Source organism: Mesocricetus auratus, unplaced genomic scaffold (genome assembly GCF_017639785.1).
Source record: "Mesocricetus auratus isolate SY011 unplaced genomic scaffold, BCM_Maur_2.0 Super-Scaffold_100691, whole genome shotgun sequence".
In the NCBI taxonomy this organism is placed as follows: Eukaryota; Metazoa; Chordata; class Mammalia; order Rodentia; family Cricetidae; genus Mesocricetus; species Mesocricetus auratus.
Window position 1 is genome coordinate 50,232,245 of NW_024429267.1, and position 72,089 is coordinate 50,304,333.

The following is a 72,089-nucleotide window of genomic DNA, read 5'->3' on the forward strand; positions in this document are numbered from 1 at the left end:
GTTCAGTCTCACAGGCAACAAAGTTAGTTTTTTTAACTTATTTTTTCAAGCCCAAGTCCAACTCGTCTTACTCCTGCAGTGAGTGGGTAAGCACCTGCCCATGGATGATGTACATTTTAATCACCTCTTCAGTGTCAAGCCTGGGCTACTTTACAGAAAGTTACTAGCCTTTAAATATGAAGATCTCTAAAGTCTTGCTGCAACAGAAGGGACACACTCAAGTGAGAAGCAGGAAGATGCCTGTGGTGACTTAGGCCTTCAATAGCATCTTCTTGGTTTCATTTGTGTTACTGACAAAAGAGGAAAGTGTCCAAGTACTCACTCTCTGCAGCCAAGGGCCTACCAGCCATGAAGGTGCAGGAGAACTACGGAAGCAGAAGGTTAAATTCCATCTGAGGTGGAAAAGTAAAGCCCCCACTGTTGATGTGTATGCCTGGTTATTTGTGTGTAACTGTGTGGAAGTGCGTGTTTGTGTGTACGCTTGTGTGTGTGTGTGTGTGTGTGTGTGTATGAGTATGCATGCATATTTGTATATGTGTGAAGGGACATATGTGTGTATGTATTTTGTATGAGTTTGTAAATGTCTACCTGCATGGGCATGTGTGCACATTAAATATACATGCTTGTAAGTGTATACATGCCTGTGAATGTGTGCATACTTGTAAGTGTACATATGTGCATGTGCATGCATTGTGTGTATGTGTTTGTGAGTATGTCCATAGGTGTGCATACACTGTGTTTGTTGGTGAGTGTGTGCATATATTGGTGTACATGCATGAGACCTTCGTCAATCTCTCTCCACCTTGGTTTTTGAGACAGTGTGTCTCACTGAACCTGGAACTCACCTAATGACTAGACTAGCTTAGCAAGTTGGACTCTGCTTCCTGAGTCCTGAAATTATAAGCACACCTAGCTTCCTATGTGGATCTGGAACTAGAACTCAGTTTCTCGCATTTATACAGCAAGCTCTCTACCAACCTAGCCAACTCCTCAGACCCATGCGGCCTCCATTTTTACAGTGTCTCCATCTAATCCACTCTTCTGAGAGATGGAGACCTTGAAAGGACATACTCCTGGGATCAGCTGACAGATGAAACTGCTTTTGTATGCAGTTTTCATTCTTCCTTAATTTACTTTCTTCCTGTCAAAAGAAGTCCTTTCTCATCTCCACAAGGTTCATTTTTCCTTGGAGTTTCTTAGAAAACTTGAGGAGCAGTCATCCCCTCCTTCAGCCATTAAAAACATGTTGAGTGTAAAGTGAGTGCCGTTCTGTGAACTGCGCCAGGACTTAGCCATTTTCTGGTTCCCTCGACCAAACATCCTTACTAGGAGATGCGTATTACTGTATTTCAGAGAAGCAAACAAAATATTCCTGCCATTCATTGAGTTGTAATTGATATTGTTCTTTCCCTTATTTTGCAAAACAGAAAGCATTCCAAGTAAAAGTAGGAAACACAATCTCTTCTGTAACCCACAGGGTACTTACTAAAGCAGCTGTGTGACATGGAGGAGCCATTGGTCTGCTAATGCTTCTGTCACGAGGAGTCACAGTTTCCTTGGCTCGGCTCTGCAGAGATTCCTATTTCTCCTGGTTCTGTGCAGAGTGCCCATCTTGATATTCCTACTGTATTCTTAGAGATTAACACTTAGTTAAGTTTCTATTTCTGTGTCTGCATATTTTCCTGTAAATATTTTCAAAGCCTGCAATCCAGGCTCTCCCACCCTTCTGCCACCTGGCCTGCAGTCCAGACTCCCCCAGCTGCAGACTTGTGTTCTTGGAACATACCCTGCCATGGAGAACTTCTGCTCCCCCACCCTTCTGCTACCTGCCCTACTTAAACCCTGCTGGTAGTTTTAATAAATGAGACTTGATCAGAATATACTGTCTAGTCTCCGTCTCTCATGTCTCTTGTCCCCCCATTCCCACTCCCTCCCCTAGGGTCCCTGTTGACTGACCCAGCAGTCTGGGGCATTTCTGGAGACTGGAAATGGGGGATCAGTATATTAGCAGTTTTAGATTTTTCCCTCCTGAGTCTACTCTCCTTGGCTACTGATGCCTCCTTAGCTGTCCTTTGATGAAACCCTTCCTCTATGTATGTACATCCTTGTCTCATAGTGTATCAAGCCAACCCACCAGCCTCAGTCTCACTTACATGCCCCTTTAAAAGTCTCCTGTTCCAAATATCATCACATTCTAAGGTTCTGAGAATTAGGATTTCAGTGGGAGAATACAGGAATAGAACATAGTTCATCCAGCAAAGTCAGTCTACAAATGTTAATTACTTTTCTGTATGCTAGAATCAGCAGTTGTCATTCCAAATTAAAATAATTTCATTTATGCTCATCTAAAAATGGAATATTTAGGGTTAATCTTACAAAACCCATGTCAATTCCACTTAAGAACTCTAAACTCAACAGAAACAAATGTATGAAAGAAAATGTTTAGAATAACTATAAAAACAATAAATTCTGGCAAGAATGTGAGGAAAGAAGATGTTTATATACCATTTATTAGAGTACAAAATCCCAAACATTATGGAGAACAAAATGGAGTTTCCAAAAAAAATCCACAAAGGAATATAGTTCTATGTCATTCACATATTCTCCACCTGGGTACACAGCTAAAGACTTGGAATCAGATCCCAGATTCACTATGACAGATTCACCTTTACTAAGTATGTAATCAGTCTATGTGACCATCAGTGTGTGAATGAACACATAAGATGTGAGAGCCACAATGCTATTCATCCACAGAGGAAAATAAAGTCTATTATTTGCTATAAAATTGATGGAACCGGATCTCATTATATTAAAGAAAAATAAGTCAGGCATTGAAAGACAAGAAGGGCACACTCCCTCTCCATATAAAAGCTAAAGAGTTGAGCTGCCTATAAAATAAAGGTTGAGGACAGGGATGGAGAGGTAAAGGGAAATTAGATTTGGATCCACGCATATTGTACAGACAAGGGGAGATGTTATCCAAGGCCTGTTAGTAGGTACAGTTCAAATATGTCAATCAAAACCAAAATAAGAACTAAAAAAGGGATGGAACTATGGAGAGAAATCCTGTGGCCCTGAGTAGAGAGACAGTATTGCCAGGATATCACCTCACAATTTGAAATTAAAATGCTACTCTTTCTCAACTAAAAAGAATCCAGTAGGTTGTTTATTTTGACAATGACAAAAGTTCCCATAGGAAGATAAAAGATTTAGATTAGTTTTCATGAGTTGGGTCTTACACACCCCCACCTGTGTTTGAAGGCATAATCCTCATCACCTGGAAAACAGCCCAAGGTATAATCAAAGCGTAGCCATATTTATAGTCAGAAGCCTCCACAAGGTAATTTCATGAAGACAAGGTATTGAGATGGCACTAATCTGATCTGATCTCCCTGTTGTATGAGAAATCTTTCCAACATACACAGAGATGCCAGGGATGTGTGTGCATGGATGAGTAAAACACACAAAGAAGCAACGAAAACATGATCATCTACAACCCTAGGAGGTGACTTGGGGGCATCAACTCTGCCAGCACCTTTGTCTTGGACATCCAGCCTCCAGAATTCTGCAAAAATAACTCTCTAATGCTTCTTAAGTCACCCAGTATGTGGCATTCTGTTAAGGTACCTCTAGTAAATATAACAGTAAACACTGAAAGAAAAATAAAGTAAGAAGATTGATACTACCTGATTTCAAGACATACTGACGATTGAGATGATGTGAGATTAGAGAAAGAATGGACTGGTCAAACTCACAGATGAAAGCACACAGCTAGAATGACCTACTGGCCATGGAAAAAAAGAGTAAAGGAAATCCCTCAGAGAAAATGCAATATTTTGAAAAATTGTTTGTGGAACAACTGAAAATCATTATGACAAGAATGATTGTAATAATCTTATACTCTTCAGTGAAATAACTCCAAATATAAGCACAAAATCATGAAGCTCCTAGAATGTAACATAGTATTTTAGACATCATAGCTGTTATTAGCTTTAGCAAAAATTTTAAGGAGTAGTTATGCATTTTTATTTTATGTATGTACATACATGTCTGCATAATGTGAGAGCAACATGTGTGTGGATGCTTGTTGGTACCTGAGAGCATCAGATCCCTTGAAAGAGTTAGAGACAGTTGTGAACCACCTGAAGTGCATGCTGGGAATTGAGCCAGGGTCCTCTGAAAGGACAGGCAAGCACTCTTGACTGCTGAGACATGTCTCTAGTCCCCAGCATTGACTTTGTAGATGCAACGACAAAAGCATGATCAGTATTGCTTAGGGCACATTGGCCAACTTTTCCTCTCCCTCCCCCTCCCATTTTCCTTCCTGGCCTTCTGGAAGCACCAACCTTCTCTCAGGGTCTACACACTAACCTGCTTTCTGGTTTCACATATAACCAAGATCATGTGACATTTGTCTTTCTGTACCTGGCTTATGTTACTTTTCATAACAATTTCCAGGTCCATCTATTGGTGTGTGATGTCACATTTTCTTTATCCGCTCATCACTTGATGGGCACTTCTGTTATTTGCATCTCTGGGCCGTTGCTAATAATGCTGCTTGTCTCTTTAAAATCCTGATATCATCTCATTTGAGCATACAAAAACTAATGAGGAGCCTGGGTCTAAGAGAAGTTCTATTCTTTCACTCTTATGGTGCTTCCATGCTGTTTTCCACAATGACTGTGCTAATTTACTTTGCCACCAACAGAGTACAAGAACTCTCTTCCAGCCACATGATCTCTTGCTCTCTTATCCTCGGTTTTTGTTTTATTTTTATTGTTTTGGTAACAGTCATTCATGCTGGGGTAAGGTGACATCTCGCATTTTATTTTGTATTTTCTGGTAATTAGTGGAACAGATTTATTTATATACCTGCAGGTCATTTGCATGTCTCCTCCTGGGAAGCATGTATTTACTGCTATTGAGATTTTAAAAACAGGCTATGAATTCTGGATATTGGCCTCTTGTCTTTTCAGTCCATTGGTTGTAACCTTTGCTGTGCAGAAGATTTCGCTTAAATGGTTCTTTAAGATATTTATTTATTTATATTTATGTATATGTGTGCATATGCCTGTCTGAGTTTACTGCACCATATGCTTGCAGGTTCTCCAAGACACCATAGAAGCCTCACAGGAGGTTGTGAGCTGTGATATGAGTGCTGGGAACCAAACCCAGATCCTCTGCCAGAGCAGAGCCCACTTAACGAGTGAGCCCTTACTTTTATCTGAGACTAAGCAACAGTTTTGAAATAAGTAGGAAGTCCCTGTTGCTGTTTTGCCTATAGATACCATAATGTACTGTGTATGTCAAAAAGCTAGAAAGAAAGGATTTGGACATTTTACTATAGAAAAATAATAATTATTGGAGAGAGTGTATTTAACCCGATAGAAACACATATACACACCCTCTACCTGCCTCTTTGTATCTCTTTCTTTAATATTACCACATTAGTAAATAGTTTTCACATATATTAATTAAAATAAATTATACAGAAGGTAAAATAAAAGAAATGAAAGACATATATTCTGTGAAAATTCCATCCAAATAATAATAAAATGGATTAGAAAACTCTATATACAATATAGGATATAAAACACCAAAAGAAAGCCTGAATGTAAGCGCTGAACTCAGATAAGGATGTGTGATATTTGGTTCATTGACTCTGAAAATGTGTCAGCCTGAAAAATGATAGTGGTAGTGGGTCACTTTGCATATTTGTAGAAATGAGCTATGTGATATGTTTGTACTTTTTTCTACTTCTCACTTTTCCTAAATCTTATTATTACCCTAAAAAAGCTGCTTGGAGAGGGAGAATCTGTTTTCTTTAAGGATGTGGCCCTACTAGGTCAATCATATGACAATGGAAGACCACAAACCCAACAGTATATGAGCAGCACATATTGGACTCCATGACTTAATTTTGTTTGTTTGGTGTGTGTGTGTGTGTGTATGTGTGTGTTTTAAAGAAGAGACAAAGATGTTTCAATAGGGAAGGGGTCATGCATCTGAGAGAAGTTTGAGGAGGTGGTGATTATGATCAAAATACCCTGTTCAAAATTCTCAAAGAACTAATAAATAAATAAATGAAGGGGGAAGGCTAATGGCATAGTGGTTCCAAGCTCAGCACTGGAGAAGATGAGACAGAAAGACTCTGAATTCTAGACCAGCCTAAGCTAGATAGCAATGCTGTCTCAAAAAATAACAACAACCAAAGTAATCGACAATTTAAAGATATTAGATTTTCATTTATTTAGTCTCCTACAGCTTAAGAAACATACAAAGAAGTTACAAAATTTTTTGTTTCTTCAAACTAAAATATACAACTAATATCACAAAAACACTCACAGCGTTTATATATCCATATAAAATCAAACCATGAAGCTAATCAGTGCTTTTATTCTGCCATAATATACTTTTTATAAATCTGTTGTTAATGGCAGACACCAAGATATCGTGCTTTTGAAAGGCAGTAAATAATTTTACTTTTTAGATAGAATGTGTTTTATTTTATTAACACCCCACAGATTACATCTCAGTGGATTTTTAGCCTACTGAAAGCTAGTTTCCATCATTTTATTTTTAATTTTTAGCTTTGGAAGAATGGCCTTAGATTGCCCTTCCAATAAAAGCAATTTTTGAGTAAAAGGGTTTTTGCATTAAAAATCATGTATAATGTTCATAAAATGCTCCCATATAAATGAATGTATCATTTATATTCACTTTTGAAAATCAGACTGCCCATAAGAGCTCCCTCTATTAAGGTTTCTCTTTACTTGCTCTCCTTCTCTGTTCTTCCCCCAACTCAACATGATCCCTCATGTTCTTCTCCTCCCTTCCCTTCTACCCTCCTTTTTCTCCTACCTACCTCCCCCCTCTCTCCATGTTCCTAATTTATTCATGAGACCTTGTCTCTTTCCCCTTCTTGAGAGTCTATGTATGTCTGTCTTAGGGTCCTCCTTATTTTTCAGATTATCTGTGGTTGTGGATTGCAGGCTGGCTATCCTTTGCTCTATTTTTAATATCCACTTATGAGTGAGTACATACCATGTTTTACTTTCTGTGTCTGGGTTACCTCACTCAGGATGGTTTCTTCTAGTTCCATTCATTTGCTTGGGAATTTCAAGATGTCTTTGTTTTTTTTTGTTTTTTTTTTCTGCTAAGTTGTACTCTCCAGCCATTATGGGCTTAATGAGAAATCTGGCACTAGGAAATTTCCAGGGATCCACAAGGATGACCCCAACTAAGAATCTAAGCAATAGTGGAGAGGCAGCTACCTTAAATGTTCTACCCCTATAATGAGATTGATGACTACCTTAAATGCCATCATAGAGCCTTCATCCAGTAGCTGATGGAAGTAGAAGCAGACACCCACAGCTAAGCACTGAGCCAAACTCCTGGAATCCAGTTAGGGGAGAGCCTAGATCTTGCCCCAAATGATGTGATAGACTTTGATGATCCCCCATGGGAGGCCTCACCCTCACTGAGGAAAGCAATGGGGTGGTATGGTGACATGGTGAGGGAAATGGGAAGATGGGAAGGAGCGTGAACTGGGATTGGTATATAAAATAAGATTGTTTTTAATTTAAATAAAAATTAATTTAAAAAAGAAAATCAGACTGATATAAATGCTATGTAAGCTGACTTTTCTTCATTGGCATACAGCAACAGGAAGGACCTTCTGTTTAGTAACACTTTGAAGACCCTAAATTTGGTAAATGTTGCACTTAAGAATGAAATATTCTTTACCAATTATCTTGCAGGGGTGGTAAGCAGATTCCAATGGTTTACGCACTTTGTCTAATTGAACTTGATTTTTGCATACCACTGTTTTGTCATACATCTATAAAGCATTATACTATTGTTTTTTGTTACCATGGTACTGTGATTGAGCCCAGGGCCTTGTGCATGGTAGGTAAGTGCTCTAATGCCGAGTAACAGTCTCATCCCTTGGTATCTATCTACTTTTCAATTACGTGGCTTGCTGTTTTAATAAACTGTAGCTCTTAACTTGACACAGCCCAGAGTCATCTCAGAGAGTCACATTTGGGCAACTTTCCAGATCAGATTAGCTTGTGACCATATCTTTGGGGATTTACTCTTATTATTGACTGATGTGGGAAGGCTCAGGCCACCATGGGCAGCACCATCCCTAGCCAAGTAGACTATTTGAACATGAGCTTGTGAGTGATGCAGTAAGCAAGTAAGCAGCATCCCTGCATAATTTCTGCTTGAGTTCCTGCCCTCACTTCCCTCAGTAATGGACCCTGACCTGGAAGTGTAAGCCAAATAAACCCTTCTTTTTCCACTAAGTCGTTCTTGATCATGGAGTTTATCATAGCAATAGAAAATAAACTACAACTGGACCTTATCAACATTTTCCTTATAAACTCAGTAACTTTCTTATCATCTGTATTTTCTTATTTCTTCAGATTTGCGTTTTGCAGGCACACTCTTAATATCTCCCTTCATATTGACACTCAAGTCACTAGAGAAATAAGTGCATATTTCGTTTTACAAACAACAAACCAATTGTCACAATACTCCAATTTTCTTTTTTATTATTGTTAAGATTTTTGGGTCTTGTGTGTGTGTGTGTGTGTGTGTGTGTCTGTGTCTGTGTGTGTGCGTGTTTCTTTCTCTGTGTGTGCTGCATGCATGCCAGTGTCCTCAGAGGACAGGAAAGGTCACAAGTTTCTTTGGAAAAACTTGAGTTACAGAGGGTTGTGAGCTACCAAATATGGGAACTGGGATCTGAACTCTGGACCCCTGCAAGAAAAGCAAGCACTCTTAACGACTGAGCCACCTCTCCAGACCCTTCTTCAATTTTTCAACCTTCCTCCACTGAATAAAAGATCAGCAATCCGTACATTCACTATGTGAATAAACATCCTGGAGATCCAGTCTATCTGGCTATTTTCCAGAATCATGGTGATCCTATATGTGTTCCTCAGAAAATGTTTTACCAACTTTTCTCCAAAACATCTCATTGGTATTCTAATTTGGATGGCACAGGCTTTATAGATTAGTTTAGAAAAATAACAGTTTTATGATATTGAGTCTTTCTAAGAATAAGTTATGACTACCATTCCAAGTTTGCTTTTATAACCCTCAAAAGACTTTTAAAGTTTTCTTCACATAAACTCTCAGTGCTTCTTCTTCTTGGGGTTTTTAATGGGTTTTTTTTGGCAATGTAAATGGGATAGTTTCTCCATTAAATTTTCAGTTTATAGTTAGGATATAAGAAAACTAATGATTTTGATAAAAGTTTTACAACAAGAGAATTTTACAAACTCTGTTTTTTATCTCTAATAGTTTTCCAGACAATTCTTATAAGTTACAATGTTCTACAATTATCTCATCTGCAAATAACAAAAACTTAGCACCCTCCATTCTCACTTTTATAATTCTTTGCTTCTTCTTGTGTAATTGTACCATCTTGGACTAAGATAATTGGCCTCCATGGCATCTTCACTTTAAATACGTCTTACAGAGGGCATATGAGCAAGGCTTCTGTCTTGTGAACCTGCTTTCTCTTCTCACTGCTGGTGCAGTAGAGACAATGTCAGGAATGTCATCCAGTCATGCTAAGTTTTAACAATTCTTGCTGTCTTCTTTTTCTCTCATTTGTGTTTTTCTAAGAGTGTTGTGTGGATCTGCAGTATTCTACATTGTTGTGTGGATCTGTGATGTTCCACGTTGTTGTGTGGATCTGCGATGTTCCACATGTGTCTCACTGTGGCCAGGGTAGTAATGCAGTGTCTTTTTCTGGTCATTCTTCCTAGGTTCCATAAATAGAGGTTCAAACCAGATTTCTCTCTCTTACTTCATACAGGCAAAATGCCACTCTATGAAGTTCCTGGGACCTTTAGGATCACATGGATCTTTCACAACAAGACAGAGACACAGTTGTTATCCTGCCATGATTTTCTAAGTCATGTGATTAATTACCAAAGAATTACATCTCTGTTACTATTTTCCATACTCCTGGCTGCATCTCGGACTCCTAGAGGAGCTGCCTCCTGTTGTACACTATTCAGCATGGATCTAGAGGGAGTAGTCATATCTATGCAGGGAGCATCTTCCAGAAGTAACTATCTATTTCCAAGCATTGGGACTAGGAGGGATGAACCAAAAATTGATCTGTCATCATAATTCAGTGAGTAGCTTTTATAACCCACATCACAGCCTCCCTCTCAGGGATGGGCTGCCCCCTCATGTTAGACCTGGTCAATTACTTTCAAGTCCAAATTACTTTCTTTAAGAGTGAGAACCTGCTCAACACAGGTCTTTCTGGAAGAAAAATAAACAAACGAAAAAACTTGATTTTACCTGAGGAAAGTTAATCCAAGTTTTGAGCTCATTTTTTCCTTCAAGCAGTTTCTGTTGCAAACGCAATTCTGTGGTGGGATTTGTAGAAGCCCAGAACAGAATAGACATTTACTGAGAAAGGACTCAGGGATATGATGTGGGTTAGAACTTGTAGAAAAAAAATTAAGTGGTAAAGCTACTGAGTCTTGAAAACACGTAACCACACTTGAAAATAGACTGAAGATTGAACAGGGTTAATATCACTATAAGCGAACAAGAATATGGTCAGAATTACATCTATGTTATTAGCCACTTCAAAGGTTTCATTTAGCCTCTATTTTCCCCCTTAGCTCTTCTTAACCTTGTTAAAGGAAACATTAGCATCTCCTTTCACTCGCTTCTGTAGATGAATAAATAAAAGAATAATTGCATTTCCAGGGGTGATACTGGGGCTAACTAAAGAGCTGAAACTACAATTGATCACTCCTAATCAGAGAGTTGTATAATTCCTTGGTTGATAGTAGCATTTTACCATGCCTTTCTAAGGCTCTCCATGGACCTTCTCCTTGTTTTCTCTTTATCACCCAGCCTGCTAATGCTTATGCCCAACTAAATTCAACTGCTTGCATAAAAGGCCTGGTCAAAAGGCCCAGGGCAAAGGAAAACGTCTGGATAATCTCATGATGGTGCTTATGAAAAATGATATGATCAGAAGTCATTTTCTAGCAAGAAAATCCCTCACCATGTTCATGGCTGGAGGGATGGCTCCTTGTTTAAGAGCACTGGATACTCTTACAAAGGACCCAGATTTGGTTTCCAGCATCCTCATGGCAGCTCACAACCTCCTATTATCCAGTTTCAGAGTATCTGACACTCTCTTCTGGTCTCAATAGCTATTGTGTGTATGTGATACACAGACATACATGCAGGCAAAGCACTCATACACATAAAAAATGAACTGTAAAAGCTCAGGCCTTTGTCCAGATCACCTGAAGGAAATCTGAATACATTTCTTTCTCTTAGAGAACATGGAATAGAATGTATAAACAAATGCTTTCAGATACAATCAATAGGACTATTGATAGGGATTGGGCATCTAAATGTGCTAGAAATGCCAGGTGTGATTCAGAACTTTAAAAAAAAGTCATGTAAGAATGTTCACCATAAAGTAACTGCAAAGCAGAGGCTTGCATGTAAATCAGAAAGCACAAACCTCCAAATTATTCATTTCCTGCCTATTAGTTTATTTTTGAGAATGTTGATTTTTATTCATTGACAACTTCTTAAATGTACACAATAAATATTGTTCATATCCTTGCCTAAGTTACCCCACTACCTATGCCGAACATCCATCAACACATCCCCTTCTCACCATCTTTCCTCTCCTTTTGTGTATACATTCATGAGAGATGCCTTCCGGGATGTTGATCTTGATGTCTCGAGCCTATACAGTTCTTGCATAAGGAACCATAGCTTCAGTGAATCCACAAGTACAATGTTCATGTCATATCCAGAAGACAGTGTCCTCCAATACCCCTCTTCATCTAATGAGAGTTGAACTTTTCTGCTACCTCCTTCAGGGATGTTCCCTGAGCCATGGTGTACAGGGTTGGTATAGATATCTCATTTAGGGTTGAGCAATGAACAGTTAGTAATTATTAATACTCTGAGCAGTTGTGTGTCTCTGCTCCTCCTACTGTCTACTGCATGAAAAGGCTTCTTTGGCCACAGTTGAGAACAGCACCAACCCATGCCTATGTACTTAAAATAAGTCTTGTCTATTTAATCATAGGATTTGTCTTAGTATTTTGATTGCTGTAAAGAGACACTATGACCATGGCAACTCTTATATAGGAAACCATATAACTGAGGTGGCAGAATACAGTTTCAGAGGTTTAGTTCATTATCATAACAGTGGGGTGGGGAGGGGGACATGCTGGCTGGGTATATGGCAGTGTGCAGGCAAACATGGTGATGAGAGAGGGAGATGAGAAATCTACATCTTGATCCAAAGGCTAGTGAACTGAGAGGCATGGCTTCAGCATCTATGGGACCTCAAAGCCTGCCTCCACAGTGACTCACTTATTCTAACAAGGACACACCTTCCAATAGTGTCACACCCATTCTCTTTCAAACCAACACGGGATTAATCTAAGGAAAGCAAGAAACGTGTTTTCAGCGTATCTGTTATTGTGAAGAGCAGACATGTTTATGTCAAAACGTTTATCTGCATTCATTGTGAGACAAGCATGTCTACATTGACAGTTGCCTGCACAACTGTGGCCATGCACATTATTTGCCAGCAGAGAATATGGTGGTACAAGAGATCTCACTGCACACTCTTAGTTGGAAAAGAAACTTTCACTGATTCCAAAAGTCTCCTTTGAGACACTGCTACCAAGGATTCCATCCTTGTGGGATAAAAATCTTGCTACAACAATTACCACTTTCCCACTCTTGTAGGCTATTTATATTATTCCAGAACCTCTAAGACTTCCACTCAGGTTCTTCTCAGTCTTCAACAATCCTGTGCCAATATTTCTGTTAAATAGAAATACTACTTTATGAATAAGGAAAATGGTAAGAACCTCTAAGACTTCCACTCAGGTTCTTCTCAGTCTTCAACAATCCTGTGCCAATATTTCTGTTAAATAGAAATACTACTTTATGAATAAGGAAAATGGTAAGACTCAGTAAGCTGAGGAAACTCAAACCCTAAGAGAGTTCAGAATGCTACAAGATTGACAAGGTCTGTCTCCATGGTTATATAGCAGTAGATCACTGCTGGGCTGAGAAGCAGTGATGTAGCTGCTAGCAAGATGGGCAGGGAGAGCTAGGCATGAAGCTTTTATGAATCATCACCCATGTTGGGTGGGATTCTCAGGAACTCGGCTGCCTTGCACCGCCCATTGTCCTGTAATTAACTCCAATAGACTCAGCTAATTCAAGTCAGATTATGCTGGTGTCATCATTTGATTTGTAATTAGCAGCACATCATGGGTGAATAGAGATCTGTATACATCTCCAGGAAAAGTCACTCCACATGAACCAACGCCATCTATCACACCTTGATTGTGGAAGGTCGGCTTCAAGGGTGACTTCAGTCTCTTTTTCTATCTCCCATCAAGTCTAAGCTCCAAGTTTGGCAAAGCCTCGAATTCCCATGGGTACCAAACTAAATTCTTACTGTTTTCCTTTCATTTTTACTCATTTGTGCTTACCCATTCCCTCAAGTACTTTTTATCATATTTTATCAACGGCAGTCTTTGAAGGAGCTTCAAATCCTATTACAAAAATGAGTGGTAAGAATAAAAATGTACATAGTAAATTAGATCAGGAGAGCATTCTGACAGCACATGCCCATATCTTTTTTTCTTTCTCAGGGGAAGGCATAAAGAATTCTGCCAGAGTAAACAAAATTATATCATTAGTGATAAACAAGAAATATTCTCTTCAGTGAATCAAACATAAAAAGTCCATGAGAGGAGTACAGGAAGACCCAGCATGACGGGAGGGTATACTACGCAAGGCGGAGAAGGGCTGTGCCAAGCAGGGATCTGTCTGTTGTTCTCCAAAGCGGATATCGTGTGTGGGGTTACATCAGCACCACTTTTGTACTCTGGTGAGAGTGATAGGGAGGTGTGTATGAAACAGGCCAAGAGATGGCAAAGTGGTGGTGAAGCCCGGAAAAGGCAGGGCACACGCCCGTGTCTGTACTAGCCCCTTCAACATGTCACAATGTAAGCATGTCCTCCATTAATTCCATGGGGACGAAGCAAGGCCTACTGTGCAAAGGACAGTAGGATTCAGGAAGAAAGCAGAAACAAACCAAAAAAGAAAATTGAACACAAACAATAGAAACATTAAAGAAATTTGATCAAATACCTCATTTGTGTAGATGCTTGTTATGTAATAATGAACACTTTTTTAAGGAGCAACTACACAAAAATCAGACTCATGTTGGAAAAAATACTTAGAAGAAAGTTCTTTTTAAACAAAGCTCAAACCACCCAATGACATACAACAGGGTGTTCTTGATCAGCTACAGAAAAACATACTGGTCTTTCTGGCACAGTGTCAAAATGAGTTGGTATGTGGTAGAAAGTACATGTATGTAACACACATAACAAGTAAGCTAAATGAAAAACACACAAAGAATTCCTACAGATAGTAATACATTTTACAAATCTATTAAAGTGCTTTTAAAATGTAAGAAGAGTTGTACAGCAGAGAAATAAAATGGCAACAATGACTTTTTTCTTAACTCCATAGTATAACAATAATTATAAAAATAAAAGAAGAAATGGCCCCATAACGCCATTGATACATTCATGTTATGGAGGGACACTCAAGCTCCCAGTTCTCCCTAGACACATGGAAATCAATCAGGAACCATCACACTAAATGTGTTGTAACTTTAGAAGGCAGCCAGGAGATTACATAGCATATTAAGGGCTGAATAAAGGAAAAGGCCAATTAAAATGTTGCAAAGTTTTGTGGAATTTCACATCCTCTCCCCCTACTCTCTCCCCAGCTCCACAGCAACCTTGATGACTGTAGTTCACAGTCCTAGTGTGGGACCTCAGGACAAGCTTCCCGAGACAGAAGCCATCCCTTACTCATCTGTGGTTGAGTATGTATTAGAACTCGCCTGAGAGATGGCCTAATTGCCTGGCCAGTCATATACATCATTATCCACCTGACATGGGTTTCACTCTGGAAGGACAAGCAGTGGACATTGCTTGTAAACACACTGAAGCTTGTGAACCACCCAGCAGTGAAATGGATCAAAAGAGGTGCTTCTGCACACTTAAAACCATGGAGATCACCCAAGGACATGAGGTAACTTTACCCAGGACACAATCTCACATGATCAGTAAAGACTTTAAAGACTCAAGTCAAAGTTCCCACCTCCAGCTAATACACAAGCAAGATTAAACAATGCTGAAAGAATGCTCTGGCAAGGAGCCAATACAAAAGACTAGGAGAAGTACTTTGGTTTGCTTAGACTCTCATGTTCAGGATTGTCTCCATCAAAACTCTAAAACTAGGTTAAAAGTCATCTGTAATCACTTGTCCCTGCAGTGAATAATTTTGTGGAGCTGGAAACACAGTTCAGTTGCAGAGTACTTTAACTCAGTTGCTGAGTACTCTTGCTCAGTTGTACAATACCGTAGGTCATTTGCACAATACTTTAGCTCAATTGTTGGGTACCTGTGTAGCATACACAAGCCTGAGCACAAGCTGTAGCAGTGAGAAACATTTTGATAAAGTTAATAAATAACCAAGGAAAGACTTAAGCCACTTGAAAATCCCAAACAGCAAAAACAAAATGGCATCTGACTACAAAGGAGCCTCCATAATCTTAAATGCACTTTTCGTGGATCCTAGAGGATAACTTAAGGATGACACTTTACTAAAGTCAGCATAATTCCTAACTACATTCTAAATATTTATCCTTGCACCCACAGATAAGTGTAGTTCTCACCCTTGCCCAAGAAACTTCTCTACAACAGATGGAGAGCATTACAGAAAACCATATTCAGTTCCCAGCATCAATATGAGGCATCCCACAACCATCTGAAATACAATTTCAAGGGTTATATCACCTTCTTCTGGCTTCTGTAGGTGCTGCACTCACATGCACAAATTGCCAAACACACACACACACACACACACACACACACACACACGCACACACACGAACACTTCTTAAAATCCTTTAAAATCAAGCATCATAATACTTTGGTTCCATTTTTATTCCCTAGCATATTTTAAAGATAAATACATAAAGTAATGATTTATAATATTATTGGACACAAAATGCACAGCCTGTGTTTGGATTTGTTTTTGACATAACAGCATAACAAGGAAGAGGGTAGAGCTAGACAGGTCCCATGTTTTTGCATACTAATGAAGTTAAATTGGTGTCATTCAAATTAGATTATTATAAGCTTGGGACAGGAAACATAACTTCCTTGATTATCATAAACAAAAATGTATTTCAAAATTTATACAAAAGAAGAGGGTGGACTCAAAACAATTTCATAGATACAGCTAAACTCAGGGAAAGCAGAGAAAGAAAATGGGAAATTGTTACTAGAAATAGAAAAACAAGTTGAAAGATGGGAGATGTCTTTTTTTGTCTAATTATTTTAAACTCACTAAACAAAGGATAGAAACTGGTGAGATGAATTTTTTAAAGATACATCTATGAGTTGCCTACAGGAAGCATTTTTTAGAACAAAGTCAAAAATATGTTGAAAGTGAAAATTGAAAAGATTTAAAGGGAGTAAGGACAGTTATACCAAAGTCATATAAAAATAGACTAGGTCAAATTTATCTCAAGAGATACACTCCATGTTGTTAAAAGGCTCAATTTATCAAGAAAATGGGACAAATTTTAGCATACATGAACCAAACAATAGAACTCCAAAGTATGACACTTACATGGTGACAGCTGGAAAAGTAATAGACAAATATAAAGTAATAATTGGAGACTTTATGTCCCCACTTTCAATAATCAATAGATTCTCTAGATAGAAAGAAGAATTATTATTATAAGATACAGATTTTGCATTATATCATACTTCACCACACCTAACATTTGTAAAATATTCCCCTCAACAGCAGCAGAATATTGGTCATCAGGACCTCATTAGACATTCTCCAGGATATACCATCCACAGGATATACCAAAAGGCATGAAAAAAATTCAATAAACTTTACAATTCTGAAATAATAAAAGGTGTACTTCCCAAGTACTATCCATGGAATTACTAACAGAAGCTGTGGGGGTTTGTATGAGAATGGCCCCCATAGGCTCATATATTTGAATGCCTTGTCTCAAGTCCTTAGAACTGTTTTGGGACAACTAGGAGGTATGGCTTGATTGGAGAAGGTGTGCCACATTATCCTTCTTCTGTGTTCTTATTCATCAGAAGCCTTCAATGACAATGTACACATGGAAAAATAAGCAATTCAAAATTTAATAGAGAAACTGAAAGCTACATGAAGAAACAGTAGAAGAGTTTGTGACAAAATATCCTCTGAGAACAAAAAGGTGAAGAGAGAAAAGTCATAAGCAAAGGGAGATAGTGTAAAAGGGGGTTGTTTTAATAGTTAATAAGTTAAGCCTTCAGGACCTATAAGTTAAGGAAAAACATTTTCAGGACCTACCCATAGTAGGACCATATTAATGTTTTTATACTTGCATCAGTTTTTCATATACATGAGTCATCTCTACACATGATGGCTTAAAGAAATGGTTGCTTGTGTTAAAAATGAATGATCGATTGGGACTTGTTTAGGCTGGATGGTACCTCTGATGTCATCCGTATTTGTTCAGGCAGAGGTGGCCAGCAACTTGATGAAGCTAGGCTCAATTGGTCCCAGGCACAACACTTTGCTTGTACATGCCCTCTTCCCTTCTAGTATGCTGGCTCAAAGTGTCTCTTAGAACATCCCAGTGGCTTCCCAAGAGACTAGCAGAGGGGATCAAGGTGTCTATAATTTGGGGTCTGGGATATCATGACATCTATTAAGTATTGTTGGCCCCAAAAGTTCATGGGTCTGCTCCAATTCAAAGTGTGGGGGCACATTTAATGTTTTGTTGGGGAAACTTAAAAATCACAGTATAAAGAGCTGTTAGGGGCTGGAGAGATGGCTCAGAGGTTAAGAGCACTGACTGCTCTTCCAGAGGTCCTGAGTTCAATTCCCAGCAACCACATGGTGGCTCACAACCATCTGTAATAATGGCCTCTTCTGACCTGCAGGCATGCATGCAGACAGAACACTGTATACATAACAAACAAATAAATAAATCTTTTTAAAAAAAGAGCTATTAGGACAGAAGGGAAGTAACAGTTGCCTTTTCAGTCAATCTAAAATCCCACTCTGTCAGCCAATAATAACATGGAAACTGAATATGCAATCACCATCTAAAATGTCCTAAGAGCTATTGTCTTTCTCATCCTCATGCGGCAGTGCTACATAGTTTCTGTGCAGACTTCTAGGCTGACTCTCTCTCTCTCTCTCTCTCTCTCTCTCTCTCTCTCTCTCTCTCTCTCTCTCTCTCTCTCTCTCTCTCTCTCTCTCTCTCTCTCTCACACACACACACACACACACACAAATCCTCAGATCCATAGGGAGCCAATACCCCAATTCCTCATTTTAATTTACAACCATGATTTTAGATTTCAAATATCAGACATAACAATTCTTTTTTATTTTAATTTTAAACAGCTTGTTTTACATGTCAATCCCAGTTCCCTCTCCCTCCCCTCCTCCCGCAACCCCAAACCATCCCCCCCCATCCTCCCACCCTATTGCCAATTCCTTCCACATAACAATTCTACCTCATAGTACCTCAAGGTTTATGGAGAAACTTGGATAGAGAATATATCCTATCAGAACTCCTTTATGGGGGTGGTGGGTCCCTCTTGTTTGGTAAGGAGGTAAGTTGGCTGGGATTCTAAAGTACAGCGGAAATGTGCCGGGTGATGACATCAGGGGAATCATTCCAGTCTGATAAAGCACTATAGTGGTAAAGAAGTACACATACACACACAGTCACACAAAACAGAGTCCATAAGGTGTGTGGAATGCTGTGCCCATACAGGGCTCAGCATGAGATGAAGAGTGGTCGATGTTGGATTAACTAGATTTTCTTCCTTTGATTTAGAATGCGGGAGGCCACCCATGTGCATAAGCATCCAAATCGAATCTCAATGCCACCTCATCATCTATTTTATTAATGGCATGCTTCAATCTAAAACTTTAAAAGTCACAGTTCTCACAGAATGCACTCATGTTTCTAGGTCAGAAACCGTATTCTCGTGTTTCTTCAGTTTACCATTTTGTCATTACCTTCTGCAAAAGACTGGAAACACCACTTGCTTTACATTGTCCTTTAGATAACAGATGCCCCAAATGTGAAGTTAAGGTGGCGCTCTTTCAGAGAACTAATCCACTGTCACTCCATGCTACACAAGCTAATTTTTCTCCTAAGACTGGTCTTTGGTGTAAAGTTGGAGTCTGGTGCAGGCTTGATTCTTATTGACAAGGCTGCTTGTTTACTGTTGTTCATCCTTAAGATGTAGCCTCATTAAATACTCAAAGGTTAACAACCAAACCTTGTTTGCCTTGAGTAAATCATACTCAATTTTCTGGAGCTCATTGCAAACAATCTGTTCCAAACAGCTAATTAGGGATGAGAACATAAAATGAGAGTCCAGACAGTAGTGTCTGCAGAGTCTCAAAGGCAGGCTCATTTCTCTCCTCCATACTGACAGAGTCATTTCGTGTAAGTTAACTTTATTCTTCTTCTAAAGGAAAGTGGATGCTAAAGATGGGGTCCCTGGTCCTGTAGCCTTCTGATGACAACAGTGGTTGATGGGAAGGTGAGGAGGGTCTAGAGAGGACCATGAGATATATAAAAATGCTTGCCATTGCTCTCCACAGCTGCACTCATAGTCACTGGCAGGTTTCTGAAGGAGCTAGGACTACAGAGAGAACGTCCAAGCACAGCTCAGTTGAGATCTACCTTATCTATCTATCTATCTATCTATCTATCTATCTATCTATCTATCTCTGTCTATCATCTTTCTTTGTGTGGTCTGTGTGTCTATCACCTGTTTTTCTTCCCCTCCCCATGTCTGTGTGCATGTGTATGTTGTACACGAGAAGAGAGGGATATATCAATAGATAACATTAATCTTATTTCATATGTCAGCGAGATTTTCCTGAACAATAAAACACTAAAAACTCTTGAGCTTCACACAACATGTAGAGAGCTTATAGGAATTTCTAAAGATATAATCCTGGCTCTGTTTATCTTACCTGTAGCCCCTCGTGAGTTTGTAGTCACAGACTGGATCCTGTGGAGAAAAGTCTGGGTTTGGAATACTCAACTCCAGTCCCCATGACCTTTCATGGTGTTTCATCAAGGTCCTAGTGAAAAGACTGAATGCATGTAAGGCCACATGACTTAGAAATGGACCTGAGACAGCTTTCCACCTAGCCCATTCTGTGTGGAACAAGTCCTAGAGCCAGTCTGGATTTACATAGCAAAACAAGAGGTTTTATCATTGCTTTTGCATTTTTTATTTTAATTTTATTTTCTTGTGTATGTGTGAATGTCTGCACATATGTCTGTGTTCTGAATGTGTGTCTGTGTTGCAAACCCATGCCTGTGGAAGAAGATGCCCTGAAACTATAGTTAGATAGTGGTGAGCCACCATGTGGGTGCTGAGAACCAAACTTGGGTCCCCTGCAAGAGCAGCAAGAGAACTTAGACTCCTCTCTAGCCCCAGACTTCATCTTCTGAGAAGTTAAAAAGCTAGTAAGGAAAGACAAAGATGAATGACAGGTGAAGAATTTGCACTGTGTTGCTCATAATCTATTGCACGTGGTAAGAGAGAAATAGCTTTCTTATGACCTAGATCTCTGATAAACTAGATTTTTTGTTGATTACTTTTATTCAAGTGCAGGTTGAAAGTGTCTTAGAAGAGGAAGTCATTTAAGTTGATTTTCCTTTTCTCTTCTCCAAACTTTTCTATTAAAAAACCCTAATAACAGTTTGTTATCATATTTAAGAAAAGATGCTATGAAATTTGGAAGGTATGAAGCATATACAGATGTTTAAATTGAACAAACTTATTGTTCCTTCGGAGAAAACTACTTCCATGGTCCTGTGATACCATGTGAGATGCAAAAGAGACACCATAAAACAGTGTAGGAATGAATGAAACAAAATAATAATTTCAAGAAATCGCTCATTTGTTCTTATTTACTTGTTTGGAAGCCTTTTGATAAATCCCTTAGTTCATACGCTTGTCAGATAACCTCATTATGCATCAATGGAGAGGAGAGCATTTATCCTATAGCTCTTAACAAGAGTTTAATAAACTCCTATCCAGCCTTGACTTTCATCTTTCAGTGTAGAAAATCAAATGAAGGCAGTTTTGTGGAAGAAGACATGTGAATAAGGAGCCCATTAGATTGCTTTTATGCTTCTATTCAGAATGTTGAATAAGGAAATGGCAGTACCTAAAGAGCTTTGAAGATACACATTCCAGAAGTGTTGATATTTGTGGATTACAGCCCACATAGGCTCATAGATTTGAATGCTGGTCACCAGAGGGTGACACTATTTGAAGGGATTAGGAGGTGTGGCCTTGTTGGAGGAAGTATATGTCACTGGGGATAGGCTTTGAGGTTTTCAGAAACCCAACAAGCCAAGCCCAATTGCTTTCTTACAGTTTCAGACTGTTAGTGCATCATCAATGTTGTGGGAAGCATGGTGGTAGGCAGGCCAACATTGTGCTGGAGCAGAAACTAAGAGCTTTAAAACCTGCTCCTTAGGCAGCAGGCAGAGGGGCACACTGGGCCTGGCATGGACTTTTGAAGCCTCAAAGTCAAAAATCTCTTCCAACAAGGCAACACTTCCTAGTCCTACCCAAAAAACTCATCAACTGGGAACTAAACATGGAAATATAGGAGGTTATGGGGGCCATTCTCATTCATACAAGCAAACACCTTTCAAGAAAATCCAAATACTAAGAGAACTGTGTGTTTCAGTTTACCAGACATGAATTTGACTCACAGTATTGCCAAAGCACCAGTTTACCATATAGTGTGTGCCACCCTCAAGCCTAGAAGCCATGGAACATAGGAAAGAAAGCATCTAAGACTACGAGGGAGAGGACACAACCTGTGAGACAGGAGAACTATGTCTTAAGAGAAAGACTACTCCTTTGCTTTTCTGTCTCTCTAGTCGTTTGCTTCTTGGGCATAAAATCAGCTACAGCCATAGGGAATACCCAACAGTGCTCTGACTATAGCTTCTATTATGGCTGGATGAAGGGAGAAGGGCATCATCGAGTTAGGAAGCACCAGAAAGAATGTCTGCACATATGTCTGTGTTCTGAATGTGTGTCTGTGTTGCAAGGTAGGCATCTAGGTAAGCAAAACAGGCTGTTCAGAATGACTTCACTCCCACCACACTGCAGCAGGAGAAAGGACTTCTAAAAGACAGACTGTGTAGATTAGATGGGATATCCCAATGTCTCATATGTGGAGGGCTTGGTCCCCAACTGATGGATCCAATCATCATGAGGTTATTGACTCATGAGAATTATGGGCTAATCAATAGATTTATAATTTGTTGGCATTACTGAGGAGGTATTGAGAAGTGGGGCATGGTCAGAGGACGCAGGTCACCAGAGACATGTTTTAAGGGTTATCTTGTCTTTGGACCCTTCTTGTGTTATTCTTTGTCTGTTTCTTAGCTGCCATGAGGTATCTCAGTCCCACCACATTTCTTTCTAATGCCACTGTCTTGCTTCAAACTTAAACAATAGAACTATCATAGCTAACTGCACTGAAATCTCTAAAGCCATGAGCCCAAGTAATACCACCTTCATTAAGTTGTTTTTTTAATGTGTTTGTCATAACATCAAGAAGCAAACACGCAACCCAAAGATGTTAAAAATTGAATCAACTACTAGTTAACTTCTAAACTAGCAGCTAGGGACACAGACATGAAAGGATCCAAAGAACTTTGCGTGTGTTTTATAGAGGTATCTATTACATGCATTACACTTACAGAACACTGCTCCAAATTTGAGGTTTGGAGTCAACTAGGTAAGTTGCCGCTTTAACGAACATGTGATCCCTGATCAGTTGCTTATTCAACACTGGATGGCCCAACACGGAGCATAAAGGAACAGCTTTAATTAGACTCACTGTTTTTAGTTTTGTTTAGTTTTTTGTCGTTGTGCTTTATTTTATTTTGTCTTTAAGGGAGAGAACATCAAATTGGGAGGGGGAATGTAAAGGTTCTGGGAGGAGATAGCTGGAGTTCTGGGAGATGGATACACTTGAAATACATTGTACACATGTATGAACTTCTCAAAGAATGTATGAAAATACTTTTATATACAAAACAATTTTCTTTATAGAATTTAAATCAGGCTGAATTCTATGATGCAATTTTCAAAGGGTCTAGAATGTGATTCAAATGCTTGTAAGAAGGACAAGAAGAATAAAAACACACCTTAACTATCTTGAAAAGTCATCCTTCAGATGACAGGAAAATGACTAAGATGCTTTGATTATTGGACAAAGGCAGCAGATGATCTACTACAAAAATACTTATGCAAATGTCATAAATTCCTAAAGAAATAGACTTTTGAAAATCTCAGGGAATCAAAGATATTGATCTTGTTATAGTTAGGATTTTATTGCTGTGAAGAGACACCACGACCGTGGAAATGCTTACAAAGAAAAACAATTAACTGGAGCTGGATTACAGTTCATATGTCCCGTTCATTACAGTCATGGCATGACATGGTGGCATGCCGGCAGACATGGTGCTGGAGGAGGAGCTTTGAGTCATACATCTTTATCTACACCGGGCATGCCTTTTGCACCTGAAACCTCAAGTGAGGCCCCTGTGACCACTTCTTCAACAAGGCTACACCTATTACAACAAGGCCATACCTCCTAATAGTGCCATTCCCTGTTGGCCTATAGGGGGTCATTTTTTACTTAAACCACTACAGATATGAAATAGAGACAAACAGAACTTTTAATCTTTAAAAGCAACAGCATCAACAAAGGCCTCACTGAACAGAGAAAAGCATCAGGAAAATTGAAGAAAGATCAAAGGAAATGTTATGAACAAAAATAAAATAAACAACAGGTGTACATCAAAAAATAATTTTACTGTAAGGTAACTAAAACACTATGCTGAGGACTAAAGAGATGGGTCAGCAATGAAAAGCACATACTACTCTTGCAAAGGACCCAAGTTCTATTCTCAGTACCCACATGGCAGCTCACAGCTGTCCACAAATCCAGTTCCAAGAAATTGGAGGCCCATTCTGGCTTCTGAGGGTACTGCATACACATGGGTCACAGACCTACATGCAGGAAAAAATTCATACCCATATCATAAACAAATCTAAAATAAACCAACCAAATGTGGAAAAAAAGAATCCAAGCATGAAATGTTCTGACTTTGAAATGTTTGATTATTTTATTGGAGACAGGACATTATCTCTAGCAGACATGCACAGGTATTCTGTCTTAGTTCTATACAAGTTAGTGCATATGAGATATTTGGGGGAGATGACTGTGGGAGCCTATGGATATGTGGGAGGGATCACTACAACCTGGACTCATGGTCAGCTTGGAAGATGGAACATGAGTACAGTAGAGGAAGCTACTCAGTGAGCATCAGTTCAGGGCAACAAATTACTGCCTATATCCCTAGGACCATCTGCTCATACCAGCAGCTTCTGAGAATAAACTGAGGGAATCTCAGAGGAAAATGTCTGCTCTGCCCTGGAAATAGAGCCAAGAATCAATTTAAGTGCCCAACTGGATAGATGACAAAGGGCTTTTCTGAAATAAACCTTTAAACTTTCTCTCTGTGAGAACAGACACCACCAGGGACCCTTCAGAGTAGAATAGAGCTGTCCATCTAAAACAGTCCCTGTGTTTCCTGCAGGAAGCCAGCACCAGGGGACAACATCAGTGACTCTGGTCACAGGGACACTGAAAACTCCAGGCTATTTGTTCAGTGAATTTTCCTACTAAGTAAAAGATGTTCAATTGAAAACAGTCAAAGAAAGAAAAAGAAAATTGCTTATCCTTCTACTGATTAAAAGCATTTCCTTATAGAATCTGGATATATAATTTTACCAAACTGTGGGGAGGAAAAGTGTCTCCGTGGATAACACCCTTGTTTTGCAAGCTAGAGAACCAGAGTTCAGATGCCCAGAAACAACATAAAAGCTGAGTGGGCAAGGAGGCTTGCATTTTTAATTCCACTAACACAGGCAGGGTATCCCCAAGGCAAGTTGTCTAGTTAGAATACCCAGAATGTGCGAGCTCTAGGTTCATTGAGGAACGCTGCCTCAATAAGCAAAGTGGAGAGAAACAGAAGAAACCAGGTTTCAATTTCTGTCTTCTACATATATATGAATACATGTACATGCAGACATACATACACACTTATGAACATGCACACATATGCATGTGCACCACACACATGCACATGACAAATTCTGATTATGTAATATATTAGTTCATATCTTCATTGATGCATATATATATTTAAGCATATGTTGATATGTTAAATAGTTGCCATAAGGGGAATTATTCATTGACTCTCCAATATCTCACAACAAAGCACACTAATTTATTTTAATTTCTTATTGATTACTATTTATTTGGTACTATTATTGTGTTATCATAGACATACTGGTAGTAATCATGTTCATAATATTGGGTAGCTCTCCCATTACACTCTATGACTAAATTTCTGTAATGTAGTAACTTAATATGTAATCAAACTATTTCTGGAAGTTTCTGTGCCAAGATATAGACCAACAGATGTGATACATGGGAATAAACATTTCCCTAAGCTCTAGGCAGCAAAAAGAAAACATTTATTGAAATATGTTGTCTTTTCTAGTTTTCTGTTTTATGTATTTGATAACAATTGCCATATTTCTTTCTAATTCATGAGTATCTATGCATGATAAGTATTTAAAATAAACTATCATTTGATGACATTATGCTAGACTTCAGCTCTATCTTGTTGTTTTATTTCATTTTACTCTTCTGCTTAATCTGTTCATTGGGTAATTTTTAACAAAACTGGATATAGACAGTGAAATGTCTCATAACCAAGCATATACATACATAAAATAAAAATAAATCTCCCTTAAGAAGAAGGCAGTTCCTTCTGCAGTAGGCCTCTAAAGCGCCTCGTTGTAACTTCTCTATGGCAACATGGAAGTCAGTGAAATGGCATAGCAAACAATAGTCAACTCACATACCTTTTTCTTCCTCTGTCTTCACCTTGTGAAGCATATTTGCAGGAGTTATTCAAGTTGCCCTAAATAAGATACTATCTGTAGTGGAACATTTCACTCATGCCCAGGTGAACAAAGCCATCATAAACCAGGCCAACCATTATTCCTCAGAAGTACAAAGTCAAAGGGCAGAAGGAAGCAGTCTTTCTCTAGGCTAAAGCAGAAAATCATTTTGACATCACAAGGGATTTTTTATGTGGGATTCAGAGTAATACAGAAGTGTATGAGATAAGAAAAAACCCTTAATCATAAAATGCACAACAAACCAGAAGCCAGCAAGAGAGAACATTCTAGAACTTTAGGAAGGAAAACCATGTTACAGCTGATCTACATCTAGTGACTATGCCACACTTCCTGGCCAGTATTCTGAGGGTACCATTGGTAGCATGAGACTGAGGTTATTTGGCTCCCTTTCCTGGCAGGAGTTCTCAAAGTGGGCACAACTCACCATGCATGGGCACAGCCCAGCATCGGCCAGCTTGCAAAGAGAATTTAGCATTTGTGTTTGTAGCCATTACCTTTTGTAGGGAAAAGTCAGGAGGAGAAGGATGCCAGCTCAGCTTACTACGCATCTCAATGGACCTGACTTTCCCATCAACTCAACCATTCCAAATCAATCCAGTTAATCTAAATAATGGTCTGGGCTCTCTGGTTGCCATTACACAGGCTGAGAAAGAGTCCATGGCAACAGAAGCTGATATTTGATGAACAATTTTTAATCACTATCGGTGCCCTTAATGAGAAAAGACCTGAGATCCAGCAAAGCAATAACATGCATATTAGCTTTTGGACTGAGCCTGCTGAAAGCTACACCACACACACACACACACACACACACACACACACACACACACACACGTGCATGCACACACATGCATGCACACATGTATGTGCCATGTCCAGAGAGCAGATTATGGATCCCTCAGGAATGAGAAGCACGGTCTGCAAGCCTCAGTGCTCTCTTGCTGGCAGCTCCCACGTAGCCAACTTCTCCCATTATTCCTTGGATGTTTGGATAATTATGTTGCCACAGGCATTGCTGAGTCTGGCTATTTGAGCACAATTAGGCTTTTTGAGCAAAGTATCATTCTCTTGCTATCCTAGGTCTGAAGCCTGAGAGGGTTGATTGCAATCCATGTTTTTTTTTTCACCTTGGAAAGTGAAGTCTTCTCTAGCAAAGATGCATTTTTTCAGTTTATCACATTAATGGATCTTGTCTGTTATTTCTGAGGGTAACCAGAATAGCTACAGAATCACATAGTACTCACAAGTAATACTTGACTCTACTTAGCTCACCTGGTGAAAACAAAAATGTCTTAAGGCTTCACAAGGTAAGAGCTGCCTTTACCACAAGAAAATATGAAAAGACAAAAGAAGTCCTCTTTTGAGGTATCTACTATAGAGTCTGTAGAGATGGCTTAGCAAGAAGAGCATTTGCTACTCTCATAGAGGATCAGGGTTCAGTTCTCAGTACACACGCCAAGCAGCTCACAACCATCTGTAACTACGGCTCCAGGGAAACTGACGCCCTCTACTGGCCTCTATGGTCACCTGCGATCATGTGCATGTACACACACATCCATATAATTAAATATAATAAATCTAAAAAAGAGATATGCTATATTTAATTTTAACTATATATGTATGTTTTAAATTTTTCTTTATTGTTTGGTTTTCATACATTTACATAATGAATTCTAGACATTTTCACTCCTTTCTCTTTCTCCTCTTCCTCTCTTGCTGGTGCCCCTCTTCTCACTTAGTTATTGTGGTTGTGAAATAATGTGTTCTATCAAAAATATAGAGCTTCATGATCATCTCAATCATCCAGGTAGAGTATTTTGCTCAGAGCACAAGCTTCCCCCACAATGTCCACTTCAGAGCATCCCCTCTCTATACCCTGGTATCTGTCAACTGAACCACTCTCCTATTGTTTGATTATGACTCTGCCTTTGCCATTGATGATTTGATAAATTATATAGCATGTAACTTTCTGAGCACAACTCCTTAGTTTACCATAGTATGCATGAGGTTCATTTATGTTGCTTATATTTAAATTTAAAACAATATTGTTTAAAATTGCTATGTAATATTCTTTCAGTAAATCATGTGGCTATATACCACCAAGGAAATGAGTTACTTTCCAGTTTAGGAGGTTATCAAGCATACTGTGGTAGTCATTCATTTACACAATGAAAATTCATGATGTTTTTGCACAAATGATAGTATTTCTTCCCATTTGATACATAAAATGTGTTGTGCAGTAAATATATGTCTTTTTTCTTTATAAAAATGTGAAATAGTTTTCCACTGTGGCTGTCTAATTTTACATCACCATCAAAATGTCAGAAATTTCTAGGCACTCTGTATCCTGAATACAAGGTTTTCAGTTTGGGTTTGTTTCATTGTTTATATTGTCGCTGTTTTCTTTTTGAATAAATGTGCAGTGGTATATTGTATTAGGGCTTTAACTTCCATAAGTTATTAGGGTTTTAACCAACTGATGGAGTTTCTTTCCATCTAGGTATTTTCCATTATTCTCTTCTCTTTGTTATTGTGTCTGTCAGAAAGTTTTCCTGACGTTTTCATTAGGTTTTATTCTCCCTTATGGAATGGGGGGATTTTCTATGCAGTATGGCCTACCTGAGGTAGCAGACTCAATTATGTATTCCCTCCTGTATTTTCTATTTTCACTCTGTTAACAACCGATTTCATGGATTTTTGCAGATCAAATATTGTTAACTTTAATAAAGTCTATAAATTTATCAATCTATATATTGTATTTCTTGATGTTAGGAATAAAAACTTTTTGTGCAACCAAATGCAAGTTTTTTCCCTAAAAGTTCTATATTATTAGAATATATATTTAGTCTACGACCCATTGTGACTGAGTTGCTATATAAATATTATGTATAATTCAATTCCCATCATTTATACAAATTTGATGATCCATATTTGAACTTGACATTCTCCAACCTAGATGTCCATGAATAAATGAATAGACAGAGGAAATGTGTCATGCACACACCATGGAATATCAATCACCCAGACGTGAGGAAGAATGAGATTGTGCCATTCTTAGAGAAAGAATGAAAGTGGAGACCACCAGGTTAACAATACAAACAAGAATAAAAGTTAAAAAAAACTTGCACTTGTTTTAATAGACAGTTCAGTTATGCTAAGACAATCATACCCCATAGCATCACTGTCTAAGCTTTGTTTATGACAGTAGGAAACCAAGGGGGAACTAAAGGATCAAGGAGGGCAAAGGGGAAACAGACAGAGAAAACTCAGGGAGTCCTGAGCATTGAATCCTGCTTAGTTTCCATCCCTTGATGTAACTGAAGAGAACAACTTCGATGAGAATGGAAGTCTAAGTTGGACCAGATACAACAGGGGATGTGAGATGATGCACTCTTCAAAAAACAGGTATCTTCCTGCATCTCTGATCTCATCTCAAAACAAAAAATCACAATAAATTTAAATTTTCTAAAACTGGAAAAGAATCTCAGGAACAAGCCAAGAATCTGTTTTTCCCAATGATGTGTTGTGGGAACACCAGACCTTGAGCAGAGACCCACTTCCCCTTCTGCCTGGGAGTAGGCAGCTGTAAGACAATGTTTACTAAAAACATGTTTACTAAAAACAATACAATGCCCGGGGGCATTAAGTTCCTGGAAAAGGCCTACCCACAGAAACCACCCTGACCTCGACCTTGTCCAAAGACAAACCACCTCTTCTGCCACGCCCAGATCAGTTTCTGGGGTCAGAGAGAACCAGCCAGGGTAGAGGAGAGAGCAGAAGCTTCTCTGGTGGGAGCCTTTCTTAGGAAGTTTTCTTGAACCTTTTTGGGGCCTGCTTAAAGTTTTCTTTACATCATTGAACGAGTCTCTGTGTTGTCAATCCCCGACACCCTCCACACGTTCTCGGACACAGGCCGCGCAGCAGATGCGACAATGTGTTACTGGTTAGATCAGCCACACTCCAGGATGAGAGCTGTATTGGCAAACACAAAATGAACTCCATGTTTGCTGTGTGTGTGTGTGTGTGTGTGTGTGTGTGTGTGTGTGTGTGTGTATAAAACAAAGAGACAAAGTACAGAAAGTTGGGTGAGTAGGAAGTATGGGGGAGGAGTTAGGGAAGGGGAAATCATAGTCAAATATATTGTATGAAAACATAATTTTTTAATTAAAAAAAAGAGGGAGAAAAGAAAAACCTGCAGAAGAAGGAAAAAGTGAAAATGTTTGGTGTTCTGACTTAGCCCCAGCCCTGTCTGTCTCCAAAGCCTCAGCAGCTGTTAAGTCTTCATTTATAATATCCTTATGCTACATTCTATTCTGATGGTAAAGAATTCCAGGGTAAAGACATGGGGAGAAGAAAAGTATGTTAAAGTAAACAGAGGGGACATTCATATATCATGAAAGGAAAGTGGGTCTCAGCTCATGACAGTCATTGTCATCTTCCCCTACTGGGTAGAAGAAAACAGAAATGAACATCACCAAAGTATTACAAAGGACTTGCCACATCCCCAAAAGAGGAAATGAGAGAAATGTTGTTGTTTTTTCTGTGCAGCAGTCAACCTTTGATTAAAATGGTCCTTGATTTGGAGCAGAGCTAGTAAGAAAAATTCACAGAAAAGGGCAGAAAGACTATAAGAGCCAGAGGCCTAGACATCTGCTGTGAGCTTGTGTTTTCTACATGCAGAGGGAGAGCTGCATGAAATCTCAAATATGGACATCTGAAGCGGACCTGTCCAAGGACAATACCAGGTGACATGTCAGCATGGATGGGTTAAGTCTCACAAAACTCTTTTTCTAGAGAAAGAGCTACAGCTAACGTCTGTTGAGAGAGGAAGGCCAGTTTTCTCCAGGGATGAACCTCCTGAGAGGTCACCCAATCCCAGGTAGCCAGCTAAAGCCATATATCCCTGTGTGGTGATATATTATTTATGACTTATTAAAGCTTGCCTGAGGATTCAGAAAGCAAAGTCAGCTTCAAGCTACAGAGATCAGGTAGTGGTGGCACACATTTTTAATCCCAGAACTCAGGAGACAAAGGCAGATGGATCTCTCTGAGTTCAAGGCCACCCAGGGCTGCATGATATTGAATCAGTCTAAAACAGTAACAGAGCTCATGCCTTTAATCCCAGCACTACAGAGATACAAAAGATAGGAGCAGAGTCTTCAGTAGTCAGTATCAGGAGTCTCCAGCCACACTGAGGAGAGCACCGCAGTCTGAGTGAATCTGAGGAGCAGTGACGTCGGGAACAATGTGAGGATCGCCCCTTTGGTCCGAGCTGAGGTAGAGGTAGGAGCTAGTGACTGGCTGCTTTGCTTCTCTGATCTTCAGCTTGAAGCTTGAATTCCAGTATCAGTCTCTGGGTCTCTTATTTGTCATGTTACACACATAGGTAACACTAAATGGACTCAGTAGGTTGTCTGTGTGTGTGTGTGTGTGTGTGTGTGTGTGTGTGTAAAATAATTAAGAAGAGATGAATTGGAGAGGGAGTGGGAGGAGCTGGGGGTAAGGAGGTGGAGTGGAAGTGACGTAACTACAGTATTTATTACGAATTCTCAAAGACATTAATAATTTAAATTTTGAAAGGAAAGAAATAATAGGGGAAAAAGGGAGTTCTGAGTATGAATCCAGATCCTACCATTAACTGATTAACATTAGGCAACCGATTTCATTTAATTGGACCTCCATTTTCTTGAAGGAGAATAAAGCACTTGATACTATTTTCAGTTATAACTGAGAAGGAAAGTTGGACAATTCTCAGAACTAACAAAGGAACACAGGAAATTCAAGAGTGTGGGCAAGTCAGCAGGAGCCTATCCTCACACAGAGTCGCCACAAAGCCAAGAGCTGACAACAATTTTCAGTATTTTTTCAAGCTCCATTTAAAATCTTGAATTGACCCAAGATTAACTCTAAATGGTGCTCTTCATTTTGTATGCCACTAGGGTGAGGACACCTTAATTTACTGTCTAAGTGGACTCACTAAGAAGAGGTAAAGGTCGTTTTTTAAAAGTAGGTATATAAAAGTAGATGTTTAGTGAACCAGAATGAGTGCCTAGCGTACATCCCCATAAGGTTACTGTGGAGTGTGTTAGCCAGGGTTCTAGAGGAACAGAGCCAGTGGAATGAATATTTATGACAAATGGATCTTAGATTATCTTACACAGTACTTGCTGGATAATCCAACAATGACTGTCTGCATACCGGAAAGGCTGAGAAACTGGTAGCTGTTCAGTTCATGAGGCTGGATGTCTCAGCACCCCTAACCTGACACTGAAGACCTAGGGGATACCTAAAGAGGCACTGGCCTTTGTACTGGCCTTTGCTGCACCCTAGGCAACTTAAGAAGCTGGGTTCTAGTGTCCATGACAAATAGCACCAGTAGCAGAAGTGGCACTATAGGTGCACGCAGCAGCAGGGACAGAAGGCAAACAGGCAAAACCAGCATTGCTTTCCCCTGGACCTCTTTTTATCCGGGTAACAAAAGGAAGGCTCTGCCCTCCCTCTGAATCCTTCCAGGAAAAAGCTTATAGACTCACCTAGCAGCGTGACTCTCTTAATCCTGGATCCATTCAGGTTGCTAACTATTGCCAAGAGATTAAGACAGAGTGTCCCAGAGCACTTTCAGGAATGAAAACCAATTTCAGATGAGAAGCACAAGGTTCATGGCAATTCAGAGGAACAGGCTTTTCTGAAGAGCTATAAAAACTGCTACATAGCCTACCCTGCTTTGGTTTCAACTGTAAACTCATGGAAGACCACTGTTGTTCAGACATTTTTCTTGAAGTCTTTTGAAAAGAAGAAGCCTGAGTGTTTCTTCCAAACCTTGTTTAGGAAAAAAAAATTACAAAATAAAACCAAAGATGGTCAGATGGCAATTCTAATTGTGACTGTATCCTTGGGAACAAGAGAAAGCTACTTGGGGCTAATTTGCTGCAATGATTTTCATGACAACAGCCAAGGGTATATTTTAACTACTGTTTTGACTCTGATTCAATTATAAAATAAGACACACTTAAAACCAATCAGTCCTTGGGTTCACTAAGGCTAGATGCCTCGCTGGTGTACATAATAGGAAATAAAACAGGGCAAGCACATCTTGCCTTCAGGGCTAAGTTCCAGAAGAAACATTCTACATTCTGCTGAGAGTGAGTTGATTTATGGCCAATAAGCTATTCAAACCCCATGCAGGCAGCTCATACCATTGATCTCAGACCTGCTTTTGACAGTCACTTTCTTTGGAGACTAGATAACTAGAAGTGAAGCTATTTCCTCACAAGGTGTGAGCTTGGAGTCAGCAATATCAGATTTTTCTGAGCAGTAAATATGTAACTGTCAGCAAATAACACGTGAAACCCATTCTTCTCTCTCTAAGATTGCAGCATTTCCTGGAGTCTGAGGAGTGAAGATGCTACAGCACAAGGAGTGGAGGAGACACATGCCCACCAAGCCTCATTAATTGCCCTTTCCATTTCCATCTGGCCTTAGCAGAAATTGTGTTGAACTCTACATGGTGGAAGAAAGGACGGGAAACCCAGTATTTCTTGCTGTGAATTTGCCATTTTCCTTCCCAGCCAGTATCTCCATATGGGTTTAAAGAAAGCCCTCCAACTGATGTTATAAGGTCAAGGAAATAGAAACCATATCCCTTCCCTGCCATCAGCACATGAAGTACAGGTATGTGGCCCAAATCTTATCTGGCCACTGCTCTTACCTGTGAATATGAATCTCTGGGGTGCTGTAAAATCACAAGCCCAGCTAGAGATTAATCACATAGACTGCTATATGCAGTTAAAAGTCAAGTTGACATAAGTCAGCGGTGCGTGCCATCTGCAAACATCCTGCGGTACTTCTATCAGTGGGGACATCAGCCCAGGAGCAAAGGCTTCAGTGTGTCTTGCTGAACAGAGGTTCCCGGTATAGAGATTGTGGTCATGGCTCACCCCTCATTACTTCCTTCCCTATGCTGCTTCTCCAACCTGCTTGCTGACTCTGTAAAGGTATAGAGATAGTAAGATGGTTCGGTGGGTAAAGCTGCCTGTTGCCAAGCCTGACAACCTGAGTTCAATTCTGTGTCGTTTTAGAAGTCCAGGCAGAGGGAAGATTCCCTGAGGTGGAATGGGATGGTTTCTCACCCTGACTAACAGATGGCCAAATACTTATCTTTGTGCTAACTGGGTTAACCATACATTCCACAACTTAAAGCACATGTATATACATCATGAATATGCATGAGATGGCAAATAGGGTGTTTATTCATTTACTTATTTATTTAGTATTAACAGAAGGATTTTATTTAAGATCCTTAAGCTCTTGCAGATCAACTATGCATTAAAATGCCAGAGTATCTAAATTCTTTCCTTAGTAAATCAAGTTTAAGTCCTAGTAATTCTTAACTTTATACTGAAGATAGAACTTATTTCTCAACCCCCATGAAAGCTATACAAAATCTGTCACATGTTATCTCTCTTGCAGCAGCTAGAAACCATCAAAAGAAACTATAATTGCATCATGGGAGCCCAGCCCCAGTGGATTCATCAACCTCATCCTGTATCTATGGTTCAGGGAGCATCTTGGAAACAGGAGTAGAAAGGATGTAGGAGCAAGTGTACCAGGAATTAGGCTGTAAAACGGACTCTCCTAGAGATGGCTGCATAAACAGGACTGGAACAATGGCAGTAGCAATGGATATACTAATGTGGAAGGGGGAAATTTTTGTAGAGTCTCTATCCTAAACAAAGAATGACAAGCAATTAATGATTTTAGAAGAAAGGAATTAAGCTCTCCCAGGGATGAGCACCTTTGTTTTTTTGTTCAAGGGAGTGGTCAGCCCTGAAACCATAGACACACAAACAGCAAAAATGGATTCAGCAGGTTGTATTCTTATATATTTGTGCATTTGTGTGCATGTACATATACATACAAGTATATATGCAACATTAATAATCAAGGAAAGGGGTATTTTATTATTCTTCCATCATATTTCAAGGACAGGTTGACCTTTACTGAGAACAATACCTGTTTAAGCTGGACCTTTTAATCTCTCCTTCTACCAAGATATGCCTGACCACAAATCACCCATAGCAGGGAAGAGGCAGAAGGGAAATAAAATGAAAGAGAAAGTGCCCTGGGTGGTTGAGGCATTCCTGTGCTTCCTACCATCTTACATCCTGGCTGCTGCTGCACGGCCATTCAAACTAAGCTAGACACTGCAGATATCACATCATCCGTGAAGTCAGGTGCACACAGCAGCACACCTCTTTCAGATGGGAGAGGCATGCGGACCTGGGCCCATGCAATGCCTGACTCTCCTGAAACTTGCAGCAGCAGATGGCTCACACACAGTTGCTTTCTCTTGGCACACAACCATCCTGCTATCAGCCTTCACTTTTGATCTCATGGGGAGTCCCTCATGAGTATAATTTATGATGCAGACTAACATGTTGTAGCTTAAAAAGTAGGCCAGGACAATAGGCCTAATATAGGACCATCTCAACTAAATCATTGTGTATTGTCAAACTAACTATAACCCCGCAGCAATCAACAGCAGGCTCCCTTCGCCCCATGGAGACATTTGACTATATTTTGAGCCATACTAGTTTGTCACAGATGGGAAAGGTATACTATAGGCATCTAGGTGATAAAGATATGGTGCATAGCCAAATATCCTAAATGCACAAATTTCCCCACAACAAAAGATTATCCAACCTGGCACACCAATAATGCCAAGTTTGTGAAGTCTTTTCAACACTTTCTTAACAGGTTAAAAAATCAGTTCATGGAAGTTTTTACATGATATGCTAGCATAAGTAAGTGGACTGTTGCAGATTTATAGCCATGATCAGGGTGGACTGGATGTGAAGGAGTTCAGATCGGGAAAGTGATTCTGGTAAGGAGAAGTCCTAATGCTGCAACTCATTCTCCACTTTGAAGGAAAGATTGCACTGCAGAAGTAACAGCATTCATGTGTCTATGACCACATGGCTATGTCCTTGGAAAGAAGTGGGGGTCACAAGAATGCTGATGAGGAAACTTGTGGCAAGTACTCTAAATGTGTCACCCTTGTAAATGAGCTGCAGGAAATGATGCAGATGAGGGCCTAAATTTACAGGACTGAGTCTTCTTATGAACCTCCTTTCCCATTTCCCCTAGTTGGGTTTTAAGAAAATGGCCACAGAAAAAGAGAATTTAGCTCTATGTAAGCTTATACATAAATATAACAAGGTTTTACTGTCTAATACTTATGTGGCTGCTATTATTGGATGCAATAGTCAAATCTGAGTTCCAACCAGAGTATCACGCTCTAAAAAGAGGTCATCATGTGACAGAGTACATTATATATGTGCCTGTGCGTATGTTCTTTCTTCATTTCCTCACCTCCTAAGTGAGGTTTCCAGGACCAAGCCATGATGGATGTGTCAGCAAGACTTGGACATTTCTCTTCTTGTCAGTTGTTTTCAATGAGATACTTTGAACATACATTTGTGCTAGAATCATCTTAATGGATATCACTAAAAGAATATTATTTTTCAATAACTGTAGTAGAGGAAGAAAGAAAAGACGCACATAGAGGGGTCAAGAAAACCAAACGTCAATATGCAGCAACTCGGTGAATTGGTTCACTTCTAATCAATAAGGAAACCACTCCAAATCATGGTATCTTAAATGCACAAACTTTTATTATAGCTATAGGTCATCTATCTGGGTTGAGTTCATCAGACTACTTCTCTTGGTCTTGGTTGCATTCATCATACATCTATAAACCATTGTCAGGTTGGTTGATTACTACATGTCTCAAAAGTAGTTATTCTGGGAAGTCCTAGCAGGATGCACCATACTTGTTCACACAGAAACTAGGAAGGCATCATGAGTATACAAGGCATCTTGGAGTAGCTTATGACTCTCACAACATTATTTTGCAGCATTCCACTACTCAAAGCAAGTCACATGATCTAACTCAGAAGGGGAGAAATATGTTTCACCTCTTCAGGGAAACTACAAAGTCACATCACATAGGATATGTATGCTAGTAAGGAGGAGAACTGTAGTCATTTCTGAAACCTTCCTTCCCAATGTCAGAGATAAAGGTAATTAATTTATAAAGCATGCTGTCAACCAATGATTATGATGGCTTTAATTGTCAGCTTAATACAAACCAGAACCACCTAAGAAGAGAGTCTCAGAAAGAGATTGTCCACACTGGGCTGGTCAATCACTATGCCTTGGGGAGGCTGTCTTAAGTTAATTGATATGGGAAGATTCATTCAACAAGGTGTAGCATCATTCCCTAGGCAGAAAGTCCTGAATTGTATATGCAGAAACTGAACTAATTTCAATGAAGCAAGAAGTCATCTATGCATCCATTTCGCTCTGCTCTTGACTTTGGATGTGATGCAACAAGGTTTCCCTGCTATGGACTGGGTCTAGGAACTGTTAGCTAAAGTGGACCATTTCTCTCCTTGGATACTTTTTGTGAGGATATTTTATCTTGGTAACTGAAAAGAAGACAGAACAGTGACCAACAACAAAGCAGAATTTCTTTTTTTTTTATTCTTTTTTTTTAAATTTAGATAAGAAACAAGGTTGCTTCACAAGTCAGTTCCAGGTCCCTCTCCCTTTCCCTCCCCTCCTCCCGTGTCCTCCCCCCACCCCCCCCGTTATCCCCTCGTTCCCCCAGGGAGGGTGAGGCCCTCCATGGGGGTGTCCATAGTCTGTCATTTCATATAGGGCAGGGCCTAGACCCTTCCCCAAGAGTTCAGGGTGAGAGTGCACCTCACATTGTTCTATGGGAGTCCAAAGTCCGTGTGTATACTTGGGATGGGTACTGATCTGCTGCCCAAGGCTCAATAGATTACCTAGGCCTCCTCACTGACACCCAGATTCAGGGGGTCTTGAAGCAGAATTTCTTGACTTAAAATAATTACAAGATTGAACCTGTAAACAAAAAAAGATAAAGCTTAAAAAATGGACTAAATGTGACTAGTTTCCTAACTCAGCAAATTAATCAAAAATCCCCATATGACCCATCCAATCTCTAGATCAATGTCTAAATCAAGATATAGTCAAAACTGTCAAATGAGTGAATGTATAACCAGCAAAACGAGATGATTCAAATTTATATAAATAAGGCCAAGGCCCAGAACATAGAAAAGAGATCAAAGCGAGGCAAAACGTGATAGTGGCGGTGGGAGAGATGAAAGGACATATGTAAAAGTGACAAGGTGAGTAGACAGCAGGTAACAAACAGAGTGGGGGATGGAGATGAAAACCTCGCGAGACACACCGTTCAATGATGCCATAATGACATCTGATACCTTGTATGCGGATTGAAAACATAAAATCTAAAGAAATCACAAATTGTCCCGACATAACCATGACAGCATTTATGGTTTGGTGACTAATGTTAAATGAATCAATATGTTCTGATTCTAGAGTACAGGTGATGTTTTCAGATGTTGTTCAGTAAACTCAGGACAACAAGGAGTGAGCTTAAGTCCATCGTCATTCACTTGAGAGAGTGCTATTTGTAAATACAGCTTCTCTGCTGTAGCTATTCATCCATTCCACAAATGCCTACTGAACATGGTCTATATGTCAGGTATTGTCTGGTAGGCAAGAAACAAGGAACCTGTCATGATGGAGTTTTACTTGTAATTCATGGAAGCAAGCAAATAAAAGAAGTCAATGCTTAGCAGGAAACGTGTAAAGGTTTCAAATTGATAATAATGTGATCGGCCCAATGAGAATGAATGGGAAGACCTGAGAAGGGAGCATTTATGTGAGATATTATGTTATTCAAAACAGAACAGGCTATAATACATTAATATGTAGACACACACCTCAGAAAATTCATTGAAATTTTGTGCTAATTCATGTCAAGAGCAAGAAGCATTGAAGGGCAAAAATCTTCATCATCTCAGACGTAGCCACACAGCAGAACCCGCACAAGTTTTAAATTTTCCTTACTGTACACAGCACTTAGCCAGTTCTATCATGTAGTTCTTTTCTACAAGTCTCTTCCAAGTTATGACTCAGGGATCTAGAAGTTTCTCTTCTGAAGCTAGCGTGTTCTTTGTATTCAATCGCATAGGTAAAAGATACCAAAATGCAGCTCCATAAACACTGTCAGAGAGTCATTACAGTCAAATGATTGAGGATATGGCTGTCGACAGGCTCCAGGTCACATGTCCAAGACAAAATGTATCTCTGGGAATGCAGGTGACACTTTCAGCTACTGCCCAATAAGGGAAAACACATCATAGCATAACAAGGAATAATCTGTAGTCACTTGTAAGTGATTTCATAATACTTACAAAGTTCTAATGAGAATGTGTCATGTAACGTACTTAGATACGTAGGGCTGAGAGAAGACACAAAAGATTATGACTCTGACATATCTTGCCACAGATATAGAGAAGTCAAGTTGACATTTAAATGAGAAATAGAAGGAAGAATGCTCTAGGTAGAAGGAAAGATGGTTCACACATAAAATAGTTGAGACCAGAGACCACAACATAAATGAGAAGGAGCTGTAACAGGTTCCAGAGCTCATGATGAGAGCGAGTCAAAGACAGACCAAAGACAAGCAAATAAAAGCAGTAAGATGAAAATTTATTTAAAATGCTAAAGGTACCTTTTAGGAGGGTTTTAGTGCAGTAATCACATTCAGTAAATTGTGTCTTGCAAGGATCAATCCTACAGGCTTTGGACAGTGCACTAAAAGAATGGCCTTTTCGTCAGCTGTGCTGTGCGGGAATGATAGGGTTAGAAAATTATTGGTGGGGGGAGATAGACTGGTAGAGAAATAGTATCATGAGTTGCGTGTTATTTTAACACAGTGAGCATGTGGGTTCATCTACAGACATGAGAAAAACTGTAAATGTGAAGAAATGGGTTTTGAGAGTAAATCGACAATAGGATTGGAAGGATTAAGTGTGACATGTCTTAATGATACTAAGTGAAGGTGTGATGGAAGAACTTAGAACAAGCCTCTGCAAATGGCATGATCAGTCCTCCCTCGGGTGCATATGTGGACTTGGTGACAGTCAGAAGTTCTCACTTGCAACGGATGGACTCAGTCACCTAGGAAATGATTTGCTCAGTGAAGCCTGAGGCCTTCAGGTTGGCAGAAATATAGAAACGTTCCAATAAGGAGAAATTGCATGTGTAGCAAGAAGACAAAAGTATTCCAACAAAGTTATGATCAATTATATTAATGGTAACAGTTTATAGTGAGTTCCAAAGAGTTTTCTTTTTTTCACTAGTGTGTACACACACACAACTGACTGTCTGTGGGCGCATACATCTCATAGGAGTATGTGGAGGTCAGAAAACAACTTTTGGAAGTTTGGTTCTCTCCTTCCACAATGTGTGTCCCGGGGATTGAACTCAGGTCATCAGTCTTGGTGGCAGGCAGCCTTATCCCTGAGCAATCTCACCAGCCCCTGCCTCAGTGGAGTTGCAACAGAAGAAGCCAGACTGAGATAAGCTAACAGTGGAAAGTGAGGACCAGGTGGCCAGCATAGTGATGATAAGACAGTCCAGAGTTAGCTCCTCTTGCTGGGTGTTTTGTGGGAGACCAGTGGGAATAATGTTGGGGATATCTTACAGTGAGATATAAGATCAAGGGGGACTACAGTACCTTTGTCACCTTTTCCATCTGACTGTATACTGAGGAAACACCATAGGTCGAGCTGTTTGAGGGAATGTTTTAAGTTTGTCACACTGTAATATTTCCAGGCAGAGAGCTCATCATCATGAGAGTTCCCCCCAAAATTGCATTCATTCTGTGACTCCTCAGATTTCACTTTCTTCCCTGAGTTCTGGAAACCTGCACGTTTAGTTTGGAGTTTCAGCCTTCACACCTTTCCCAATCTGCTAGATTTCTTTTATGGGTCCTCCCATCCAACTGGCAATTTGAAGTCCTAGGAAAATACTACAGCTCAAAAAATGCATGCTAAATGTCAGCCCTTCGGCAAGATGTCAGAGATAGCATGGTGACCACTTTTCTGGCACACTGATCTGTGGATTATAAGAGACAGTACAGATACCAGCGATTGCTGGAAGAAAGAACAACTGGAAAGAAATCACAGAGCTTCAGATGGCATTCCTGTGCCTCCAACCTGAATGCTGAGATTATCACACCCTCCTACTGTTAACTTTAGATTATTTCTTAAGTCTGCACCATCTTGAAGCCTGTTCGAAATTCATCTCTCATTACATGCAGACCTATCATTTAGATTCTCAAATCAGTGTAAAGGAATCAGACCTACAGTGTTTCAGATGCTGCCGCTAAGTCAGTTGGACCAGAACTGGAGGAACTGGATTAGCTGTGCATAATAGCCTCTCCCCAGCACCTGGCCCTCCATATTTGTCTTCTACGCCACATCTTCCTTCCTCAGGGTTCCAGTTTTGTGATTTTCTGCATGTAGCTGGAACCTTCACATAAACTCATCAAGAATCAAAGGTTGCCTTATTTGGAAATACTGGATAAGTCTAATGATTTTACATGCTAATAAACTTGAGTCCATAGGCTTTGAACTTTTGAAACTGATTTAATGATTAACAAAGATGGAACTAAAGCCTCACCCAGATAGCCATGAGATAAGTTCTACATGTACCATATCAAACTCCTATACATGCTTCTGCAAATAACCCTAATGAAACCCACTGGAACTCTCTCTCTCTCTCTCTCTCTCTCTCTCTCTCTCTCTCTCTCTCACACACACACACACACACACACACACACACACAAGTGGAATGAGGTCAGTTGGGAAGAGGTTGAGGATTAATGGCTGCTGCGGGGCAAGAGAGAGTAACAGGAGGAGAACATGATCAAAATATATACATGTACAAAAAAAGTCATACTGAAACTACTTATGCATAATCAACATATGCTAATAAAAGCATTATTTTTAAAGTAAAAATTAAAAAGAGGTAACACCAAGTTAAGTTGCACCTGATTGTCATTACATCTGTCACAGAGTTACCATGCCAACCTCCTTTGCACAGGCTCCTGGTTTCTTGCTCCTAACTGCCCACAGTTTGCTTTCCTCATAATTATATTAAATTAGATAAATTAAAGTCTAAGCAAAACTAATTTTGCATAATGTCCCAGTCCATTTGTGCAGAGTCTCTAAAACCCTCTACGCTTTCTCTCTAGGCATCCAGGTAGCTAATTATTTACCCTCCCAGCAGCCTCTAAGGCACTTCAGATCCTATGTTTAGAACAGAGAATGATTCCATTTGATTAGGAGGGGAAACAGAGCCCACAGCTTTCCTAAGATAACATGAAAAAGTCCATCTATGCAAAGAGGAGTGTGTAGTTTAGTCTCTGAAGATTCCCCCGGATCCTGAAATAATGTGTACCGGAGCATAAGCACATGGTCATTATACCCCAGATTTCCTCATTTAGGAAATCAATTCTTAAGCATCGGGGATATGCAAATTCAATTATTTTTGAACTGCAGAATGATAATGATGCTTTGAGAATGTATTAGCATACCCGCATGGAGCACACTTCTCCTCCCCTGGGTGCCTTGCCACCTGTTGAACTAATTTGGCCTCATCCCTGGACATCCATCATGGTCCACATATGACAGGGGCAGAACGACTTAACCTGTTGTCAGAAGAAGCTGTGAAGTCACAAGAGAGAGTCAGAACTCAGCAGAATACCACAGAGAGAAGACAAGAGCTAGAAGAAACGCTTAGCCAGCCAGTCACTAGATACCCTCTAACAGCACACCTTGCCATACGAGGACCATTGAAATCTAATTAAGAAGTTTCTTTTCTGGGCCATGGGGGATCTGCACAATGACACAGAAACAGCTCTTAACTGCATGGTGCTTGCTGTACAAGCCCTTGGGATTTCAGTTCTTTTCTATTGTTCTTTTTAAATATTTCTGAGCCACAGGGAAGTTCTGTTGCTATGGTTCTAAAAGAGGAGAAATCCATTTAATTCTCCATTTGATTTTAAACTTTTCACAGAGAAAAACAAATTGTGTTGTACTTCACCATTCTTCTACTGACTCAGAATCTTCCAAACTGGCTGAGGTTAATTATAAGTATAGATATAATGGGTGACAGTAACATAAATACACATATACATATATTAATACATAGATAGGTAGATGATAATAGACAGATACATAGCATGTATTAAATATATAGATAGAAAATAGTTCAATGTACTTATTAATACATAAATGATATAAAGATAGATAATAAACAGATAGATGACATAAAGATAAAAGTATTCATGTATACATTCATGTACAGGATAAATATATATATATATATTATACATAGAGATAGAGACAGATAGATGTACACATATTAAACATAGATACATAGATAGGTGATAGAAAGGTACATATGAAAATAGATATCACATAGATGATAGTAGAAAGATGATCCTTAGATAGATGATAGGTCATAGATAGAGATTAAGGCATATATATTAAAACATAGATAGATGATAGATACATAGGTAGATGATAGAAAGCTAGATAAGCATTTGATAGGCAGATAGAAGGCTAATAGATAAACACACATTGTCAGTTACTTTCAGTGCTTACCCAGTGAGCCATCTCCCCAGCATGAGATAAGCTATTCTTGAGCTCACTTTGCGCATCATGATTGAACTCCATAGCAATTGAAGGTAACTGAAGGCCTATATGGGAACCTGTGGCAGCTCCCAGGTGGGAATGGAGGCAGGAGCTAGGGGAACCTATGGCTACTTGGAAGAAAATAGAAAACAAGTGATGAAAATAGAAAATACAAAAGAGCAATCTAATGCTAGAGGGGAGAGAGGAATGCAAATGTGGGATTGGAAAACAAAGGAAAGGGATCAACACAAAAAGATAAACTAGAAGAGACCTGAAAGATTCTTTTCTAAAAACCAATCTAAATGATGTTTTTACATCCAGTTCTGATACACTAAGTATGAAGGGTACTCTGTTTCTTTACACCTCAAGAAAGCATTATTATGTTACAATTTAGTGCTATTTGGATATGGAGAGGCTAAACTGATTAGGGTCATGGATACTACATTTTATTATTCCTATAAAATACAAATTAAATTCCCATAATTAATACTTTCTAGTAATACTTGTTCATTTTGTTAGACACCTTCTATGTGATTGCCTATAGAATGCAAAGGGCCACCAGAAAGTATACCAGTCCTAGAAGCAAATATGGAGAGAAGGTCTAGGGAAAGCCCAACCCCCAATCTAAGGGGCATCTTAGACCAGGTTCCTTCTTGCAGGACTCAGAGAGAAGCCCAGATGATGTTATGAAGATCTGAAGTTGGTGGACCTCTTCATCCCACATATATGCAAGCATGATAGAGATACGCAGAGAGAAGGTTATCTATTCAAAAAATTCAGGAACATTTCCTAACATAGCACCCACCATGATCAATTTAAATTCACAGATTGAGGTTATTTGATAAGATAAAGTCATGGTTATGCTGCTTCCTCAAATTGCCTAGTAAATAAAACTGGGAGCTCTGAAACTGAGCTGTCTGCATTAAGCCACTGATAATGCGGTTCATGGGAGCATTGCCATGCGATAGTGAGCCGTAGATCTCTTCAAACCTCGGTTTCTTCATCAAACCAGCCAAAGCCCCTGATATACTCTCTTTGTTCAATGTATATTCATCATAAATATCACACTGCTGTGTGGTCAGCTCACTGTGGAAGAGATGACAATAAAATTAGATGGCTTACAAGGTGTCCCAAAGAAGGTGTGGTGTGGTGTGTGTATGTGTGTGTATGTATGTGTGTGTGTGTGCGTGCATGCGTGTGTGTGCGCGCGTGTGTGCGTGCGTGCATGTGTGTGTGTGTGTGTGTGTGAGATGTGGGGAATGGAGCACACACATGGAGGCTAGAGGACAAGTTTGTGGAACTTCAGGTCTCTTCCTCCACTTTCATGTAGGGTTAGGGGATCTAATCAGGCTGCCATGCTTGTATAACAAGTCTATTTACCAATTGGGCTGTCTCCCCAGCCTGATAGATTTCTTACCACCAACTAAACATTCAATTCTGCTTGGCCAATTTGTTTAGGAACACATAATTTAATTTTGTAAGATCTGGGATTAGTTTTCAGGGTGTTTATGTTGCACACGCATGACATCCACTGAGTTAGGCAGGCATTACTGTCCAGCATACAAAGTAATGTAACTGTAATAACCGCATATCTCAACAGGTATTCCCATCAGGGTGATTCCATCTCCCATGTGTGCTTGCAATGCTGTTTTGGACATAACACATTTTCTTATTGCTTCTCTGCTCGTAATGGATAATAACATTCTGGAGAAGAGAAGAAAGTCTCAGTCTCTGAGTATTCACTCTGTGAATTCCATAGGACATCGAGATTGGGCACATTTATAATTGTCCATTAAATACAATGGTGGAATTTGCTTCAAGTCCAAAACCTGCAGTGAACTGCCTGTGGTTTTAAACTCTCCTCCTCAAGATGCTGCAGAATGAGCAGAATGACTAAAGCTTGAAGGAGTCAAGATGCCAGGAGAGGAAGCCACATTATCATGTGTATAAGGCTAGCTGCACTCCAGTATTACATATTTGGTGGTAAGCCAAGGATCTAAGAAACCCACAAGAAAATGGCTGAAACTCTGGTACAACTTCCAGTGGTTTCAAAAACATAAGAATATAAGACAGTAGAATTCAAGGTCAACCAGGAAGAATGGATTTCCTACACACTTCAGACTTTTAGCTACAGTCCTCATGTTTATATGGGAAAATCAAAAGAAATCTGAGAAGAGACAAGCTCTTACCAAGATAGAAATCTGTCCTCCAATTAATTGTTACTAAAACCTCTTAACAGATAGGCAGGTAAGGTCAGGAAACCACTCAGCATGACCCAGAGTTCTATAAAAGAGTCAAGACAAAGCAGAGCAAGTTCACAACTAGCTGATATTTCTGATAAAAAATGATGGAAATGTCCTTTCTATTTCTTTTTTAAATGTGTGTTTATGTGTATGACTGTTTCACCTATATGTATGTGTGTGTACCACACACATGTAGTGCCTGTGGAGGCCAGGAGAGGGCATTGGACCCCCTGGAACTGCAGATACAGCATGCTGTGAGTTGCCATGTGGGTATCACAGCAGGCTCCTCTGCAAGAGCAGCCCACGCTCACAATCACTGAGCTACCTCTCCAGCCCCTTTCCAGCTGTTTGTTTGCTATAGTAATAGAGATCTCATTCACTGGTACTAAAAGTGTGTGTGTGTGTGTGTGTGTGTGTGTGTGTGTGTGTGTGCGTGTGTGCATGTTGAAAAAAAGAGAAACAAAATTTATTTCAATGTAGTGTCGTCATATACATAATAGACCCAAAATATGAATAAATTTAGAATCACATAAGGAACTTTAGCAGGCCAGTGTTTATAAGGCCCATGTAAGATGTGTATCTATAAATTCCAATAATAAGTGATTATAATATAAAAATGTCTACATGTTATTTACGATCAAAACACCAAATGCCTAAAATGCAACATACAAAAATACCTTTAGTGTAACTATGCAGAAAAATTTAAACACTTTGCTGACAAGTTGAAATACTTGAAAGTAATTAAGAGCTTTGGCATATGAGTTGCAAGGTAAAGTATTTAAGCCTGTAAAAGCTCCCCAAATTGACCTATACATTCAGTTCATACTTATTAAGAATTCAGCAAATGAGTCTTCATATAAATTTGCATGCTAATTCTAAAACTCACATTAAAATGAAAGGAATCTAGAAGAGCAATTTAACACACTGCCAGTAACATACAGCATATCCTACAAGTTTTGAATAACTAAGAATACTACAGTGTGGCATATGGTCCCCCAATTTAGAAATAACAGAAAAGAGTGCAGAACCAGACACATATATGTGGTCACTTGATTGATGTTCAAAGTGACACCAAGGAAGGACCCAAATCCAGATAATAAAAAGAACACTGCAGACCATAAGAAAAGGCAGAAATGCAACAGGAAAATTGGGAATTATCTTCACAGCATACATTATGAATAGATGGCTGACTAAGTCTTCAATAAACACATGTGATATTGTTCCATCCTCTTAGTCTTGTTAAAGAAATCCTGCACCAGATAGACATGAACAGGCAAAGAGATTTCATTCAAGGCTCTTTCACTAGGTGAAAGACAGTTACTCTCAATTCTACTAATGCAGTGAGCCACTGGGCAAGGATCAGAGCTCTGTGGAGGTAGAGGATGGAAAGAAGAAAGGACAGCTGTACCTATTTGCTGACACAGGAAGTTGGATCCCTGGTATCCTGCAGACACTAAAATCCATCTTTCTTAATGATTGCATTTCAAAGTAATGGCTCCAAGGTCCTTGGAGAAGACAATTCCATGTTTTACAGTTGAATGAAAACTGCAGAGTTTTATTAGGAGGATGGGGAGGGCAAGCCAGTTTGGTCAGTCACCTCGGAATAAAAATTAAAACTACAGGAAGAGTTCATCCCTACAGTACTACAGAAGTTAAAGCTAATTTAGAAGATGAAAGTACTGATAATAAAAGTTTCAGTGAGACAGTGAACCAGCAGATGGGCAGAGGGTATTAGCTAAAGGTGAAATTCCATAGGTGCTATGACTGAGCAAGTATATTCCTCAGTCAACTACAGGAAGCACAGGTACAGATGTACATTGAACAGCCACATGAATTCATAATGTGTTTATTCATATCTAAACACTGAGGTAGCCAATAATACAGTTCATAAAATGTGGCATATTCCTGTAAGACACAGCAATGTAGTATCACTTACAAGTATTACTGAAGGAAATAAGACACATGTATGATCCCACATATGTGATATTCATAAATAGTTTAATTAATGGTGAATGGTGAAAGAATTTGGGGAATGGTTCACTCTAATAAAAGTCTATATAGAAATATATTTATAAACTCTAATGAAAGATATCAAGGGCAGAATCTGTGTCAGAGTACACAAGACCTGCGCAGGATAAAGCCAGAGAAAAATCCCTGGACAGAGAAGGGAACATGGGCATGAAATCCTACCCCTAGCCAAAGATATCTACAATTGATACCTGCTAAGAATGGAAAAACCTCAGTTTTCTTCCTTGGAGTGACACTGGGTACACCATTCAGATGCCAGGGCAGACCCCAAGCTCAGAAGTGGTCTACCAAGACAAAGCAGACTCCATGCTTTGCTTTTGTTGTTGCTGTTTTGTTTTTTGTTTTTTGAGAGCTTGTTTGGAGGTTCTAGCAGGGGAACGCAGCTACTCGTATACCCTTGCCCAAAGACCAGTCCTCCTCTATTCGGGGAAGGTAGTCCTCTTTGACCGAGCGTGCAGCTTCGGGAGGGAAGCACATGGAGCCGTGAGGGAGGAAGGAAACACCCGCCTAGCCAGCCAGATCAGCCGAATCAACCCTGGCGATCAGTGGGGTGACAGATGTCGCAGCCAGATCGACCTCACATCCTGTTTTTTGTTTTTTAAGAAACAAAAAGAACATGAAATTGGGTAGATAGGGAAGTGGGAAAGATCTGGGAGTTGTTTGGGGAGGGGAAAGAATATGATTAATATATATTATATAAGATTCTCAGAGAATAAATTAAAATACGATTTTTAAAAGATTATTTTAATTTTTCTTGCAACAGGGTCTCAGTGTGTAGCTCTAGTTATATCCTGGATATGTGAACTAGATATGTAGACCAGGCTGGTCTCAAACTAACACTGATCCACCTGCCTCTTTCCCAAGTTCTGGGATTAAAGGTGTACATCACCACGCATGACTGTTATTTTAATTTTTTAAATTTTATGTCTGCATGTGAGTATACACAGATGAATGCCGGTGACTGTGGCAGCCAGAAGAGTCACAGGCAGGTGTGAGCCAGAGGGAGCCAACTTTCTAGCTTCATAACGTCAGAGCCAGTGAGATGATCCAGCAGGTAAAATCCTCGCTGCAAAGCCTAAGAGCATGAATTCAGTTCTCAGGAACCCAGATGGTAGGGGGAAAGAAGAGACTTCTGACCTCCATACCTTGCCTGTGGCATGCCCACCCACCCACTCACCCTTCCCCTGCCATACCCAGAAAGAAACAGACGTAATTTTAAACTTTTAATTGGTTTTGCAAAAAGTGTTTGTTACTGCTTCCAGTAAGATATGAAAATGAGGGGTCAGACTCAGGACTGGTCATCATCAAGCTACTGCTTAGAAATTCTAGTGTTTACTAGTCTGTGAAAATTTATGCTTACAGTGTGTGAAATTTTCTGCATTTAGGTGATTCTAGGGAAAAGAAGTGAAGTTGGAAAAACAGAGAAAGTAAAGAGGAGAAAAAAGTTGCCAAGTCCCAAATAATAATTTTTTTTCTAGAGGAGGAGCAGGAGGAGGAGGAGGAGGAAGAGGAGGAGGAGGAGGAGAAGGAGAAGGAGAAGGAGAAGGAGGAGGAGGAGAAGGAGAAGGAGAAGAAGAAGAAGGAGAAGGAGAAGGAGAAGGAGAAGGAGAAGGAGAAGGAGAAGGAGAAGGAGAAGGAGAAGGAGAAGGAGAAGGAGAAGGAGAAGGAGAAGGAGAAGGAGAAGAAGAAGAAGTGGGGTGGCGTGGCCTTTAACTGGGGACATTCTAGTACTGAATTTAATGTAAAAACAGCCAAAGGCTGTCAGCTCATTTTTATCACAAGCAGGCAGGCAATTTGTGCATAGGAAAACACAGTGCTTAAATAGTCCTCACATTTCCTTGTACAAATGCGGAGCCCGCACTCCAACACCCAGGGTGATGACAGCCGTCACTCTCTTCTTGCTGCAGCTGTTTTATGGTTGGCGTTCTAAAATTAGAGGCGAAAAATGCCTGAAGTTAGTGTTTATTGAATTTTCCCACTTTATTTTAAACTATAGCATTACAGGGGATATTGAGTGCTTCCTAATTTTCCTTGCAAATGCCTCCAGTCAAACATCACCGGGACCTCTCTACTATCTGCGAAGAAAGAGCATTGGCTCAGTCAGATGGTCATGGGTCAAACACATATCTTTAGCCTTATCACCTGATCTCTAGTAAGCATGATAACTTCAGCAATGGTTCCCTTACTAACATAAGGATAAATTTATCTCTGTTTAAGATTAATACGAGTTGAAAATGGTATCATTTTAACAGCCCTGGCCCATGACTCCGTCTGTACTTTGGAAGTAATGACATTATGAGGAGAAGAAAGAGTTGAAATATTGTTTTAATTCATTTTTATTTCTATTTTATGTGCATTATAGGTGTATTGCCTACATGTATATATCTGAGCATTGCTTGCATGCCTGGTGCATTCAGAGGTCAGATGAGGGAATCAGATTCTCTGAAACTGGAGTCACAGATGTTGTGAGCTGCCGAGTGGGTGCTAGAAATGAAACCTGGGTCCTCTGTAGCCAATGCCCTTAACTTCTGAGATATCTTTCCAATCCCTGATTTTTTTTTACCCTTAACAAATAAGATGTAAGCCATGAGATATGTCTTTTGCATGTGTGATTTTCTGCTACTCCAAATTGGTATAGATAAACCATGTGAAATTTGATTCTCATAGCTTGAACTAGCATTTTCAACATAATTATTACCATCCTTCTAGGTTGCACCTATACTATATATTTAGATGGATGATGTCATGTCATCTTCGGCAACCCTTCAAGGGATGAACTGGCAGGAGCATCCATACTCAGATCCCAACATTAAATCACCAGCAACCCAACTGTTACGCATCAACTTCTACACAATATTCAGTTAACAGACCTAACTGCCAGAGAAGGTACGCTTACTTCACCTAGATTTCTACAACAAAGGCCACACTTAATCGGTAGTTTTAAAATACAATGTAAATTTTCAGTTTGACCCAGATGCCCTCATATGCCCGATAAGACTCTACACCTGTTCCCTCTTGTCCCGAGAGGTGACTGAGAGGCATCAACCTGAAATACTATCAGGAAGATAGAATTCACATCTGTAGGAGAGAATAGACCCAACTTCCTCGACTGACACTTAACAGTCACAGCTGGTCCATCACCATGTATAACCTCTCACTCCAGACTTCTGAGTCTTCCTTACAGGTTCACCCCAGGGTTTTACATTCCCTGCCTTCTGTTTCTGTAGAGTTGAGAGCAACTTCTCTTCCCTGGCGAAACAATCTTAACCATATCTGCTTGACTGTTTGACTCCATCCAGTGCAGGCTTCTTTTAGTGGAACTAAGGATGTAGAGCCCTTTTGCATGTTTTTATGCAACACTGAGATACAGTTTTCTCTGTGAATTGTTTTCTCTTCCCAATTCTTCAGTCTCTATGTTTTGGTATGTAAACTGAGCATGTTATTATTCCATTTTGAGAACTTCATCTCCATTGTGAAGACCTTTCTTGAATCAGTTGTGGCCATTTGCCATTGGTTGTAAGGCACGGGCACCTTAAAGAAGCTGCCTCAAAGGACTTTGTAGTATTGACTCCTTCTGAACCAAAATCCTTCTATGATGCTCCCAGGCTTCTGACAGCTAGTTTCTGCCCTGCACTTTTCTTGTTCCAGGAGATGATTTGCTTTGTTCTACATGGTCACAAATTCTCGGATTGCCCACGATCACTGCCAATAAACTATACTTGATTTATGAGTCTCTAAGTCTTAGGTGGGGGCTTAGAACCAAAGTTCTATCTGCTGAAGCAATCATTTGCATCTTTCAGAAAAACTTTATTTTTTAAATCTGAGACAGCACCAAAGAGTAATTAAAATACATATTTATTTTAGTGCATGGGCCTACATTCAATTAAGAGTTCTCATATTACTGTCATCAATGAAGAAGTAAGTAAAGTTGTTTACCAAAAGTCTGGTAGAAAAAAATAGAAACAATCATTATATTAAAAAGAAATACAACTTTGCCTTTAACAATTAAAAATTAATTATCAGAAGGAATACTAAGCTAAACCAAAATATCTTCTAATTATAAAATTGACAAAGATTCAAATTATTAGTAAATCAAACTGGCTTTGTTGGTGGCAAGATGAGGAAACAGGCATATTTGTGCATTCATGGTGGCAGCCAAAAACTGGAGTGACCACAATGGAAGGGAAATTTGCTGTGCTCTTGGAGAGACAGAGAAACACAGAGAGAATGTGTGTGTGTTTGTGTGTGTGTGTTTATATGTATGTGTTTATGTGCATATGTGTGTTTGTGTGTGTGTGTTTATATGTATGTGTTTATGTGCATGTGTTTGTGTGTGTGTGTTTATATGTATGTGTTTATGTGCATGTGTTTGTGTGTGTGTGTGTGTGATTTGTTTCTTGTCACAGTTGTCTCAGCACTTCTAAAAATTTTATCTGAAAGCTATGTCTTTACAACAAAAATAACATAAGTAGGATTATCCATGAAATACTGCAAAAAAAAGATTTTCCATGAAATATTGCAAACAAACTCTGCCCTTAGTAGAATGGTTTGAAAAAACACATGCTACAGTGGAGTAAATACATTGGGTGTGGTAGCACATATCTGGGATTCCAGGAAAATTAGACATACAGCAAAACCTTGTCTAGAAAAAAAACAAACAAAAAAACCTAAAAAGAAATTTTGTTAATTGATAAAGATTTTATCTGTGGCATTTTGGAGGATTGTTTCTTAAAGATTTAGTTATTTTTATTCTATGTATATGAGCATTTTGCCTATATAAGTACCCAGTATGTGTCTGCTGCCCTGGGAAGACAGAAAAGGATGATAGATTCACCTAGAATTGGAACCATGTACTGTTGTGAGTTTTTGTGTAGGAGCTGGAAATCAAACCTTGATCCTACTCAAAGGCAGCTTCTTATCTTAATCACTGAACCATCTCTCCAGTCCCACTCATGATATATTTTAAGTAAAAGATTAAAGTGTGAGAAAATACATATGACCTACGTGCTGTGTGAAAAAATGACAATAGAGAAATAAACACAGATATTAAAAATGTATTACTAACTATATATTTGTTTAGGCATTATATATACATGATTTATTACTTTAATTTGATCAAAAGTACAAAAATATGTATGTATAAAGTTCTTGCTATGCAAGTATGAATACATGAGTTCAATCCCTGGACTATGTAAAAGCCAGGCATGGCAGTAATGCCCATAATCCTGGGGAGTAGGAGCAAAGGATGCTCGTGGGTTTCTAGTCAGTCATTCTAGCTGAATCATCACTCTCCAGGCTCAATGAAAGACTCTGCCTCAAAAAGTAAGGAAGACACTCTATGTCTGACCTCTCTCCTCCACATACACATGAACACAGGTAAACTTGCACGTGCACGCGCGCGCACACACACACACACACACACACACACAGAGGAGTGAATGAAACTGAAGGTTTTTATATTATATAAATTTTTTCAATAAAACACAATAAGAGAAAAATGATATAGCTCTGGTATTTTGAAGAATAATTTTCCAATTCAAAGCAATAACATGACTGCCAGTTACATATATTTGATATTCAATCTTCTTTCTCACGTCATCCCTCTTTCTTACTATCCATTCCTCGTGCCTTGCTCCCTCCCTGTCAAAAAGGAATGTTCTGATGCTAACACATAGATGAAACACAGATGACATAGCAGCCAAACAACACATATAAACAGAGAGAATGGAGATTGGACCATCCCACCCATCATACTTCCCACCTTCTTCAATGCTCCTAGGGAACAGGACTTTGTAGACATTCATATATACTCAAGGACCAACCTGTAGAACTTCTGGGCTCTATTTCAGTTCACCAACTCACTCAACCATTTCAATATTCCCTGAATTCTGGACTCTGCCCCTGTCTCAAAGAGCAAAGGAGGTTCAAAACAGTCTTGCCCCTGCAGTAAGATACTGAATTCATAAATTCTTGATTTGGTACATTACTGAATATTTTAGGATCTGATGTACTTAAGGTTCAGACGAGGCTTTCATAAACTAATTTGGAGATATATGAAATTCCCATTATCGCAGAAGAAATGTTGATCCCTGTGAGATAAGTGAGTAGAATAAATATCTAATTATTTTAACCTAATCACTGTCATTCCTTTTCATCTCCCAACACACTTGTCATTTCTTATTGTTTTTTCATCTCCTTATCCCCACTGGTGATTTTTAAAAGTTGATCCTTCTGCATTCAACAGAGATGAAACAGGCTTAGTGATGAAGGATTACACAAGTCCCTACAGTTCCTGGGGACTACAAGCAGAATTAGCATGGCTGTCTCATATAAAGAATCCACAGCTTGGGGGTAGGAAATGACAGGGTTATTTATTCTCCCAAATCCTGAGCAACTGCTAAGTTGTTATTAATCATGGGGAATTCAGAAATGAGACAGGAACATCATTTAGAGCCAGCAAGCTAATGGGTTTTGAGTCTCTCTTACAGTATTCTTAAACAATGTCTCAATGTGTGTGTATGTGTATATATGTGTGTGCAGGGGGGTGATACATAGGTTCTAAGGACTACATATATTGAAATTGTGAAAGCAACAGTCTCGCCCACCTCAGTAACTGCAGCATTCTCATTAAGATTTTAATGATTTTATTTCTCAAGTCATCAATTTTAAATATTAATTTCCATTTTATGTGTTTGTTTAACCTGCATGAATGAATGCACACCATGAGGATGCCTGGTATTGGTGAGGACAGAAGGAAAAGTTGTGTAGGATGTCCTGAAACTGGCTGCCATGGAGGGGCTTGGAATCAAACCTAGGTCCTTTGGAAGAGCGGCTAGCGCTCTCAACCGCTGAACCATCTCTCCAGTCCTAAGTTATCAATTTTAGACATCACCAATCTTCTCTATAAAATAAAATGATGAAGAAATCACTATCCTATTGTAATCCCCTACAGCTGCTTTACTTCAGTCAATTATACTATTATTTAATTCCTTCCAGTCATTAGCTTGTCAGCTATAGAAGATATGCATCAGGATTTGTGTTTCAAGCTTTTCCAGCTCTAACAAATACTTTAGAAGGGATCCTGACTGTTCTCATCACAAGAACTGCATAGATGGCTGAGGTAATAGATGGGCTAATTAAATTATCATACAGCATATGTTCATGTCAGAACATCACACCGTACCTTTAACTCTGGACAATTATTATAAATGAGTTCAAAATACAAAAGTCAGGTTGAGATGATGGTTCAGTAGACAGACTTTTTGCTCTGCAGGCATGAGGAACTGAGTTCAGATCACCAGAGCCCACATACGGAACTGAGCACAATGGTCTGTAACCCCAGGTTTAGGCCTAGAGCCACTAGATCCCTGGAACTCACTAGCTGGGCAGCCTACTGAATCGGGGTGTAAGTTCAGTGAGAAATGTTATCTTAAAAAGTAAAGATGAAATTTGGATTCCCATCCCACAATGAGGGATGCTCTGTCAGCCTGAACTCTTGGAGAAGGGCCTAAGCCCTGCCCTGGATGAAATGATAGACTCTGGAGATCCCCCCGTGGAGGGCCTCACCCTACCTGGGGAACAGAGTGGGGACTGGGTGGGGGGGTTGAAGGGGCTGGTGGGGGAAGCGAGGGAGTAGGGGAGGGAGAAGGAGCTGGGATTGAAATATGAAGCAAGCTTGTTTCTAATTTAAATTAAAAATCCTTAAAAAGAAACTATAAAACCAGAAAAAAAAAGTAATGATGGGCAGTCATAGAAGAAAACCATTTGCTATCTCTGGCACCCTCATGAACACATGTGCATGCTCACACGCACAGATACACATACCTGTGCTAACAAGTACAAACAATAAAACATATACACATACCAAAATAATGCAAAAATTACTATTTAGAAGAGTGAATAATAACTTTGTAATTGCTTCTAAACCCTTTCATGCCTTTAATCAGTAGCATTTGCTGTTGTTTTATTTATATTTTATATTGTCAAGGCTTATAACATTTGTTTTGTTCTCCAAATAATGTTTGTCACATTTTATATGATTGATTTTTCAAGACTGTAATTGCCTCAAATGATATTTACACAGTCACAATCATGTGACTGTAATTCATGTTGAGTCAAGTGTTGGATCATACAAGAAGAATTTTCGTTTGCTTCCCTGCGTACTTTCTGAAACAAGGTTTCACGTAGCTCAACCTGTGGGCAAACTCCTTCTTTAGTCAAGGATGACCATGAACTCCTGATCCTTATGCCTCCACCTCCCCTTTGCTGAGATTAGAGGTATGTAGTACTCTATCACACACAGCTCTAGAGAGGAATTTTGATTGTTACTAAATACTACTGTCTTCGTCTCACCAACATTCCAAGATTCTGGTTGTATCTAATCTGTTGACCTTTCCAAGTACTTTGCAGCACTGCTGTTTCTTTGAGCACTTACAGTTCATATGATCTTCTTTTACATTATTTCTTTCTTAGAATACTTCCAGAGGAACTCCTTTTAAAGTATGACACCAAGAAACCCAGTCTTGGTGTATGAGAACGGTTCCTGAGGTGACACAGACCAAACTAATTACTTCACAAACCCAAGAATGCACAGAATGAGGTCTAATGAGGACTTAGCAACTGCAGGGTGGCTGAGTCAGTGAGGCAGCTAATCTCCATAGAGTCACAAGTAGGGCTAAGGACAAAGTGACTTCATCCAAGCCTGAGGGAACATGGTTCAGAGGAACAGCCACGTCACAACAAAGTCCAAACAGAACTATTCTGATGGCTCTCTGTGTGCACACCACACTTGAAGCATGCAGGGAAAACCAACCAGAGTCTTGGGGTCAATGCTGTCAGTGAAGACTCAAGATGGCTGCTGTCAGGTCCCCAAATATAGATTTAGCTCATCGTGATGTTTCCCAGGAGTTTGCAGGAATTATAAATATTTTATGCAATATTTGTTTAGTGGTTTGGCTGGGTATTTGTCTCCAGGTTCAAAAATAAAAAATAAATAAATAACTGGAAAATTGCTGCAGGGATAACCCCGAGCCACAGTGGGAATGATGGATATCAGTCTATAAATGCCTCTATCTCCTGTCCTTCAGAGGGACAATGCTGTATAATGTGCTATGTGGTTCCTAAGAAGTTCACAGCAGGACAGAGTCATAGTCGCCTAAAACAGTAACCTTCAAATACTGTGTTCTTTATTGGTTGTTACTGTTCCTGCACTGCCTGACTCATACTTTTCTTTCAGCCTGCTTCTTGGGATGACCGCCCTGTGGACCACATGATCCCCACGGTGTTGCCCTAAGTTGGCCCTGGACAGGGTAAGCAGCATTACTAGGAGGCTTGGGCTGTGTCTTAAGCTCCACTCATCATCTTCTTCTCCTACAGCCTGTTCCCTTGTAGAGAGAACTGATTTAAGCTCCTGGGATGGTTTGGCGAGGGACTTCCTCATAAGGGACCCAGGCAGAGAACAGATAAAATATGGCTGAGACCAGCACATTTTGTTCTGGAGGTGGGCCCTTAGTGTTTGGAATTTGACAGGACCATTGCATTTTTCATTCATGTGATGTTTATCAACATGTCTCTGTCTTTACTATTGTCTCTCAATTTCCAAGACTCCTCCCATATTCTCCACAGCATCTCTCTTGATACAAAAGGCATTTCCCACAACATGCAAGGCTTCTCCTACAGTGAACAAGGCATTTCCATAATATACAGGGCTTCTCCCACAGTTCCACAGTTTAATCACACAGGTTCCACAAATTTGCCTGTAGGCTCTAAGCCTTCTTCCATGGGTTCCAAGACTTTTCCAACTGTCTACAGGGTTTTTTCACAATTCTCACAGCTTTCCTCAGAGAACACAGGGATTCATCCACAGACTTCAAGCCTGTTTACATAGGCCCCAAGATTTCACCCACAGGTTCTAAGAGCCATTGACTGTCCACTTCCTCACTGGGGATAGAAGCCAAGGCATCACACATTCTGCAAAGGTGTTATACCACTAGGCTACATGCCAAGTTTTCCCTTTAGTTTGAGACAGAGTCTCACCAAATTACAGAGTAGTCTTTAACTCACACTTTAATCCAGGAAGGTTTTGAACTTGTGACTTCTCTCTTCAGTTTCCCAAGTAGCTGGGATTGCGGGTCTTCATCACGGGGCCAGAGCTATTGTCTATTTTCTTTAGCAAAAACTCGCCCTGGTGCTTGGTTTCTGTGCTATGTACATACTCATTCAACATGAAGAAAAACTGTGAGGAGATCTTTCTCCTCTCTAATAAGATAACCAGTTGCCATGATGACTGTCTTCAAGTGTTCCCACTGCTGTGCTTATAAGGCCCTGGTTAACTTTCCTAATGCCACGTACCTTTAATACAGTTCCTCACGTTGTGGTGACCCCCAATCATAAAATTATTTTCATTGCTACTTCATAACTCTAATCTTGCTACATTATAAATCATAATGTAAATATCTGATATGCAGAGTATCTCATATGCGACCCCTTGTGAAAGGGCACAGTCCACAGATTGGGAACCAACATTCTAAGGTACCCTTTCTTGTTTTCTAGAATTTGTGTTTCCTCTTAGATAGACCATGTAACAGATAAGCATGCAAACAACAGATGCAGCAACCTCAGCCATGTGTGAAGTAATGCATAAGACTTCTAATAGATGTGGTCTGTGACTGTTGAGTGGATTGCTCCCTTCCTTTTGCTGTTCATTTAAATTTTAAATTTCGTTTGTGTGTGTGTGTGTGTGTCTGTATCTTCATATCACGCTTTCAGGTTCCCCAAATGTGATGGCAAGTATCTGGAGATCAGAGGACAAACTTTTGGGAACTGACTCTCTCCCTCTCTTTAGGTTATGGGTATTAAACTCAGGTCATAGGATAGGGCAACAAGTACTTCTACCTGCTGACCCACACTTCTAGCCTTGTCATTTATTTTAAACAAAACCTCTTTTTAGGAGGTACACCAGATATATCACAGCTTAGCAACCACTGAAATTCATAACCCTTGGACCGTGTAAATTGTATCCTTGTAATCGCAGAGTTGAGGAGGTAGAATCAGGGGGATCACTGGAGCTCACTAGTTAGCCAGCTTGGTCTCCTTGGAGATATACAGGCCAATTAGAGATCCTGTATCAATAAAGAGTGAATAACACCTTAGGAACAACACCTGCAGTTGTCCTCTGGCCTACACACACACACACACACACACACACACACACACACACACACACACACACACACACACGAAGTTTGACTATATTAAATTCTGTTAGAGATAGAGAGGGCTTAAACCATCACAGAGCACCATTCAATGTGCATTGACAAAGTGTCTGACTAGCCTATTTCAGGTGCCTCCCTGTCCTTTGTTCCTGTATTTGTCTCAAACACAGGACATGGTAGGCTGACATCTCCAACCTTTGCTATAGTTATTTTTAGCTTTTGACTTGCATTCATGGAGAATCTTCCTTCCTATGTTCACCAGAGAGATCCTAAGAAAAAGAGTATTCCCCAATGATTCTAATTGGTTGGCATCTCCTGTGTGCCAGGAATTGACAGGGCCAATTCAGTGATGTGACTCTCCAGCCCCATCTGCTTCTCAGGCAGGGATTTCCTCCAGGGGAGGAAGCCACCAGTACCACTCTGTTAGAGGAGGACAGCAGAGTGCTGAATGGTTGCCTGTCACAATGACAATAACCTATACCAATCAAGTTAAGAGCCCTTGTTGTTCTTCCCCCCAAACTGCTGTTCAGATCATCAAAACAGGATCTTCCCAAACTGATTTAATTCTCAGAGGGACAAAAGACATTTAAAGGGCAAGCCAACTTCATAAAATGACATTAAAAGGTTTGAAATAGTGTTTTGATTCTAGAGGGTGTTTGCAAATGTCAAAGTAACATATTGATCACAGGCACAGCAGTTTGTACCTGCAGCTTCTTAGTTTCTTGGGCTTAACCAGTGTTGTAGACTCATGCTCGCAGCAAGAGGGGTTTCTGCTGTCTTATTTTCCCTAAACTTTTCTGATCCACTAGACTTTATCCACCTGTGAATAAAAGGTGCAATCAAATCTGTGATCTTCATGAGTTTTGTGCTACTAAAGTTCTCATGTAAATTACATAAAGTTCTGGAAATGGCTACAAGACTTAGCATGCAGACTCTTGTGATGTCCTACAAACCCTTACACGGTAGTAAGCATCAGTTGCCACATGTAAGGATAGCATGCTGAATGCTCTGTGTGTGGAGGGGGGGTGGGTGTGAATGTTCTTGTTTGTGCATGGACCAGATGTTGACCATGGTGTCTCCCTTAGTCACTATCTACCTTGTTTATTTGGCACAGGGTGTCTCACTAGCACAGGGATCATTAATTCAGCTAGATTGGCCGGCCAGTGAGCCACCAAGAGCCACCTGCCTCTGTATGCTCAGCATGGAGACTATAAGTGCATGCCAATATGCCCAGCTTGCTTGTGTAAGTTCTGAGAATCAGACTCAGGTATTCACATTTACATAGCAAGCACTTTGCCAATTGATCCATCTGCCCAGGCCCCTGGTTCTGAATTTCTAAATAAAGAAAAAGGCCAAGTATAAGAACCCTCAAAATCCAAGGAAAGCATACAAACTTTCCACATATCCTGAGCTCAGGTCTCCATGATGAAAATATAGGATACTCCCAGTTATTGGTTTATATATGAGAACCATGAACAATAGGAAAAGATCAATATCACCATGATGTTAAAGTCTTGAATAAGCCCTCATTTGTCAATAATAAATAGCAACCCTACTGCAAGAAACTAAGTCTCCAAAGAAACTATGGCAATATACATGTCAGAGTCACAACTTACAAAGACTTTTCAATAATTAGTAAAGCTGAGATCATTGAGTTCTATCTTAGTTTTAAGACCTTTAGGGATCTAGGCCAGGAATATGCTTGTGACACACGGCCTACTGAGACAGTGGATCTGTCTCAACATCATGACACATTCTTCTGTTTATACTCTCAGTAACACATACTCACTTCAAAGGAACCTGTGTCTCTGGCCCCATAAAATCTGATCAAGCACCAAGCAAGACTACTCATGAGGAATAGACATTGTTTTATCTTACAACAGTAGAGTGTATACTGTTGAATGAGAGCATCTACTTTTCAGGTTGGGAAGTATAGAGACATTTATTACAAATATGATAACATGCTCAAGGTAAACAAATTACAACACTAATGAAATGTGAAAATTATTTTTTTCTTGATCTCTGTCTAACAGTTTCTTATACTTCACTCCAGAAACTGATTGAATACTAGAGCAGAATGGCTCAGCATGTACATTCTCCTTCCATACAGCCTCCCACACACACACACACACACACACACACACACACACACACACACACACACACACGGGTTCTATCTCTCACCTCCATTCCTTCCTTCCCCCTCTTCTAGCTCACCTCCCTTTCCTTCCTCTGTCCCCCTTCCCTCACTCTCTCTTCCCTTCTCTCCTCCTTTCATTGTTTCTCTTCCTCCTCTTTTCTTCTCTTCCTTCTTTCTTCTATTTTTCTCTTTACCCTCCCTTGTTCCTTCCTTCCTTCTCTCTACCTTTCTTTGAAATACTCAAATATGTCAAGCATGAGAAATTCTTTATCTTTACATACAGACATATCAAACATTAATGGCTATGCATCTCTTCATATGGACATGACAGCCGTTTCATTCACTTTCCAAAGGTTTATTTTTTTAAAAAAATAAAAGCCACACTGTAAATACCCTTGAACATAAAATTTATATTTTCCCACAAGATGAGTAAAATCCACACTTCCTTTGCTCTGATAATTTACAAAGTTTCTAATGTATACTAAAACTGGAACTAAAACCCACATGTTACACAAAGAATCCCCAGGTTTTCTTTGCCCAGAGTCTCTAGTAGTGACCTTGGGACTTCAGATGATCACTTTTCCTGTCTTTCTGTAAATGTATTGATACTTGTGCATATGCCAGAATCATATTCGAATGTAAATTGAGTTCCTCATAGCAGTTTATCCCTAGAGACTTCATCATGTAGCTTATAAGAAGTGGGCAACTTTCCTACATGGCTATAATATAATCTGTACACTTGGGAAATTTAAAATTCACTCAGTAATCTGATCTTGTAGATAGGCCCTAATTAAATTTTCTCATACATTTCCCACATTGTTCTTCACAAATTCTACTAGCATTTGATTATGTGTATGAATGCGCGCCCTGAGTTTCTGCCTGACTTCCTCAATGATGGATGTAACCTGTAAGCCAAATAAAGTTTCCCCTAAGTTGATTTTGGTCGGTGTTTTACTATAGTAACCAAGACTCAAACCAGGGCAATTTCTATTTCATTCCATTCTTACCTTATACACCCAAAGGTGTCTCCCCACCTACACATGGCAAAGTAACTCTTGGCGCCCCAGACACAAAAATGAAGACATGGAAGTCAGAAGGAGACTAGTTGAGAAGAGATCCAGCAGGAGAGCGAAAAGAATGAGGGGAGAGGATAGAGTAGAAGAGGACTTAATCATGTAAATGATTGAAACTAGCAAACAATAAAATTATCTAAAGCCCATAATTTCCATGATGTGACATGTCTTCATTCTAAATTCCACTAAGAATTAACTCTTTGCCATGTCCCACAAAATCTATAGTCTTCCACACTTACTCTTTTTTCACCTATGTTGACTTCATTCTCATTGTCAGAAATGAGACTGCGTGACCTTAAGTCTCACTGTAAGTGTTACTGCATGACCTTAAGTCTCACTGTAAATGTTACTGCTTTGGGGAAGTCTTTTTCTGTCACTTGTTGCTATCTTCCACCATGATAACAAATGCTCAGTATCTGTCCCTTTCATATTCATGCCTGTCATTATTATCATTGTCAACTTGATCAATATAAAATCAGCTGAAAAAAGTTTCAATTGAGCAATTGCCCTTATCATGTTAGTGTGTGACATGTCTGTAAGAGACTGTAAGGCTTATGTAGAAGGGTTCATCCTGCTGTGAGCAGTGCAACACCCTGGAAAGGTAGTCTTGAGCTATGTGAGAAAGTGAGGCAGAGAGAAAGTTAGCCAGCAGCGTTCCTCCATGGTTTCTGTTTCAGTTCCTGCCTGAGTTCTTTCCCAACTTCCTACAATGATAGGCTGTGGCCTGGAAGTATAAGCCAAATTGATGCTTTCCTTCCTGAGCTGTTTTTTATTCGAGTTGTGAGTTGTATCACAGCAACAGGTAAGTAACTAGACCACCACCTGGAAGGGGACTCTGTGAGGTCAAGCACTGTGCCTACCACCTGGAAGGGGACTCTGTGAAGTCAGGCATTCTGTCTACATTCTGTACATGGTCCATATCAGGATGGTTGGCCATTAAGGGTCAGTACAAAGAGATCTAATGCGTATCACATGCCACATCTCTGTATGATTGGGACAGGCTGATGCCAGGAAAGAAGAGGTCTTGACTGATCAGAATAAGGTTTGGGAACACTTACTTATCAGCAGAAACCCCCTCTCTCTTCCTCTTCCTCATTCCCACAGCCAATACCTGTGTTCTCATGCCCTATAGTATGAAGGAGGTTGAGGCAAGCATTGACACCATGCCATAATGCAGAATATGCACTCTTTACAAGTTTGTTTCCTTTCCCTCCTAAGGGTCCAGATCCCCAGACTGTCATTTCAACTCTTTTATGGAACCATGAGCTTTAGGAAGGCAATGATTCCTCCATTCTCTATTACCAGGGCTTGACTCAGATCTGGCCCAGAGTAGGTCTAAAATTATGTTTGTTGAACTAAATATATATAGGTAAATGTTGTTTGCAAGAATTTCTACTCTACAAGATGAATCAAAGGTCAAGAGGAGTCCAAAAACCTGAGAGATCTAAAAACTTAGTAAATATGAAACCATGACAACCTTACAAGACTTAAATTTCAGATCAATAAGAAGAAGTTCAGGATTCTTTTAATAATTCACTGCCCAAAATAGTTTATGCTGTCCAGAATACTTTCGCACTTAAAGAATGTTTGACACAATCTTATTTTTCTCACTTCAGTAAGACCTTGCTACACTCCACAAATAAGTTTACTTTAGTTTATGCTGAGAAGAAAAAAATTGCCACTGCAGTATGACAATGGAGCCCTTTGAGTCACAATAATGCCAGAACCAAACAGCACATTGAATAGAATCTGATTGGAAGACTGAATCAGAAAAATGTGGTTGATTATCAGACTTGTGTCAGACATAAATAGGATCCTCTCAGTCCAGTTGTGCTCCGCTGGCATCTGACAGGTATAAACTACCAGATTAAGGGGGTTTAATAAATTTCAAGCTATTTTTTTGTGTCAAAGGGCTGACTTTAGACAATTTGTGTAGACTTGAAACTGGACAGCTAGAATTTGTGTTTTTAGTTGTCAGAAATTACAGCGCAAATTTGACAATTATTGATGATTTTTTTATCATGGGACTCTGTAAAGTGTAAGTCTTTTCGCCTTTCTAATTTGATTCTTTTTGCTATGGGAAGAACACACTTTTCTCTAATAAGTTTATATAATCTTCATAACAGAGAATATAATGCATTGGTAAGAGAGTCAAGACTCAGTATAGTTTAGAATAAACTAAGCTTGTAATGAGGCTGTTATTAATGGTAATTTTCCACAGTAGCTGTTTTCTGGGCACTTCACAAATTGCATAATTTATCTTGTGCCTCTAAGTTCAATTTGCAGGTGCTGCAGTGTCAGGAGTGTGGTGGGAACTGTGATCGCAAACAACACTGATATATTCTAGGGCTGGCAGAGGTCAGTCCCACCCCCAGAAAGCCATAGAGATTGAAGGCTTGTTTGCTTCTGGGACTTGCTTCCTTCTGGAGTTCTTGTCCATGTTCTTTGAAACGTGACTTTCCAAAGGAGGTTAAGATTAACAGTGCATCGGGTTATACTTAATCTCATCTCAATATTTCATTCTGTGTTAATCTTATAATATCTGTGCCTCTGAAACTAGAGGATCTGATGCATTGGGGTGGGATCCAGAGTCCTCATTCCAGTTAGATTTATTATCTACGAAATGACTTTCTTAACAAATCTCTTTATCTCTTTGTATGCCATCTATTCACAATGCTGTCTCTACAGCTCTTTTTACTATGCTAAAATGCAGTTGCTGTTTACATGTCTCTGCTTTTCAACACATTCAGAAACTTCATAAGTGGCAACATGAGAAAGGGAAAGAAACTTAAGTCTTGGATGAAAGAAAAGCATAGGCAGTCACGTCAAATGGGGGTAAACAAAGCAAGTCTATAAGGATGTATAGGTAAAAGGAGCTATAGGCAACAGGACGGGATCAAGGGTGTGAATAGAGCAGAAATAGAGGGTCACTGGAGTGATGCTTTGCCATCTTCTGATTTCCTATTGGTCAATCATCTGAAATGGTCTACTGTGTCAACCAGTCTCTATCATCTGGCTGCTTCCACAGTAACTTACAACAATGAATTATAAAGGCATGGATTTGATATTTTTAATTTGTTAGCAAGTGAACAGACCCATCAGTGGAGATCATGAGTTGGAGGTGATTAAAATTAATATTGGTAATCAGAACTGTAGATGTTGGTGTGGATGTAAATAAGAATGAAGATATGAAGGTAAGTCTAGGAAAGGAGATGAAATGAGGGTAGGGATAGAGACAGAGAGGGAGATGAGCTAAAATTGGATGGAGACAGAGGTACAGGTGAGACAGATGATGGAGATAAGATGAAGGTGCAGGTGAAGTTGGGGTTGAAAGGAAGTATAACGGAGTTTGAACCACAATCCAGAAATATAAGGCAGATTCTGCTTCCTAATAGAACATTCTAGAATGAACATATAAGACTAGTGGTCTAAAATGAATTGTTTCTCAAAGAAAAGTTCAGTCCTGATCATACTGCTACTGCCTGGGCACTCATCACACATCTACCAGATGTTGGGACAATATGCAGCTGTCCAAGTGATCCAAGCTCTGTTATACTAGAACAAAAGCCATATAAGATCAGGATGAGCTTCTAGTCATAGGAGTGCTAAGAAAACAAACTGTGAGTTAGAGGCAGAAATACAAGTGTTGGTGGTGATGGTGGTGGTGGTGGTGGTGCGTGTGTGTGTGTGTGTGTGTGTGTGTGTGTGTGTGTTATACATATATGTCTAACTTTGGGTAATTCTAAGAACAAACAAATCATATCTATTTCTCACTAAGTGGCTACTTTATACAGCAAAAACACCCTAAGCCATCATTATCTTCTATATATATATATATATATATTTAGCTTAAGACTAGACATAATAACTATAGTCAGAAACCATTTATAACTACATTTACCTCTGTTTAAGTAGATAACAATAGACTGGATTAAGAGTTTTTAAAAATGCAAAAGTATGAATACATTTGGGGAAAATCCTTTCAAATGTTTTAAGTGGAAATATTCTATTCATTGGTTGTATTTCTTAGAATAATTGAAGACTCCCACTGGGTGGATTTAAATATAGCTTTGAGTTAAGTTCTGCTATGCATCTAAATGAAAACAAAATGCCCTATGGTACTTAGATGGAATATATGTTTTCAAGGGCTAACAATGCTGGAGAAGAGCAGATTTATCGTGGATACACATTAATTGTTCATTTTCTGTATGGTTTACAATATTGGAGTCAGCATCCCTTTGTCCTTTTATTCATGCAAATACACTTGGGAAGACAAGTGGGACTCATAGGAAAGAAAAGAGAGATTGAACTCAAAGAAAAAGATGAGGACGCTATGGGCAAGCTAGAGGTTGGAAAGAAAGGATTCATAATCCCACAGTGTTGGGGGAAATCCCCTTCACAGTACCACTTACTCAAGACTTTGGGCTGCCGGAGGTTGTGGTGTCCCAGTGACCACAAATCAAGAGTCAGCAAGCCCTGAGGTCCAAACCCTAGAGACATGCACCCTCCTACATATGGGTGCAGTAACTAGACCAGGGTTCCCGTTGGTCTTTTTTTTTTCTACAGAAGCATTTATTTTAGAAACTAACACTTGGAAAACTGGACTGGTAGAAATGCAAAGAATAAACTAAGTTAGCTTTCCTCTGTTCCCTGCTGTTTCAAATGGGAGATTTTTCAAGGGCAAGAAGAAGGAACAAGTGGACTTTGAAGAATAAAGTGTTCTTCTGCCACAAAGATTGCTATTCAGCTCAGACAATCACTCTGGGTTGAAGACCAGTTTCTCAACAATTAAGTTGCCTCCCATTGGGAGACACAAGAACAAGGTCAGTACCCACGCAGTAAGCAGACACAACCACCACAGGCAAAAGTGTTGTGTAGACCATCCATCCACTCCGCCACCCATCACCACCCATATTATAACAAAGGCCAGACCAGGGCCATGAACCCTGCTAATTCATAAAGAAGAGTCAAGTGACTAAAGAAAAGAAACATGTTCAAAACTCCTGTGGTCCTTGTCCTGGCTCTTGTCACACATTTAATCTTACTTCAGAAAGCCAAGGTTGCTATTTATTTTTAAATTTTGTGTTATATTTATTGTTAACTGCATTTGTGTATAAAACTGTGTGTGTGCTTGCGTGCAGGACAGAGGACAACTTTCAGAAGTCAGTTCTCTCTTTCTACCATAGTTTCCTGGGATTGAACTTGGGTCACAAAGTTTGGCACAGCAAGTGCTTTTTAGTCTACTGAGTCATTTCACTGCCTCCAATACTCCTAATCCTGAGAGCCCTATCAGAGCCAAGTATGGTGGTATGCACCTGTTATCCTAGTACTTGGAAACTGAGACAATAGGATTGAAAGTTTGAGGCCAATCTGGCTACACAGTAAGAGACTTGTGCAGAAAGAAAAAAAGAGAAGGGAGGGATGAAGGAAGGAAGGAGGGAAGGAAGGAAGAGAAGGAGGAAGAGAGGGAGGGAGGAGAAAGGAAGAAGGAAAAAATAAACAGAGAAAAGAAAACCCATTTAAGACATCTCTATTCCTGGGAAAACATCTTTCAACAGCTACAAGTTAATAAAATGAACAAAGAACTGGGATTTCACAGATATGGGGTCCTGTGACTTGGGACCCTCTGTACCTCAGTCTCCTCATTTCTGAAAGGAGAGATGATTTAATGGTGACTCACTTCATACCAGGGTAGTCCTGAGTGTTGAGCGAGATTATTTACACTGGGAACTATACCTTGTCAATTCCATAGATGGAAGTTTTTCTCTACCTATGCTGTATTTCTGCAATATAAATCCATAGATAGCAAATAAAACAGTCACTCTGGTCATTCGTAAACAATTATTTCTAAGTCCTTGGGACTTAGAAAGCTTCTGTCCTTGGCATTTTCCCCCCTCTGGTCCTCCTCTGATGTCTAGGCTGTTCCTAGGCACACTATGTCTAACAGGTTCCAGGTTTTCCATGTGAGTCTTGAGTTTGCCAACAGACACCTCACTAAATCCAGTTCTAATGAGAAGTCTCAGAAGGAGGCTGGCAATTATTTTCTAGTCATTATTTTTTTCCTGTATCTTATAATTCTCAGCTCAGAGTGTCATCCAAGAGAAGATAAATAAATCTCTTAGCATGAAAACAGCTCAGAAAACAGGAGCCAAATTCAAGATAGGTACTGTCACAGTAAAACAACAGAAATACCTATTTAAATAGGATTATGTACTCAGCCCTGTGCTAGGCACTGTGTCAAATATTTAACACAAGAGTGAGAAAACATACAGGGATGGAGAGATGCCTAAGAGCATCTTGGAGATGGAGAATGGCTAAGAGCACTTGCTGCTCTTCTACAAGACCAGGTTCAGGTTCAAGTCCCAGCACCATGTGGTAGCTCAAAAGTGACTGTAAATCAAATGCCAAGGGAATATGATGCCCCCTCTGGCCTGTGATGGCACAGCAAGCACCTGGTGCAGAGATACACATACATGCATACATACATACATACATACATACATACATACATACATACACAAACACACACACACACACATGCAGGCAAACATTCATGAATAAAATAAACATAAATCTTTTAAGAAAAGAAAACATGTTTCCACCTGTCTTCTGACTGTGTCTTTTGGCTCTTTTTCCCCATATTGTGTTGTTAAATAAACAAAATCAATCTTATTTTCTTTGTCTTTCACAAAAGGAGCCAAAACCAGGTTTCTGCCTTTTTACAATGTCAAGATGAATGACCCTACCCACTATTCTAAGATGCACAGTAGCATGCTCACTGTAAGCTAAGCCTGAGGAAGCAGGCATCCTCTCCAGAAGTAAAACTAGGGCTGGTGAGACGGCTCATGGGGTAAGAGCCTCCAAGCCTGACAACCTGAATTTGATACCCAGGACCCCAAGTTGTCCTCCATAAGTGTCCTATAGCTCCAGTGCATAAACATACACACATGTACTACACACCGAATACATTTTTTAAATAAAAGAGTAACAGAGCTAGTAGGGAGAAATATTGTACCAATTCAGTAGCAACCCCTATTTCTGCAAAGCTTGGAAGTCTAGCCTACAAAATCATACACAAGCCTGGATCTCAATGAACTTGTATTTCAGGCTGGGTGAAATGAAAGAATTAAGAAAGAAATGAATGGGGTCCACAAGAACACCAACCTCAGAGAAAGGATTATTACACTTCTCCTCCCTCATCTCCTCCCAGATCCACTCCTTATTCCATATCCACCCATGTTTATGCTTATGCCCTCATTTTCCTCTTTAAAACACATCTAGTCCAAACTGCGCTGCCCATATATGCTGGCTGTATGGTCATCCCCTAGAGTGTTCTCCACCTATTACAGACCACATCCTTAAAGAAAATGAACTTGAGTTCCTCTCCTGAAAGCAATCAACTACCAATAGCTCCTTAGATAAGGGTTAGACTTCACAACTACCTCTTCCTCTATGCTGGGGTTCTCTTAGACTCCATGTGCATGCTGTCATAACTGCATTGAGTTCATATGTGTAACTGCCCTGTTGTTTTGATAACTATTGGGAATGATCAATTCAGTAATACACCCCAAAGGTTACATATATGATCAAATAGAGTCAGTCTATGAGATCAAAAGTTAGTTTACAATATAAACTCCAAAGAATGATAGATAGTAAGGATGCCTTCTGCCATATATCTGTCCAACATGAATGCACTGACTGACAGAAACAATCACACAAGAAGAGGAAATGTAGGTCATCCTGATCAGAAAGAATGGGGGGAGAGTAGGGGGAGAACAGGATGAGAAAAACCATAGTAGAGGGAGTCATATGTTTGAAGAGATCTGGCACCAGTGAGACCTCTAGCGATCTGCAAGGATGACACCAACTGGCAAGATAAGCAATAGTGGAGAGACCACCTTAAATGCCCATTCCTGAATATGAACTTGATGTCGATACTATATGCCATCCTAGAACCTTCATCCAGTGACTGATGGAAGCAGAGACAAACACCCGCAGCTAAACACTGAACTGAACCCATGGAACCCAGTGACAGAGAGAGAGGAGCGATGAGCAAATGGACAAAGAATGGGCTGTAGAAACCAGCAGAGACAGCTGATCTGAACAGGGGAGAGCTCTTGGACCCCAGACCGACAGCTGCAAGGCCAGCATGGGACTGATCCAGACCCCCTGAGTGTGAGAGTCAGCGAGGAGGCCTGGGCAACCTATGGGGCCCTGGGCAGTAGATCAGTATTTATCCCTGGCATACAAATGGACTTCGTGTGTCCATAACAAAAAGAGGGATGATCTCTCAGCCCCGACTCTGAGGGGAGTGCCTGGACCCTGCCCTGAGTGAAATGACAGACTCTGGATAACCCCTATGTGGAAGGGAGTGGGGATAGGGTGGGAGGCAAGGGGGGTGGGGGTGGGAGGAGGGGAGGGAGAGGGAACTGGGAATGACATGTGAAGCAAGCTAATTAAAATTAAAGTAATAAAAAAGAAATGAAACTATTTCAGATTAAGAAATCTTATGTGTTAAAATGTCTAATGACCCTTCTTTATTTAGATACATGTGCCTGTGCGTGTTCGTGTGTGTGTGTGTGTGTGTGTGTGTGTGTGTGTTCATGTGTATTGTCTCATGCCATTCCTTAGGAGCCTTCCACCCAGATTTTTTGAGACAAAGTCTTTCACTGACTTGGAGCCCAATAAGTAAACTAGGCTGGCTAGCCAGTGAGTCACAGAGATCTGCCCATCTCTGCATTTTTAACCCTAGGATTACAAACTTGTAGCAGCATGTGTTCTAGGGATGAAACTCAGGTCTCAAGCTTGCAAGGCAAGAGCTTTACCGACTCCCCAATTCCCTAATGACTCATTCCAAAAGAAATGCTTGCAACTGAAATATGAGTTCAATAGAACTGTAGGACATAAAATCAACATGCAAAAAATGGCTTGCACAAATAATGACCTACCCAAAAGAGGCACCAAAGCAGTGAACCCATTTGCACAAGTCCCTTCCCCTAACAATAAAATACACAGGAACCAATTTAATACAGGAAGTGAATGACCTATACTCTGAAACAAGACAAAAATCCACCCAGGAGAGAGAATGAGGTGACCAATGCAGAACTGACCTGAGCTCACCTCACACAGCCTTCTATAAGGAGTCCGCACTGTATTTCCTTTTTTCTTGCTTTTTCAAATGTAAGTTTTGTGACTAGAGACTAGCTGGCTGTGTAATGCATACCGAATATGTGGCCTGAGTTCATTCTGAATGACAAGGAAGCCTGTATTTGTTTTAAATGTGCAACCCTCTAACACTAGATCTTAATCAGAGTTTTCCCAAGTATTTAAACCTAGGCACAAACATTTATATCAAGTTCCCCTGGTGATTATCATGCAAATGAAAATGAGGGTAACACAGAGGTGATTAGAAATGTGGTCTTTCTCCCTCCCCTGCTTATTCATGAGATTTTGTGTTTCTTTGGTGATCAGGCAGCTTGTCTCATTTAATGCTCGGTCTATGTGTCCAGTCTCCTTTGTTTTAAGAAATTGACATCTCCGGGGCCATTTGCAGAATATAACCATGTTGACAGG